The sequence below is a fragment of the Glycine soja genome, chromosome 18, assembly GCF_004193775.1.
Source record: "Glycine soja cultivar W05 chromosome 18, ASM419377v2, whole genome shotgun sequence".
Classification (NCBI taxonomy): Eukaryota; Viridiplantae; Streptophyta; class Magnoliopsida; order Fabales; family Fabaceae; genus Glycine; species Glycine soja.
The window spans coordinates 54,445,957-54,499,333 of NC_041019.1; the positions used below are offsets into that span (position 1 = coordinate 54,445,957).

Genomic DNA, 53,377 nt, shown 5'->3' on the forward strand with positions numbered 1-53,377 from the left:
TAATTAATTACTACCTCTTTCATTAATTATAATTTTTTTTAAAAAATTGTTTCTTCTTTTTTTAAGATTATTTCTGATTTTTAGATTTATGAATTATTTTTTCTCTACATATACTTATTTGATTATTCTTTTTTCAAACATTAATGAAGAACAATTAAATAAATAAAAGGATAAGAAAATGATAATTTTAAAATGATAGTATAATTAATTGATAGATTTAATATGATTAATTAAATTAATAACTTTTTTAAAGAGACATTAATTAATTGAAAAGTTCTTATAATTAGAGATGGAAGGAAAAATTAATTATTAGGATTATAAGAACTGAAAATTAAATTATTTTTCTTTTGTAGAGGACAAAAGACAAAATCTCCTTAAATCACATGAATGAAAATGTCAATTTAGGATGTTGAATTAGCCAAATTTTTGAAGATGAAACTGACATTATTATTGAAGAAAATATAATAATCTTTTAAATACATATTTGTTGTTCACTTCACGTATAAATTTTCTTTTCTCAACCATACATCCATCAGGCCAAGTGAAAACTTTTGTTCGCTTAACAGGATTGCATCTGAAGAAGTCACATTAGCCTTGTCAAGGTCTTTGCTCGTTAAGCGAGACAACCTCTCTATAAAGAAAAAGAATTAAATTTAAATTGAATTCTCTTAGCTAGTTGTTTACTTGCTAAGCAAGATTACCTTTATGCAAAAAAGATAAAATAGAGATTTTACACGTATTTTAAGACACCTCATTATTGGAAATGATAAGGCATATTTTTAAGGTTTTGTGTTGTAGTTGTGTCTCACCTACTCTCTTTTCTTCATTTTCTTCAAAGTTTCTTGTAATTTTTGAGTTTTTGATATCTCTCGTGATGATGAGAGGCTAGTTAAATTTACCAATTATTGAATGTTTAGTGTACTAAATATACTCTAATGTAATTACTTTTACTATCTACTCTAATGTTATTGCTTCTCTTCAACTTTTATTGTCTATTTTTTGGTTTAATCATTCATATGAATGTTTGTGTGAATAACATTGAAAAATATTTTTATCACTAAGAATTGAAGTTAGCTCATGCCTAAAAACAGTACTCGTACAAGAACAAATATATCATATACAATAGTAACAATTGACTAAAAGTCTAAATATCAAATCCTAAGGATTAGTTGTGTTTCTAATTAGTCAAAATTATTAAACTAAACAAATGGATTAATCAAAAGAGAAATTGAAGTATTTTTGTGGTTTTGGTTTTAAAAGAAAACAAGTAAAATATACAAAACAGAGATTTGAATGATATTAAAAGCGAATGAGGATTATGATTCACTAGTACCAATTTCCTCCAGTACAAGTTCGTATGAAATTCCTACACAATAGTTACCAATTGCCAAAATTAATCAAAAGCCTATGATCAAGGTCTAATGATGTTCTTACCTTGAACCAATACTCCAATGATCATAGATGTATTGTTTCAAGTCAAGGGATGATTAATTAAAGGTTAATTAATTTATCAGAGATTACCCAAACAGTTTGATCTTACAATTTGGTGTAAAACATTCTCTACCTACGTGTATCTAACATACTTAGATGATTACCATAATACATTCGATTAAGCATATGATTGATCAATCCCCTAATAAACAATAAGAATAAGGAAGAAAATTAATTAATACAAAATACTAATGAATTCCATTAAGAACAGAGAAAAAGATATAATTGGACAATTACATCATAATCCTCAGACTAGGTGACTAGCAGCTCATGGTTAGAGCACAACTCATAATACTATATGATATAGACATAAACATACCAATAAAGTAGGAACGATGATTACAATCCATCCTCACGATATTGTCGACACTTCATAACTCTCAAAACCCTTAAGGTTCTCTCAAAATTAATATAAAAAATGCAAGATATAACCCTTTTTTTATAACTTCCCAAAAGGTGTTAGTAAGAAAAGACGCACAACAGTTGTGATGAAATCCAACACGGCCATGGTGACACTGAAACTCTAGGACATTGTGGATTAACTATAACCCTCATGGGTTGATCATAGTTGCAGTGAAATTTATGATAGCCGTTGTTGAATGGTTGCCACAGTTCTAGAGGGCGTTATCATTTTACCATGGTTATGCGACTTGACACAACCATGATAAATGTCCCACGATCATTATTAAGTATAGAATCTTCAAATCTTTATAAAATCATGCAATTTCCAACATTTTCACTCAAATGAGTGACTATACTCTGTGATACAAAACTAGTGCTCAATTGTGAGTCTAACAAGAAAATACATATAAATGACATAAATATCACTAAAAAAGTTATTTATCATTAACTACTAATTGACTCATGTCTTGTGATAGAATTATGTACATTTGCATTGCTATTAACCATATTAACCATTGTTCTGATCTAAATTACTTAGCCTAATTTACTAAGGAATTAAAAGTGATTTAGGTCCTCTCATATCAGAAATCATGATTAAAAGTAACGGCTTGATATTTTGTCTCTTAGAAATCTGTTGTATTTTAGCTATCTTATATTATACTTGAACTTTTAATTTCTTTACTTTTATCTCAAAAAAGAAAATCACCGTTCCACAGATAGTGAATTTACACAAAAACTCAGCTCAAACAAGTTCCTAAAGTGACAATCTTTATACTTACTTTAAAAATACTACACTGATTAATACGGTTGTCAACTATGTAACAAGTATTACATTGGAAGCTTAGGTGACTTAATTTATGCCTTTTGTTTTTCAAATTTGATATTGGTTGAAAATAATAAGCACATTTACATAGTGATTAAACCCTTATATTAATTATAAGTTTAAACACTCTCAAAAAATGTTTTTGGCTAGAATAATTTCATAATTTTTTTTTCTGACATCACGTTAAATGAAGGAGTCAAATCAACATAAATACGAGGATTTATTCAAGATTGTTAACTTTATTGTAAAACCTACGAATTATTGTTGTTTAAAGAGCTAATAATAATTGTATTTATATGTTGGGTAGTGAAAGTTTGACCTTAAATATAACCTTGAATGTTGAATGTTTGTTGATGACTCCCCCGCCCCTTTTCTTTGGATAAGATGTTTTTTTTTTTATATACATCTTTTAACGATTAGAAAATGTTAAGTTTATTATTGAGGAAGAATATAACCAAATATTAAAAAAATTGAACAAACATAAAAATTAATTTAGGAGCATAAGTTGTGATTGAGATCTGATTTTAATTAATATATTTAATAATTCAAAAATCATTTTAAATTAAATAATGTTAATCCACACATAAATTAATAATCCAGCATTTGTTAGACCCTTACATATGACTTTGTTTCCTTTACATATACGACAAGTCAGCCAAGTAACTTATCTCATAAAGATAGGAAAAATTACATTGAAATCAATATGAATAACAAGGGTAGAACCCCTCTTCCCCTATTACTCTGTTTAAGCCAATCTTGCTATCTTCATTTTAGTTTCCTGCTTTTCGTCACCTTTTAGTCTATGATGAAAATGTGCACATCAGCAGACTCATTGTATTTATATATTTAACAGATGCTAATATATTGTCCAAATCATGCATTAGGATTTTGATTTTTTTTTGTATGCAATGATTTCCTTGAGGTTTGAACCTATGATATAATACATATTATCTAAACACCCACCACTAAGTTAACCCTAGTGGTTCATACATCTGAATTTTGAATGATCAAGGAAAAATTGGGTATTATGATTTTCTTTTTTCTATTTCTCAATGACCATCAGAATCCGTGTCTGCCACGGATGCAAGAAAACTTGCAAAGGAAGCTTAAAGGAGAAAGAAGATAGAGAAAACTGAAATTAGCATAGAATGAGAATTAGCTTACAAGAGAGTGGGTTATTACAGTTTATACAGTCGGTTACAAGAGTAACAAACTTGTAACTAATTAAGCTAACTAAACTAACTTTAGTAACAAAGTAATCAATCTGAATTAACCATTATCAAACTATATCTATGCTAAGAATGGCCAAAGAAATTCCTTACATTTTCATGGCTCCCTCCTCCTCATTCCCACATATGTTTATATGACTGTATTCTCTTCCTCATCTTCGTAATTAAAAGGCAGGGGTACTGATTTGAATGCTCGATAGTTGCCGACATTGTTCAAGTGCTCATTCTCCAACCTGTTCAGTGTTCACATAGAAACAACCAAGTAGCAATAACTAGATAAATATTGGGAATATAATGAACTGAATTGCAAAGCATTATGAAGTTTTACTTTTGCAAAGGTTATACTGTTAATTTAGTTGTCATTACTTTCTTTCTACCTAACCGTAGATTAAGAATGCCACAAGTGGTCCATGTTGTTCTTTATTTGATTGTAAGTAGAGCTGGATCTGGTGTATCATTAGGGATTTGTCTTTTCTGTTGATTCCTCCAGATTGGGTAAAAAATGTTTCTTGAATGAGTTATTCAATTCCAAGGATGAATAAAAAAATCACACCTTATACTATATTGATTGTAAGACAAAATTATGAAGTAATTCAATTTCCTTTATTCTTCAAAATTATGAATGCATTGTTATCTAGGAGAAATTTTCCTGTTAGCAAACTCTTTGCAGAGGAAATAGTTAATAACAGTATAACACTATGATATAACAGTAGAATGAATTTTTAGATATTACTTCAGCACAACCAGAAGTGTAGTTGTTGGATAAGATAAAATATTAGGAACCACTCATTCAGAGTCAACAAACATGCTAACATATTATGGAAAAAGATTCTGGCTAGTTTGCATTTCCTATTTTAGAACATTGAGCTTGGATTACCCAATTCAACCGGTTCTAAGGCATCCAAGATATATCAGAATTCATGTATAAACCTAATGTTTTGTTAGTGAAAGTGAATTAGACTTCAGTCATAAATCATGATCAAGATCAGCATGCACTTCCATTCACATTCACATTCTGCTAAATGCTAGTAAGGTTATTGAATTAAGCACAACAAAGTATACCTGAAAAAATTCCATATGCCACGGCGAAGGATCTCCAAGCAAGTTACTAGAGCAGTCAAAGCTGTTCTATGCAGGATAGGAGTTTCCCTAATGCCTAAAACAGATTGCATCCATGCAAGTCGCAGTATAACATTCAACACCTAAAAGTCATTCATATTTGCAATAGTCAGCAATAACCAACACAAGAAGTAAAGAATGCAAATACTTGCAACTTAATAATAACTTACCATAGCAACAAAATATACATTTTTGTTTGGTACAGAGAGTTTTTCTCTCAACCATGGATTTCTTGAATTCCTTCTCAGCAAACCCCAATCTATGACAATATCCCAATATGTATTAACAATCGTTGCAATGCCTGAAGAAGTTGCAGCTAGAATTTTCCAAACCATTCCTCTTTGGAACTCATTGGTAGTCCTCAAGACAAGTGCTACTACTGTTGAGATGTATTTTAGCCCATTGAGCCCATGCATTGTATTTCTTTCTTCAAGCAAGCGTCGAAAGCACTTGAAATAATAAGTATCATGTTAAATTCACTTCAATTACAATACAATGATTAAAATTGGAAAATTTTTAACATATACTTCATGCACCCCTCAATGTGATGAGATTTTAAGCAAACCTAAAAACATGGAAGGGGAATTTACCAGAAAAGAAACTCCTGCTAAAAATATTTTCCATGAAGGAAAACTTTTGTACGACATTTTTGTAACTGATATCAAATTACATAAGTTGGTAGCAAGAGTTAACATTTGTAATCTTCTCAAAGTGAAAATAAAGAGTTAATCTACAATTTGGTCCCGGAAAGTTTTCATCCATGCAAATTAGTCTTTTTAAGGATGAAATTGTTTAGTTGATAACTTGCTAGGGTACATGTGTTAGAAAGTTGACCCTTTTAGGGACCAATTTGTACAGACATGTATTTTTCGGGACCCAAGCAACATAAATTGCCACTTTTGGAGACCAAATTCTATATTAACTAAGAACTGAATGATGTTGTGTATGCTAATCAGGTGCATACCTGAAGACAACGGATCCAGAATGGAATAATAGCTACAATTAAGTAAAATGCTTTGTAGACATCACTTTTGAGGCAGTTGTTTGATCTGGTCTTGAAGTTTCCCCAGAAATAGTAGCAAACATAGAATTCCAAACTTCTAAAGGCCTGCACCTGAACCCAAAAGAAGAGCAGTATTGTTTTAAAAGAAAATTACAACAAATTGACCACCTAAGGTTCTAACTAATAGACGATCCAAATATGATAAATCAGAACAAGAAGATCTTGTGGTTTATTATTCTATTACAGAAGTGCGATTTGCTAGAAGGAGAATAGAGGTAAGAGCAGATGCAAGCTTAAGCAAAAGTTATGCAAATTCAGCCTCAATAATACGAGATTACACATAATGAGTTAGTAGTGAGCAATGCTCAGATTTAGTATAAGGTAAACTTTTAAACCTGGCTGGTAAGCTGGTCTGCCAAGAAATTTTCTGGGAAATTGACCTGAAAGGTAAGCAATCTAGATTACTATCTTAGTAAAATTTTGAACAAAACAAGGACACAAGTGCCTTCTTGGAATTCTCTCTTTCTTTACCTTGTAAAGAGGAGCACAAACACAATGAAATGCACACTGAATAAGGAAGAAGCGGCTGGATTTATATATGATGTTGAAGGGACAAAATGTTATGAGCAGCAGAACCTGTAATACAAATTCATTAGCTTATAGTCATATATGTCCTTGGTCGAACAAAAAGGGCCGTGAAATGAAAACATCAATAGTCTGTGCTTAGGCAGAATGTTTAATGTCAAAGCAAATACACAATATGAATAAGTTTAACAAATGATGTTTTTTTGAAACTTACAATGACAAGGCATAAAGGGACTAATTCTGTCAATGCTGAAAAACTTTTTGTTCTCTGGTCCATCTCCATATCCAAGTTTGAGAGGACAGCAGCCAATGAGAGTACTGCGAGGCCTGAGCTAAGAAGAAAGACTTCTCTGTATCCCAATTCTGTTCCTTCCTTGAAGCCAAATATAAAGGGGAAGTTGATTTTATAACGCCTCCATAGGTATATATTTGCAGAGTAAATGATCATATGCAAGACTATGTATCCAAAGAGACTGCAAAAAGAAAGATGTTCGTTAATCATGTTTCTTGACATCATTGTACCAAAAGGGGGAATACAGAGTAGTGGAATATCATCTTAGCACTTGAAATCATTATGCAAAATCAAAATTTGAGGTTGCTCAATCAGACATACACACAATTATCCAAACACAGAATTATGTAATCACATAATAAAAATTCAAATGAACGTCAACAACATACCTGTAAAGAGGAAATATGTTGTCCATATATCTAGTACGACCCTCGCTATATAGAATATTTCTTGCATGTATTAGTATAATCAGTGCCACAATGAGGGCAATTGAGCAGCCAGTAAACAGTCCTGACATATAATACAGTCAAGTGTCAGTGAGAGAAATTATACTGAAAATGGTTTATTTCTAATCATAGTACTGAGACACAATGAAGGAATAGAAATTTCATTGAGCATAAATGAACCAGGGGAGGATTGCATACATGATAGTTACTGCATTTAAACTTGTTACTTGAGCAGAACTAAATAGATATTACTACATATCAATTTTACTTTTTCTTTGAACTGCACCTTGATTATTGTTCAATGTTCACCATAATACAAATGCACCTCAAGATTTGCAACAATTTTTTAAAATTCAACCACTTCTTGGTGCCCTTACCCAATAAGAATGTAATTCTATGCCGCTCCTTCTTAGCAGTTGGTCTCAATGTGTTCATTCCCTTTCTGTGATTCCCATTTGCAAAGTGCTTAATGAAGGCATGTTCCACCCTTTCCATGAGCCTATTGACCTGTAAAGTACATGATGGACCCGGGCAGCAGCATTTTGGGTTTAAAAGACAACTTTTGATTAATTGAAAGAATATAAAAGAATTGATTTTAAGATAGAACCTCATCTGAGCTTCCAACATATGAACTGTCCACCATCTTTAAGTAATCCTTTGATGCATTCCTTGAACTAACCTGCAAATTGCAATGGTATTAGTCAGATAACACCAAACTTAAAACATTACAACCAATGATCGTCATTCAAATCATATATATGAGACCTTGTCATACTTCTTCATGATTTTTGAGAATGCCAACAAGTTTAAGAAGCTGCATACCAACCAAGCATAAAGATTATTAGCCTTGAAAAACATAATCAAGCTCTCTTCAGTTTTCACTATTTAGTTAATAAAGGAAGGGGGAAACTATGTCACCTATAGCTTTTTAGAAGCCGAAGCTTATTATAGAATTCCTTTAAGGCTATGCTTATTTGTTCCTCAGCTTTCCTGAGCTCTTTCTTGCTAAATGACTGGTCAGATTTTGAACTTGAGAGAAGCCCTTTTATGGTTGACAAAGGAGTTTCTGGTGTGGTCATGTTGATCTTCACGTGATCAAGGGTCTCCAATGAAGCAGGTCTAAAGGCCCCAACAGAAGTCTTAGAAGTGGTTTGTTCCTCATAATTTCCACTTCCATTTTCCAAATGCGTTCCATTGCTCATCTCAACTTCATGAATCACATCCATGTGCACACGTGAGAGACCTTCAAAATGTCAATAGACCCTTTAGATTGTAACTCCTCAACATAAAAATTGCTTAGAATTTTCATGTTGTATGCTCATTTGTATAAATCAAAAGAATTTCCTTAATAATGATCATATTTCTTCGTCTACTGAAATGGAGAAACGAAGACAGAACAAAGAACATTGTCTGGCTTACCAGTTTTTGCATCATTTATATCATGATTCATGGAAAATGAAGTTGAGATCCCATTGCTACCAAGATTTCTGAACCCCACATTGTCCACCTTTATTCTAAGAGCAATCAGAGCATTCATTTGCTTACTCAACTCCTCTGCCTCCTCAACCATTCCATTCACCATTTTCTTGTAGAAGCTATTCACCTTATTAAACTCATGATCAAGTTTCTTGAAAAACACAAGATCTTGTTCTGCCCCTTCTTCAGAAGGCTTGAGGAACATGGTCTGATACAACCCTTCTGAGCCTTCACCCTCCTCAGCACGAACAAGTATAACTTCATCCTCACCCTTCCTAGGAGACCCTCTTTGTCTATCAGTAAGACCACTAAAGGCTCTATAGAGTGTTAACCTTCTCTTCAGAGACCCTTTTGGTGTGGATGCCATTGGTGCTGACTCGTTTAGCTCTCTAAACTTTGACATGTTTTTCAGAGCGGCTTTGAGAGAGTTGTAATCCATGTATGCTTCTTCCCATTCTGGCACCATTTGTGAGACAAATTCTTTCCCAAACTTCATATTTTCTTTTTTTCGAGTGAGACACTTGTGCTTCAGCCAAAAAGAATAAAGAGTTATAGATTTCAATTTTTAATGAAGCTTAGAGAAACATCATTTCTGAGCTGCAATGAATATAGGTTGGAGAATAATACATCTTGCATTGTTTCCGCGTAATGGGGGCATATACAGCTTGAGAAATTAAACAAAAAAGGAAAGTTGACAAGAAATCTAATAAGATTTTAGGAGAGATATACTACTGAGCGCGTATATCGATATAAGGTTTTTACAGCTAAATTAATGTAAGATTAGTTTAAGGTGGTTCCAGCTAAATCAATCATTTTTGTATTTCAATCTTAAATATATAATTACGAAGGAAAATTTTTATCATTTATATTAATCTTATTTATCTCAAATAAGATTGTTTCTTATAAAAAAAATCCTTGTATTCTTAAATCAAAAAGAAACAGAGGAGATATTCAAGGTTCTTTTTTGTCATATAATGTCACTTACCTACTTGGTTCTCTGTGTTAATATTGCATTAGCATATCCTTCCAACTTTTCCTAACAATTTAATTATTCCATTTGAAATCCTGAACGAAAAATTGGTGTGTCCGTATTAATGTGTAGGTGTCATTGTGAACAAAAAAAATCATGTTATGGCCAACAATCACGGCCCTGTACATTTTTTATATGTATGTATATTCCACAATTCTTCAAATGTCAAGGTAATGGAGAATTTGTTGGTCACCTAAGACATTGAAGAAAGAAAATGACTTTAGCTTGTGTTTGAACGGAAGGAAAGAAAATGAGAGAGGAAAAATTTTATTTTTAATTTGAATGGAGAAGAAAATAAGAAGAAAGAAAAATTAAAATTTGTCTCTAAAAGTTAATGTTTCTCTCTTTTTTTTCTTTCTTTGTCTCCAATTAAAAAAAATACATTATCATCTGTATTTTTCCCTTTTTATTTTCTTTCCTTCTATCTAAACATACCATTAATTTCTGTATATTTTCTTTTTGTAAAAGATATATTTTTCTTTCTATGATGTTTGATTCATCTTTAAATTTATTATCTGCGCATAAAATATTTTTTTACACAATTCTATATAAAATTTAACTTAATTTACTGGATAGGGTTAAAAATCAGCATGCATGTTATGTTGGCCGGTTCTGACTCTGACTAAAGAATGTTGTGGCTGTTCACAAACCTAAGAAGAAATAATTGTAGTTGTTCTAATACTGGCACAAGCTTGAGATGTGTCTCAATCTGCGTTTTTGAAGTGGGGCCAATACCATCCTCCACATACTACGCGTTTACTTTACAGATGGCTTTGATATAGATATGTGTGTACGAATTGTGAACGTGCTAGCATCAACATGATTATTCAAACATTTTTAGCATGAAAATTATTTTTGTTCTGATGTTAACACTACTGTTGATTTATATAAAACACATCAATCAAGATGTAGCTTCTCCAAGTTGGAGGATCTTGTAGGTCTTCACCACAATAAAGTACGTCCAAATTCACATCATGGGACATTTATACGAGTATATAAAAAAAAAATAAGTTTTTTAGTTATTTAATTAAAATTTTATGAAAATTAGTTTACAAATATATTTAAAAATTAAATATATATTAATATTTAAAATTGATATATATATATATATATATATATATATATTAAAAATCCATGTCTATAGAGAAGAAATATTAATATATACTACCATCTAATGTCATTAATATAATATTTATACAAATATATCAATGAATATAAATATATAAATAAATAAATATTTGTTTCCTATACATATTTATAGTTTGTGTGTGGAAATAAATTTAACACTATTAATATAATATCTATATAAATATATAAGTTAATAAAATTTTCATATATAGTATCAGACCATTTTGTTAATTAATTATGATTTAAGAAAATTATTTTATAAGAAATATATTTTTAAAAATAAAAATTTAAATATATTAATAAAATATATAGAAATTGAGAAACATAAATATAAAATAATAATAATAATAATAATAATAATTGATATCTCAATTTCTATCTTTAACCATTATTCTAAATAAACTATAGTGAAATATTTTCATATTTCTATATATTTTTAAAAAAAAACTGTTGTTTTTAAAAAATCAACACATTTATTCACGATAAACATTTTGTAAAAAGAAGGTACATCATATTTCATAAGGATGTATATTTAATTTTCGTTGTCAATTTAAGAGAATTTTAATTATAGATAATCTGTAAATATTTCTGTAAGCATACTTGAATTTGACACTTGTTGTAATCCTAATGAACTATAAAGACTCAACTCATCTAATTTTATTTATTTTTTTTTTAAAAAAAAAGAGATTGGCAACTTGTTAAACATACCTCACTGTATTACAATATATATAAACTTAAACAAGGAGAGGTTTGGGAAATCTTTTTTTTTTTTTGGAAAATTGGTCTCAAAATAAGAGTTTGAATTCGAAAGTCTGATCATACATAAAGAAATATTCTTTTTTTTTCAAGAAAAGGGACTAAGTGCCTTATTCTTTTGGCCCTTTTCAAATTAACAACTAACTAAATAATATGTATGCACATTAACATTACTGTAGTTTGTTTCTTCTTCTTCTTCTTCAATGATCTAATGCCTTGATCGGGTAAATAATATGTGCAATGGGTCAGTAACTATTAGAATATCAATGCAATGGAAGATTGGGAATAGAGAGAGAATTGATGAGATCCTTTATATAGAGAAATGAAAACCAATTCGGCAGAAAGAAAAAAAATTAGAAACTAAACGATCGAAGCTACAAGTTTCTTATGGGCATCAACAATCAATAATGATGAACATTTCTTATGGGCAAAAAATAATAATAATGATGAACATTTCTTATGGGCAAAAAATAATAATAATGATGAACATTCAAGGCTGTTATAGACTTATAGTGACATTAATTTATTTTTTATTTTTTTAGACTTCAAATAGTTGAAGCAAACTTAGGATCGAGATTTTTCTTATTGGGGGAAAATAATTTGGCAAATAGGTTCCTAATTTTCAAATAAAAGAATTTTCAGATTTTTTTTAACAATAAGAAATTGGATTCATGAACAATGTTCTTGAACAAGGCCTCAAACGTGGTGGGCAACCTCGATCTCAATTAAGGCGACTAGTGGTGGATCTTAATAGAAGCCAGGGGACCCGTGGCCCCCCAAGATTTTTTTTCAATACATATATAAGTAACTTTTTCATACAAAGATCCCCCCCAGCCCCAAATTTTTGTAATGTTTTTTATGTAAGCCTAAGTTGATAAGTGTAAAGGAAAGTCTACTTTTTTTTTCAGGCACGTTAAGCCCAAGCTACTTAACTTTAGATAATAAAAAAAAAAATTATTGGAAAAAGGATGATTTTGCTGAATTGATACTGATATCGTTGCGTATAGAAGAAGTTTGAATTGAAAAATTCTTTCTTCAACAAAAAATTCCCTTCCCAATTCCTCCATCTCTCTTTCACAAAAAAAGTTCTTCTCGCCGCAAACTTTCGTTCCTTAGCAATTCGCAGAATGGTAGTATGATTTCTGTTCAAATACATTTTACTTGATTGATCCATTAATTTGTTTTATCTTAACTCTTCTAGTTTCTGAAGCTAAAACAAAAACTAAAGATCATTTTCATCAGCAATAAAGATAATTGAAACTTAATAGAATGAAAGATGAATTTTTTTATAGATAATAGCTGAAACCTTGTGCGCAGACTATGGTGGATAGGATTTTCTTGCTATCTTCGAATGGGCTAGTCACTTGTTTATTAAAGTTTGCATGTGGGTAGGAAGGTGATAAATTTCAGATGGTGCAGAATTGTGATCTGGTTGCTATTAATTGGATTTCATAGTTACGTTTTTATATTGTGAAGGCTCTTGCACATACAATTTCAGGGGTGTTGACTAGTTATACTTGTTAGCAGTATAATCTTAGCTTCAGTTTTCCTTTAATTTTTGTAAATTGTCTATGCACGTCTTGTGTCATGGATTATTCTAATAAAATGTTTTGCCTACCAAACAAAATAAAAAACTAAAGGCCACAACGGTAGAGATGGTCATTGATGGCAGACACATGCAACAAATACGTACAAAGCTTCGCACCTCTCTTTGGGTAACTTAGCTAAGGGTAATTTTGGATTTTTAATCAAAAAACATAAAATTTAATGCAAATCGATCAATTTTAAAAACAAAAACCATAACTTAGCATCCTTACATGAGAGGTGCCAAAGAAATGGTTTTAAACAAAGAGAATGGGTGGGTAATCAGTGAAAACCTTGAAAGTATTGATGTAATTTGTTCTAGTTAAAATTTATTGAAAATATGCTCTTTATAATTAATTAGAATTTATTGGAGACTATAAAAGAACATATTTTAAAAAGTTTTATTAAAGAGTGTATTGTTAGTCAAAACATGAAGTTTAACACGCATAAACAATGATGAGGGTTGATCGAACTGATTTGGTAAATGATTTCTAATTCAACTAACAACTATGATTTGATTAGTATTGTATAATTGACAAGATGAATGTGAAAGTAATTGAAAAGATGTTAGAGATTTTAAAAATAACTAAAATTAGATAACCTAAGGACTAAAACTAAATGTTGAATTTTATGAGTAAAATTAAATTTTATAGACACTAAAATCAAACTTTAAATTTGATAAATGTTTAAACTAGACTTGAAATATTTCTATAAATGAAAAACAAAACACTTGCTATATAAATGTCATGTATAAATCATATGAATGTTATATCACATTAAATGTTCCCATATATAATACTAATGTTACATCACTATTAATTATATTAAAAAAATTAATAATTAAGATTTAATGTAACAGATTGTATGTATGTGAGATGAAACAACATAAGCAGGGCTCACATTTCCAAATCTAATCCAACTTTCATAAAGTGGGAAAAATTCAAATATAATAATCAAATCAATGCTTTTCATCAAAATTGAGTGAAAATCAAATAAACAATTGAAAATTAAGATTTTTTTAATCCTAAATCAAATAAATAATATTTCTATAAATTATATTAGATCACAACCTAATTCCATTTATAATACATAATTGTTGTTAGTCCAAAGATATTTTAGACATATAAAAAAAGTAAACATAAATTCTATTATTAAATAAATTATTTTTTTAACATGTGAATAGAAGAAAAACTTAAAGAATTATATTACAAATCAGATTTAATTAATTGACAGAAATGACTTGATTCTCGGGCCTCATTTTGTGCACGTAGCGTGGATCTTCTTCTTATTGATAGTACACAACAACATGTGGAGATGCATATGCAACGCATTCGTCCGTACCTAAATTTCCGAAAAAAAGTTTTAAGAGATTACGTGGACATGCAATGCCACACTCGCACTCTTTCCTTAGTTCCGAATCTAGACCTCATCATTCTTTTATTTATATTTTGAATTCAATTCAGGTTTAATATATTGTGGTTTTGGAATTATTGAAATGTCATTGTATACCCTAATTATTACATAGGGATACCTTTTTAGTGTTTATTGCATTCATAGGCCCCACTAAGCCCTATCTATATCTATTTTATCTGTAAAATCGCTGTTCAATGCTTTCCGGATTGACCCGTGTTCTCCCCAACAGTGTAAATTGGCCTTGCTAATCAAGCAGGTCATCATTTGTAGTCAGCACAGCAAGTATTATTCAAGGTCTTGGAGAATTTTTTCTTCCAAATTTTTTTCGCAATAATATTTTTTTTTTCATTAATTAAACTTTTAGTCCATCTAAAATTTTAGGATTTATATGGAACGATCGCGAGTTTTTGACTTTTTTATTATTTTAAACACAACTTTCGAATAAAACGTATTTGGTAAGAATGAGATTGAAATGATATTTAACTTAATTTTAAAATACTTTTATATTTATGTTCCAAATTAAGAAGAAAAAATCATTTATAAATTTAATTTTTAATTTAAAAAATGCACTCTCCTTTAGTTATATTTGACAATAATTTTTCTTATTATTACTATTATCACTATTATCATGAATATCATTATTATTATTCGTGTTATCACTACAATTGACACTATTATTATTAGTGTCGTCATCATTAACATCATATATTCATAATACCACTAACACTATTATCTTCAACAATCATGAAAATATCACCAATATTATTAATACTCACTATATCAATTAACATTATTATCATTATTATTATCGTCATCACTATAAGACAAGTATAACCTAATACTAATTTTAATAAGATAAGAAAATTTTAAAATAGAAATGGTTGTTTTTTTAAAATTTTTTTGAAACTTACAACTAAAAAAAAACAAAATGCGACTTTAGATTTTTGGTTTTAGTTTTATAATTTTTTTTTATCAATTTTAGTCCTCATATATTTTATTCATTACCATTAACCTTTTCTTAAATAAAAATCAAGTAATTTTTTTTATTTAAAATTTAGTTAAAATTATTCTTATTATTATAAAAATATTTGAAGTTTTTTATACATCTAGAATATGAAATAATTTAAGAAATAAGTATAGTTAAAAGGATTTTAAGACGAATACATGAAAAAGAGAAAATTTTAATGTTTTTTTTCTGGTATATTTTGATGTTTTGGTTAGTAAGTTTTGAATAGAATATAAAATTAATTAATTGTATTTATGGAGATTTTAAGTAGAAATTAAGAATTTGAGAATTTTTGGTAAAAGAAAAAAATGAATGAAAAGATTAATTTGAGATATAAAAATTATTCTATTAGATTCACTTACATCAAAATTAATAAATTCAACTAATATGCGGATCAAACATGATGATAATTATATGAAAAATGAGTCATAAATAATTAAAAAAATTTAATATTAAAATTTTCAATTTTTGGATTGTTAATTGGATTCACTCTTAATACAATTTCACTATGTTTATTGTGTTTTTAACATCAATGAGAAACTATTTGAATCTAAAACTTAGGAAGATCAAATCTATTTCTAAAATTATCTATGTTCAACTACCAATTAAGCAACATACCATAGATATATTAAAATAAAGAAAAAAAGATCGAGCAACATAAAGTATGGGGGACCAATGAGAAACTATTTGAATCTAAAATTTGGAAGACCAAATCTATTTTTAAAACATCCTCCCTTAAGAAAATTAGGAAGGCTATCCTAAAAAAAACTCCCTGTATGTATAGGAATTAAATTCAAACGATCTAACTATGGATTTTGAAAGTTCACATTAACTAAATCAAAATATAGTCTTACATTCCAGGTAGCTAGCAGATGAGATAGTATACATTAACAAATACAAAGTAAAGAATATATATATATATATATATATATATATTTTTTTTTTTTTTTTTTTTTTATTTATTTTTTTTTTCTAAAGGAAACTCAAATGCAAAGTTTTAACTTTTAGAACTTGAGGTCTCTTGAGAAAACAAACACCACACACTAATCTCCTAGGTCAAGAAGAAATCCCTCCAAGTTCACCTTGTGTAACAAAGTCAAAATCAATTGAAGTAAGCTCTTCGTTCCAAAGGTTAAGCTCTCCATGCACCCCACCAAAGAAGCACGTGTTGTTGTTGTTAAATACTGCATTATCTTCCTTGTCAGCTAACAATGTCTCCCACCAATTCTCTGATGATGTTGCACCTTCTTCACTAACACCAACTTTGGGACTATTAATGAATTTCCCTTGCAACCATGGGGATGTTTTTGTTAAAACTCGAGGAATAGGCTTAATCACTTCGTGGGGTTTCACTGTTGATTTGGTCTCTTGCTTCTTTATTTTGTTGTCTTTGTTGTGAGAGTGAACTTTACGGCGCATGTAGGCGTTCCAGTAGTTCTTAACATCATTTGAAGTTCTTCCCGGAAGTCTCCCTGCAATTAGGGACCATCTACATCGACAAACAATTAATTTTAATTTTGTTTAATGATAAGTTAATTTACTCTTGTTCTATGCAATATTACATGAATTAAATTTTCATGCACTTTTAATATAATTTTTTACACGGTTAATATAATATAAATCATCTTAAATACAACTTTTTTTGCAATTAATTATTATACAACTCAATAATTTTATGAGAAATGACAATCTATGATTAAATAACAACAAATAAAATCTCTGTAAAAAAAACATACATTTTTTTTCATTATCAATGCATTTTAATTAATCTCATGAGCGTAATTTAGTTAACAATATATACTAAATTCATAGAAGAGGGCCTTATATATATATATATATATATTGTGTGTGTGAGATAAAAAATTAAGAAAGAAATGAAAAAATATATGTTAACAGTGAGACGGAAGAGAAACTGAGTATATAAATATAAATAACAAACAAATGTTTTATGCAAATAATATGGATTCAAATATGAAATATAAGGCACATATATTTATCAAGAGGTATCACTACACTCAGTTTGATTTAGTTAACAGTATATACACGCCTGTTTAATTCAACAAATATATATATATATATATATATATATATATACACACACACAAACCTGTTTCCCAAAAGCTTATGCAATCTGATCATCAAATCAACCTCATCTTCATTAAAATCTCCCCGCTTGATATTTGGTTTTAGATAGTTCAACCATCTCAATCTACAACTCTTGCGGCATCTGTTCAACCCTATGTGTATATACCAAACACAAGATATATATATATATATATATATATATATATATATATATATATATATAAATTTTTATTGTTTATAACAACTTAATTATATAAGCATGTCCTAGTTATATAATTATATAATTGCAAACCACAAGCAATGAAGAAAACGGAATGAGGAAAGTAATTAAGTTTATTTTATCAGCCAATAAATAATATATTAATAAAAACAAGGAATCTGTATATAGGAAATACCACGAAGTCTATATGGTTTCACATAGCACCGAGCTCATGCACCTGATGCTCAATGGTTATACAATATTTATGTGGCACTTGACAACATCATAAATATATGATAACCACAAGTATATATAGGTTTCATACATAAAGACAATAACCACAATTAGTTAAGAAAAACACCTGCTCTTTGAGGAACAAGCTGCCATTTTCCTTCCCCATGAAGGTTCACGCAATCTCTGAGAAGGTCATCTTCAAATTGACTCCATGCGCCTTTCCTCACACCTGATGATCCTTCCATGGGAATTGATAGGTGCTTTCTTGCACTGTGTAGTGATACCTCTTGAGAAATTAATGTTAAGTGAAATAAAATTATTCTAAGACTAACTCTATAAAGTATATATCTTTTAATAACTCTTATATATAGAGGTGTGTGTATATGTTGGACAAACTATATATATGTCTAATCTTTCATCTCTCTTCAAAGTATGTAACATTACAGGTATCTAACAATTTATGGAGAAAGCGGATACCAGCTTAATAATTACTTTCAAAACCACCAACCTAGACCCCCTCCAAAGAGTTCTTTTCCCAAATTATAAAATCGTGACCATGCATTACATTTAATGGTCCACACTCCACAGAGCTATCGGTGAATTTAATTTTCAAATTAATGATTAATTGATCAATTTTTGAAGCCAATTCACTAATCTTCAAAAACATAAACTAATCTGCAAATTAAATATTTACTAATGTTTTGATTAACTGAGCAATCGTCAGGGACCATTAAAAGTGGTAGATGATTGCGATTTGGATGAAACGAGACGTGGCTGACGAAGATCCAGATTGGCAGAACTATATACAAGATCCTATACAAGATATTATTGTACTATCTTATTGGGAACCATTAACCAACTCTTGTTTTCAGCTCTCTATAGCTCTCTCTTTTTGTGTTTCTAAGTTGATTTGACATTATATTATTTATAAGTGTAAAACTTTGATGGAAAATAAATATTATACATAGTATAAACCTTTTTTTTTTTGTGTGTGTGTATACATAATATAAACTGAACCGATCGGTGTATATATTAAGAAGAAAATGAGTATTAAACACTACTTTGGTCGTAGACATGAACAGCATCATGACGTTGTATAGCTAACTGTGCTTTGCTATGATAGTTATTGGCCATTTGGCTGTATCGCATACGAGAGACTTTTTCAGTCACATGCATGTCTTAACAAATTAATAACAACTTTGCCAGCTGGGTAAGTACGCCTTTGCATGGATGATTCTGCCCTTCAATTGATTTTTTTTTTTTATGATATGCTTAGATATAAGAAAATAAAGAAAAAAAGAAAAGAAAATGTATATATAACAATGTATTTTTAAGTGAAGAAAAAGCGTTTTTTTTTCAATAAAATTTAAAAAAAACTACTCTCTCCTCAATTCAAATTTCAAATGTTTCTAGTCTCTTTCATTTTCTTTATACCTACCAAACATAACCTTAGTGTTTAACAATATTACCTGTAAAATACAATGTAAAAGTTCATTTTAAGAATAACGTCTATTCGTAAGTGACATAGTTAGTACATGTTTAGATATAATATATTTTACGAATAGTGGTATATTTTATAGCTTTTACATCCTGCTAAAAAAAATCAAAATTAAATAAGCTAATCTAATGCGCATTTAGTTTAATTTTATTAACAGAATCTTTATTTTTTTATGAGTAAAACTTTCTTAAGAATAGACTTATTATAAGGTCAAATCAGAGAGCTAAATTGCAACAAGATACATGATCAATATAATAGAGTGAGTTTGGGCCGGGGGAACAGAATGTGTTCTGAGAAGTGTGTGTCTCTTGCTTGGTTATTTAATTAAAATGAAAGTGGCGTCAAATGGTGTAATGAATTGAAAATAGTATTTTATATTGTTCAGTCTTTCATATTCTTTTAGAAAACCAGAAAGAAAATAATAGATGCTTCCTGAATAGATTTACACTTAGTTCAGAAATATGATTGGCCAAATACTTTCATGGTGCGAGCTCTTGTAAATAATGTTGATTTCGTTTAAAAAATAAAATAAAAAGATAATTTTTTTATAGTTAGTAAAAAATAAAAATTCTAATTCAATCTCATGTTGTCATGCTATCACAATCGATTATTGTAATAACAACAAATAATTAATTTAAGTGAAACTGAATTCAATTTTTTTAAATAAAAATCTCGAAGTTTAAAACTTATCAATGAAAAAAGATGATTAAGAAGAAATATTTTATTAAAAATAATAAGTTAAATTCTCCATCAAAAATTAATTATTAATAAAATTAATAAATATTTTACACCAATATGATAAAGATATAAAAAAATTAATTATATTCATGCTAAGAATAAATTAAACTAACTACTTTTTGAGGGTTTTATAAAATTACATATACATTTCATGCTTTTTTTTTTTAATCCTGTATACACTAAACCTCCTTAATTTTTAAAAATATACACTGTGATTCCCATTTTTACTTTACACTATTACTCTTCATTATTTAAAAATATTATGTCAAACTTCCCAAAGAGAGATTATTATAAATGTTGAAAAATCACGAATATTTATATAATTTCACAATTTACTCTGATAATAAACAGAAAAGATACTTGACATCAAAGGATATTTTGTCAAGAAAAAAAAAACATCAAAAGGACATCTGACAGAAGCCTGTCTTTACACTTGACACAACATCAGACCCTACTATAATAATATCAGCTTTTGTCCATTTCTTCAAACTCAAAGCAATATCATGTGGTTTAAGTGGAACACGGAGGAAGAAGCATCAATATTTTCAACACCAATCAGTTGACAAGAGATCTATCGGTATTACGTATTAAAATATTTATTATTTCTTTTTATTTCTAATATAAACAATAAAATGTTCAATAAAGTAGGGAAGTAATTAAAACGTTTCATAAAACTTAAATGATGAAGTCATAACTCATAAGCAATTCATGTTCACGATATTGCAAGCAAAAATATCTTGAAAAGATCAGTTGGACATGTGAGGCAGCAAGATTTTATGTTTAATATTAAATTCTAATAACTGATGATTTAAGAAAATATGTATTTTTTTAAATGATAATTTAATAAAAATATTACATTAAATTAATTTTTTTAATGAAATGTGTTTTTTATTTATAATTGAAACCCAAGTAAGTGTCGTATAAGAATTTTCACTCGTGGCCTCTCATATTTACTGTTTTATCCTTCCAACTATCTAGCTTAGGCAAGAAAGGCAAAGGAGATAATGAAAGTGAATAGGAGAAAAGAAGAAAAAGAGATATAGGTGATAAATGTGATGAAAATAAAGATTATTTGGTTGAAATAAAATAGAATAGATTAAAAAAATATTTGAATTAAAGATTTATTCAGTAAGTATTGTGACGTGAAATTAGAGATTGTTTGATTAAAAAAAAGGTAAAATTATATGTTTAGTCTCTTAATTTATCTCTAATTTTGATTTTGGTTTTATTTTAAAATTATTAACGAATTTTGTCCTCTTATTTTATCTAATCACGCAATCTTGGTCTCTTAATCCAGAATTAGACGTTGACTATTACATGGTAATGTTAACTAGTACACGTCACGTTCTCATTGGATGATGACTATCATTTATCATGTTCTGATTGAATGTCGAATCCATGAAAGATGAAATACATTGTTGTTGTCATTGACCAATCAGAATATGACACGTGACCGTCTTCATCCGATAAGAATGTGACATGTGACAATCAACACCAATGTCCAATTTTTAAATGGGGACCAAGATTGCGTGATTAGATAAAATAAAATGACAAACTTCATCAATAATTTTAAAAGAACACCAAAATTAAAATTGGAGACAAATTGAGAAATCAAAAATATGATTTTATCTTAAAAAAAAATTATCCCTCTTACATTTGATTCTTTTTGCATACACACCGAAAAAATAGCCAATAATAGTTACTTGTTTCTGTCAGTGTACTTTTTTTTTTCGCGCGTATATTCTCTCACCCTCTCAGGTGTAGATCAACAGAAAAATAATTTAAGTCACCAAGTCCTCAAATATTGATAACTATACATTGAAGATATTTCCCATGTTATTTTATAATTATCTGAATACTCATTTTTTCCAATAAGTAATTTTTAAGAATTAATTATCATTTTTTTATGAAGTGATCACGTAACTTTTCTTAAATTAACTATCGTATTTAGTTTTATTTATATTTTTTATTCTTCTCAAATAATATTATTTTAATTTAAATCTAGACCCAACATATGACTTTGAAAATATATTTTTTATTTAGATAAAAATTAGATTCTAAGATTTTATTGTAATCTTGATAATCCCAATTTAAATTTATTTTAAATTTTAATGTACCATATCAAATTAATAAAGGTAAAAAATTCTGAGTTTTAAAAATTTTATCTGAATAATTTATTTTGATATGATAAAATAAAATATTGACCACAAACATTAATAATAATAATGGTAGTAGACAGGACATAATTGTTGTTTCTCTCTTCTCTCTCACATATATATATCTGTCTCTCTTTAAGCACCTCCCATCATCACCCTCTCAATTTCTCTCTGCACGCCTTCATTCCACCTCTCGCCAACAAACCAAACCATTAAGCCATAATTAAATTAAATTTGCTACTACCATACCATCATAGTGATTCATAGCACTGAATTTTTGTTGCTAGCTCCACATCATGGGTCTGGAAAATGAGATTTTTCTAGTAGTGGACCTTGGTTTATCCAAAGAGTTTCCTCAACTATTTATCTTTAGGTAATCATCTTGTGGCAGCAGCATCCTTTTAACATTGCTTCTCTCTCTCATGATCGTTGCTTACTGTGCCCCATATATAGTATAACTATATAAGTATTAAGAATTTACTAAAAGTATGTAAGTATTTAGTAAGAGTGCGTATACGGATAGGGTTCGACCTGTTTAAGGTCTAGGCCCCTAAGCTGAATCAGATAAATTCAGTTTGTAAAATAAATATTTAAAAAAGTGAAAATGTATAAAATTAGAAGAAAAAATGACTTTTTTTTTAAAGTTAAATCTATCAAACTAGAATATATATACCAACATTTTACACATAATAAATTTAACAACAACAATCAAACTCACTAGATTGGATTTAGACAAATTAAAAGGATAGTTGCTGAGTCTATAGATAAAACTCGCTAGATCTATGGAATTAAAAATCAAACTAAAAAAAAGAACCCTATTATTTACAAGATCTATGAGCTTAAGAGGCCGATCGCAGATCTAGGTCGGTGAACCCATTCTTAGTATGTAGGAACATGTATATAGTTCAATTTTATAACTCTGTTGGTTGATGATGGTACTACTGGTACCGTGTAAAACTCTTATCTCAATATATATATATATATATATATATATATATATATATATATATATAAACTTTTCCTTACAAAAAAGCTGTGCTTGAAGATAACATATTAACTTGATGTGAATACATTTAGCCTCATAAATTATTTTCATAAATACTATATTAGCTGTTAAAGGGGTCATTTTTTTCACTATTATTTAAATATATAATATGTAATAAATAATACATTTAACAAAAATATTAATTTTTATTTTTATGTGTAAAATTAAAAAAATAAACAAACATCAACTCAAAATTCTATTTCCATCCTGTATATTAGATATTTGATTAATCAAATAAAGTCAGATAAGATTATTAAAATTGACAAAATTTTTCTTCTAAATTTTGGCACTGTTGTATTTTAAGACCATCAATCTCAAATCTTCATTAATTAGTTATGTACTATAATCCAGATTTAATATAGATTGTAAAAAAAAAAATATAGTACGATATTTTAATGAATAATTTTTAATATTTGTATTAATTGTATAATTTATTAGATAAGGCAGTATAAACTATTTTTTAATATATTCAATATATTAATTCTTTATTTAATATCTTTGTATAAAACAGTAAGACTATAATATAATATATTTTAGGAGGATACAAGTTTTCTCTTTTCCAACAAACAAGTTTAGAGAAGATATTTTCTTATTGAAAGTTAAGACATAGTCAGAAGTTGGAAATTGGAAGGATATACAAACATTTTTTTTAAGAAACGAGAATTATAATATACATCATTATATTTGATTTAATTTAAATAGTTAAAATAAAAAATCATATGTTTTTTAAGTGATTGTATAATTATTAAATAACTTTTAATCTTAATATCTATGTATGTCTGACACAAATTTAAATTTCTTCATTAATAAAATAACACCTATATTCTCAAGTGATATATCTCGTTTAATAATAATAAAGTAAGAAATTTCTCATATTCTGGTAGTTAACCGTTAGTTATGTATGCATTTCCCCGTTTTTAGTTCGCCGCAGCTCTTGTCGTTTTGATTGATTACAATTTCATACAAAAACAAATCCCAAATTGAGAAGATTCCGTTGCCGTAATGTCAAATCCAAATCATATTCATATTCTTCGTGTTCTTCTTCTCGCCCCTGCATTGATGGCTAGCATTGTGAATTCAATGCGGTTCGAGCTGAAATCCGGTCAATCCAAGTGCATTTCCGAGGATTTGAAGAGTAACGTCATCACCGTCGGTAATTACTACGTTCTTAATCCCAACAACGATGGATTCCCCATTCCTGATTCTCACAAGATCACTGTGAGGGTATGCTATTGCTCATCATGGTTCAATCCTTTTGGATCACACCCTTTCAGTTTCAATTTTCCAAATTGGGATTTTTTTTTTCCTACCATTATCTTGTAGTACACTTGAATATGTTTAAAATGAGTGATCATTTTAGTCATGCTGAAAAATTATCTTCCACTTTCATTTCTAAAAGAAATTATGAAATCATTATCTTTTGTGCTTATTATGCCTAACCTCTTAACTTAAGGTCTCAGGTTGTTCGGATTATCCCAGTACATTAAATTTAGAGGAAGAACTTTATTATTTATTTATGATGATTATATTTTGTTCAAGCATGATTATCTTCAAAGAAGATACAAGTGATTTAGAAAAAAAGAGAGGTTAATTGACTGTCTCAAGTAGTAATTATCACTGGATGTGGTACCATATAATTAGTAACCTGAAACCTTTAAATTTTTCTAGATTATGAAATGGGTTTTATTTATCAAGGTTAAGATGGTTTAAGGATGATGGTGAAAATCAAAGAAAAATATTTTATAGACAAAAATTAAAATCCGCTCATTTTATTAGACCACACATACTTAAGCCTTCTGTTATTATGAAATAACCTTAAAATGGTTTTTTTTAAGTCTGTTAAGGTAGAAAATGTATGAGAATTGAGAACAAGCTAGAACAATTGAATCTCCAATGGGTTAGTTGGTATCTACTTCTTATAAGGTTTCTTAATTGTTTTATATTTTGTTTTTATTTTGGCTTTGTCTTTGAGTTTTATGAATTTCAAATGTCTCACTTTTTGGCATATATTGGCTTTGTATAACGGGGTTAGTTGCCAGGTGCGTTCACCTTATGGGAACGATTTTCACTATGGGGATAGTGTGCATTCCGGTAATTTTGCATTTACTGCAGCTGAGGCTGGTGATTACACTGCTTGTTTTTCGGTGCCATCCAATCTCAACCTTGCGGTAACTGTTCTCGTTGATTTTGTTTGGAAAAATGGGTTTGCTGCGAAGGACTGGTCTAAGGTTGTCAAGAAGGGGCATATTGAAGTAAGTCTTTGAAGTATTATAATGTTCCTTCACATAGAATTCATATATGTATGATTGGTACTTTTGGAGGAGCATTTTGGAGTCTTAGCAATTCACCATAATGAGTTCTTTGTTACATTATGACTGATTAAACTAAATTATGTTTATTTGGCATTTTTATACTTGGTATGCAATGCTGCTATCATTTCATTCTATCAGGAATGCATATACAAAGAATTGCTTCATCTTGGTTTGAAGAAGCGGAGAGGAGTCACTATGAACTATTAATAGTTCATATTTCACAAGCATGAAATTAGCTTAAATTTTGAATTGATTTTGTGCATTGTAAGTGTGAAGGATACGATGCCTAAAAAGCGTTCAATTTGGATAAACTTCTCAACAAGCTCTTCTAGGAGAAGATATAAAGAAAACAAATCAATCTTCTCCTCCTGTAAGTTAAAATCAAGTTATGTACTTTAGCTATTAGAGAAGTTAGATGGGAAAATTTCTAAAAAATTAAGATGCATAAATTGATTTTAGCTTAAGAGAGAAGTTTGATTCATTGATTTACGTCTCATTTTCTTCTCTTTTAAGTGCTAGTTGAGAAGTTTACCTAAATTGAGCTTTATTCGAATTTCTGTATCTTGTTTCAATAGAGCACCTTTATTTATTATTTTTCACATATACTTTCATAATTTTGTGGTAGCGTTAACTTTATTTTGGATTTTCGTATCTACACATAAAATTATAAGTGTTTACTACTTCGGTACGTATCTTGCATTTCTGTTTATCTCGTTTAAGCCAATGCCAACAAAAAAAGCAAATTATATGATGCAGGAGTAAAATTGTTTGAGCTTGAACATAGGTAGATTCTGCTTAGCAATCACCTGCATTTTACTTATTAGCTCTAATTTCCTTATGAATTTATCAGCTATATTTTGCAGAGCTCATTAATGTGCTTTTAAGTTTTTCTCTCGCAAATTGGATTGGCAACTTGTTGGTGTAGATTATATTTAATCAATCAATAGAAGATAGGACTATTATCATAATGTTTTTGTTTACCTTGTTCCTCTTTTAAAATTTTATTTTTTTGTTCACTTTTTCTATGACAATTACACATTTATATTTGCATAAAAAGCCAAATGGATGGAACTAAAGAGGATAATTTGGGTTGCATGAAAGGGACAGGATGGAGCTAGCCAAACCTGTAAGACAAAGGCTATAGGTCATTTACTCCGATTTAATGTCACATTGTGGTTGTGGATCCAAATTTTTTCGTCTGCTAGCACATTTTTAACTATGAATGTGCAACTTTCTATAGTATGACATCAAAGAACACTAGTATGAACTAAAAAGTTAAATTTATTTTAGTGTGATTACTTATTTCCGTCTGTCATTGTTAGATTTCCTGAAGTTAATCAACATGAATAAGTAAGCTAATTCTAAAATTTCAACCTACCTTTGCAAGGTAAAGGGATGTCTGATTTATATATCTAAATGGTCTTGTGTGTTTTTTCTAAAATTTTGTTTCTTGACATCTTAGGTAATGGAATTGGAGTTACAGAAGTTGAATGATATTGCCTCATCTATCCACGACGAGATCTTTTATCTTCGTGAAAGGTATAAATTCACAGTTTCTGCCTACAAGTTTACTGGTGCTGTTGGTGTCTTTGATATTTCAAACAATGCTTCTCCATGTGATCTGGGTTTTACTAGGCTCATTCAAAATCTCTTTTAAATGCAAAATATATGGAACATGTTGTTGGCTCAAAGGAAATTGGAATAGTTTTCAGAAGGATCTCTCACTGTATGCCTTGTGTCAACAACTGCCAAGTGTTTATACCGTTCAAGAGTGATCCGATACATGTTGTCATGCAAAACTATACTATTCAATTAATTGTCTTATTCTACCCAAAAGAGTGATATGGATGAAATCACTTAACCTATTAACCCTTTCACCAACCAACAAAACAGAAAGAAGGAAAGTTCAAAAGAAAATATGTGACATAAGTTTTTTTTGTTTGCCGTGGCCGTAACAGATTGGTGTTCATCAGAAAATTTCCATTTTTTATGATCATTCTCTCCTGTGCTCCACCTTTATGATCCACCTTCTTTACTTAATGTTCTGTGAGAGGGTCATAAATGTGATAACAAGCCAAGGAGGGAATGGTGTAATTGATACATGTCAGACTCCTATTTTATGTTATAAGCTTTGTAAGGTGTGACTTCACACGGTCACGTTTGCTATTGGAGACCAATCTTTTTAATTATTCTGAAGATAGAGTTTTTGCTGAATTTTGATGGCATTTTACTCCATGTGGCTGATATAGGGAGGTAGAGATGCAAGATCTTAACGACGAGACCAACACCAAGATGTTTACCTTCACTTTGGTTTCTATTTTGGTTTGCTTGTCTGTGGCTGGTTTGCAACTATGGCATTTGAAGTCATTCTTTGAGAAGAAGAAGCTAATCTAAGATGGATTTTTTTCTTTTTGGTTAGCTTGGTTCTTTTTCTAAATTGACTGGTTGTTCCTAATGTATCCATATACCTGATTTAGATTATGTTTCTTTTATAATTTATATTGATAATAAATAGTTGCAGCCAATTTTTATTTTGTTGATGGGATGTAACAATGAATTAGTCTATTTCAGATTTTATTTTTCTGGATTTTTTTTAAGGTTTCAGTGAGCCATATTAAGCATACATCTAAAATTTTCTCCATAGCTCAGTTGGATTAAGCTTACATTTCTACATAGTCCAGTGATTCAGAGTTTTGAAAAGCAAACTAAACTAAGACGACTAGTCAAATTGGAAAATGGATCAACTATAAACGGAGTTGGGTCTAACAAAAGGGTTAGTATCCTGCAATATGTTGAACCATGATTCGAATAATGTTCTATTCAAATAAATATAGAATCAGACTTGAGAAATACATATACTAGTCAGAAAATAGAAAAAAAAAATCAATAAGAATCAGTCAAAAACCAATGAAAAATGTTTAACATGATTTTCTTTGAATTTCTTTAAATTAAAATAAACTTAAAATACGTCATTTTCTTTTTAATTTTAGATTTAAGCTTATTATTAAAAGAAAATATATATCTTTGAAACTTTAGACTTTTTTTAAACAATCAAACTCTCTTTACAACGGAACACAGACAAAAGGTCACTACAATGAATCTCCTTGTATCATTCATTTCGATGTTGAGTATCTGAGTAACAGTGTATCTGTGTGTGTGTTGCATTGAAGCAACAATGGGAACCACCACTGTTGCGTTCACCCTCGCCCACATGGCAGAGAGGTGCACGTGCATGCGCGACCTGAAGCTCCTCCACGCCCACGCGTTCCGCACGCGCCTCCACGACCACACGGTGGTCCTTGGCAAGCTCTTCCGCTTCGCCGCAGTGTCGCCACTCGGCGACTTACGCTACGCCCACCGCATGTTCGACCAAATGCCCCACCCAACTACCTTCTTCTACAACACCCTCATCCGCGCCCACGCCCATTCCACCACCCCTTCTCTCTCCTCCCTCTCCTTCAACCTCATGAGGCAAAACAACGTCGCCCCGGATCAGTTCTCCTTCAACTTTCTGCTCAAGTCACGCTCAAGAACCACCCCTTTGACTCACCACAACGACGTACACGGCGCGGTTTTGAAGTTCGGGTTTTGCCGTCACTTGCACGTCCAGAACGGTTTGATACACTTTTATGCCAATAGGGGGATGACCCTTTTGGCAAGAAGGGTTTTTGAGGATGTTCTGCAACTGGGTTTGGAGGTTGATGTTGTGTCCTGGTCCGGGTTGCTTGTGGCACACGTAAAAGCTGGTGAGTTGGAGGTTGCAAGGAGGGTGTTTGATGAAATGCCCCAAAGGGATGTGGTTTCATGGACTGCCATGTTGACAGGGTATTCTCAGGCGAAACGGCCTAGAGAGGCACTAGAGTTGTTTGGGGAGATGAGGCGCGCTGGGGTGTGGCCGGACGAGGTTACCATGGTGAGCCTGGTCTCGGCTTGTGCGAGTTTGGGAGACATGGAGACGGGGATGATGGTTCACAGGTTTGTGGAGGAAAATGGGTTTGGGTGGATGGTTGCTCTTTGCAATGCCCTCATTGACATGTATGGGAAGTGTGGGTGCTTGGAGGAGGCATGGCGTGTGTTTCATGGGATGACTAGGAAGAGCTTGATCACATGGAATACAATGGTGACTGTGTGCGCAAACTATGGGAATGCTGATGAGGCATTTAGGTTGTTTGAATGGATGGTTTGTTCTGGGGTTGTGCCTGATTCGGTGACACTTCTGGCGCTTCTGGTTGCGTATGCTCATAAGGGGTTGGTCGATGAGGGAATTAGATTGTTTGAGAGCATGGACAGGGACTATGGAGTTGAACCTCGTATTGAGCATTATGGTGCTGTGATAGATATGTTGGGGCGTGCAGGGCGATTACAGGAGGCTTATGATCTGCTTACAAATATTCCGATTCCATGCAATGATGCTGTTTGGGGAGCTCTGCTTGGAGCCTGCAGGATTCATGGTGATGTTGAAATGGGGGAAAAGCTTATAAAGAAGTTGTTGGAGTTGAAACCAGATGAAGGGGGATACTATATTCTCCTGCGTGATATCTATGTTGCTGCAGGTCAGACTGTAGAAGCCAATGAGACGAGGCAAGCCATGCTGGCTAGTAGAGCAAGGAAAAATCCTGGTTGTAGTTGGGTGGAAGGCTGAAGTTTAGGTGTACATTCGCAGCAATCATCATGCAAGGCAATGGTGATGCCCTCTGTGCAGTGCAGGCTGTAGAGTTGTTCTCATGGAATCCTCTATATTTCTGATTTTTTCCGCTATATTGTTGATACAGGGCAGAAAATCGGCAAGTAGAATGGTCGAAATTATTTTTAGATGACCTAATAACTGTTTTCATTGACTGTTCTACCTCAAATTCAAATCATTTGATCACTTCTTGGAGTCTCTCTCTTCCATTTTCTGTTGAGCCATTGCCATTTGGCACTGTTGAAGATTTTCAGGATCCAGTACTATTTCTGTATATATCTCATGAAGCAGCAAGTTTGAAATTTTCTTGCAAATGAAAGTTAATGGTTTTGTTCTATAATGAATTAAACAAGCAGAAGCTGATATCTGACTCTAGATCAGTGCACATATACCGTTTCTCAGTATGTTGTTCAAAGTTTGGGGCCTTGAGCCGTTAGAGTCTGAATGTATTTTCTTTGGAGGAACAAGGTCTAACCATAGATACTGTAATTAGTAGTAATGACAAAATAATAATATTGTGCTGCTGATTGTTGACGGTTTTAATGTTTTATCAAGACCTAGTGATAGAAGAGCTATCATTCACATTTTGTGATCTTATTATAGAATACATCAGGGGAACATATATGATTTCGATCAGATTTGTTCTTCAACTTAAAGGTTTCCACCAAGGGAATTACAATGGGGAGTTTGTGTGTGCCTTTGCTTCTAACTTGGGTGTATGTTTGATTGTCAAAGTGGAGCTTTGGGCAATTCTTATTGCCATTATCTTGGCTCTGTCTAGAGGTTTTTCTAAGCTGAGCATTGAATGTGGTTCAGCGACAGCCATCAATATGATAAATTCTGGAGTGTGTGTTCACCACCTTTGCTACACCCTCTGTTCAGTTCAGGGACGCTTCTACCAACTTGGGAACAACTTTGAATTTTAGGTGCTATCATGTGTTTCGGGAAGCAAACTCTCCAGCAGATGCAGTAGCTAGTCACGGCATGTCCATAGACACAGGGATTAAACTTCTTGATAGTATTCCTGACTTCATTTATCTTCTTCTGTTAGCTGATGCTTCAGCAGCTACTTGGTATTGTCGTTAGTTTGTGTTGCTTGGCCGATATGCCCTTTTATCAATAAAATAAAAAATAAAAAAAGGGAATTATGGTCTTGTACTCCCCTGATGATACAATGCAGTGAACACTTTTTTAATCTGTTACTTTGTAACTACCTTTGCTACAACCTATATTATCTGGAAGAGAATGTAAGGTTCAAGTCTCCACTATATTAAGAACATTCAAACCAGCAGGAGTGGTGGTTCTGTTTTCCTGGGCACCAAAAATGATTTGATTATGGTAAATAATCTGTTCCTTTTATTCCAGTGCTCATAGCTGTCTGTGGTGAAGCCCTTGTTCTGAACCTTCTCAATGATATTGCACTATGGTTGTTTATCGAGTCCTATTTATTGTTGTTAAAGTTCAATGTTTTAGCTTATTTTTCCTTCCCAAAACCACATTCGTTGTATATGCACCTTTCAGATCTGTCGTTATCTTTTCTACCTGGGGAAAACTCGGACAATTCAGTTGGAGTATAACGATGCATCAATGAATATCATCTGGAACTTATTCTTTTAACTAGGTAAAATTTAAATGAAAATGGGTATTATTGTGAAACAGTTCTAGATTACTGCAACAATTATAAATGTAGGCAGATAGTCAACTGCTTCATGTTGCCAGAAGATTTGGATTTGATAAGTTTGATTCGAAAAAAAGAATGGGATGTGTTTTACTAACACCGTGAATATGCTGATGGAAACACTCTTCGCTTGCCTTAAATGCAAAATTTGTTTGTTGAGTGAAGAAGTTTAAGTAATTTTATCATAACTTTAGGTGTTTTGGACCTGGTTGCGGTCCATCCAAATGAGTAACATGGTGTAGAAAATTGCCAGATGAAGAAGCTGAGCAGTTCCTGACGTATCCTTTCATTGATCCAGAACCAGAGAAACCTTGGCTTGCTCAAAGAAGGGCCCTCAGGATTTCATATTCTGCTTGAAAATTTCTGAGGACGCTTGATGAGAATGTTACAGTCAATCACAGTTTATACGCTTAATGTCTTGGGTGTCGGCTTAAGAAAATATGGCATGTTTGCATCCATGTGAAGTGCTAGATGATGCGCTATCCTGTATGAAATCTCCCACGAGGTTATATTTCCTTCATTGAAGAATTTTGTGTGTAATAAGTAGAATAACAATTGCTTCATATTTAAGATATAGATGAGTTAGTTGTTCACATTGTAGGAATTCCTTCTTAAGACTCATGTTTCATACTCACCCACGGAGCTGATGTATTTTACAAAAAATTCAGGTCAGAAAACGGGTATCAGATCAGAGAAAATTCAAATAAGATAGTCACAAGTTTGGATGATATAATTGTTTTTTAGATTCATTATTTAGTCAGTTCATTCTTCATTGGTTGAACCGTCTAGTATTATTTGAGTTAGTCTGGTTTAAATTGGTTTGAAGTTAGTTTAAATTGGTTCAAAATGCCCTTTGAATTTGATCCATCTAATTTTAAACAGTCTAGTTATTTGATTGATTCAGTGGGAGTTTAATAACACAAGTACTAATAACTAGAGACATTAATTGTAAAAGAGAACAATGGTAGGTGAAAATAATTTCATAATTTTGCACATCGGGGAAACATGGGGACAAACATACTTGGAGTTTGTCATTTTCTAAAGGAGTCATTTTATCACTGCTATTAGGTTCATTATGTTACCACTCTCAATTTACTTGTAATAGAAAATTGAGAATGGACCATGTCTCAAGACCAAAGGAGAAATGATCTGGTATTGGCTATTAAGGGGGGGAACCTTTGGAATACTCTTGAGACAAGGAAATCAATGTGTAGATCACATAGCCAAGACTGGATCACATCAGGATGAAAATTTTCAAGTCTGGAAATGCCACCGGTAAGGAATGTCTAGCCTTGCTAGTGTGTTTTGTAGAATATGCTTTTCTGTTTTTGTTTCTAGATAATACAGAAGAAAGACCTCAAACCAAAAGCTTCACTGCCTCGCAAGCATGACCATTTCTAGACAACCTGGTCGCCAGTACATTAGATGTGACAACATCAGGTTTAAAACCTTTTCCCTTCATTTCCTTAAAGACGCTAAATGCAGTAACAAGATCACCCTGAAGGCAGTACCCATTGATGTCTTCCACCATCTCTACTGCATCCTCCACTTTCACCAACTTACACAAAGCATCAAACACAATGTTGTAGGCCACCCCATCAAGAAGCATCCTGGATTCCTTCAAATCCTTAAACTGGTCCACCACCTCCAAAGTCATCCCCATCTCCCCAAACAATGAAGAATGTAGCTAACAACCACCCAATTCGTCTTCACACCCATCGAAACCATCTCATCGTGCAAAGCCAAAGCCTTGAGCAGATTATGACTCTTACAATACCCATTAAACACACCCCGAGCCTCATCTAACTTCTTCATCTCATTACTAAACCCGCGAACAACCTCGTATGTATAAACCTGTAAAGGCGCATTCCCATTCCTAAATGCCTGCAACACCTCATACCCCAAATCAGACCTATGATTATTACAAAGCCCCTCAATATAACCAGCATAGCAATACGAATGAGGAATCCCGCCAACTCTCTCCATCTCCTCAAACACACAAAGGGGTTGTTTCAGGTCACCCTTTTTACACAACGCCTTGATAACAATTGCATAGGTGTAACAATCGGGGCTAAAGCCAAACCTCTTGAGCTGCTCATAAACAGCCAATGCCTTATCCACCTCACCATGCTCCACCAGCCGGTTGAAGAGGAAGTTGCAAGTGAGGACATCAGGGACGATTCCGCGGCGGCGTGTTTGGAAAAGGAAATCAATGGCCTCATGAAACATGTTGAGGCTGACACAGCTTTTGACAAAACCATTAAATGCTCTAAGCAAGAAGCTGTTGTTGTTGAAGTCTTGGAAGAGTGTTTCGAAGAAGTTAAGGAGAGGAAAGGGAAGAGGGTGGTGGTGTTTGATGAGGTGGAGGAAGAGGGAGTCTAGTTGGCGTTGGAGGTTCCAGAAAGAGAGGATTTTGATGATTACGGCGTAGGTGGAGATGGGGTGGTGGAGGTGTGTGAAGAAGAAGAGGGCGTGGGAGGGGTTGTTGTGGAGATGGTGTAGGGTTTGGAGAACGTTGAAGGTGGAGAAAGAAGAGGGAGATTGTTGTTGGGGTGGTGTGAAAGGGGTGTTGTGTTGGAGTGGGCGAGTGCAGTGGAGGCAAATGGGTGTGAAGAGGTTGTTAAGGTGGGTTTGTGAATGGCTCTGAAGGGAAGGTTGAAAGCGCAAAGCCGCATGAGCATGGAGAGAAGAACAACATGCGGCGTTGGTCGTCTACTTCACCCTGCAACCTACGATTTGCTATTAGCAAGGTTTTAACCAGGTTTTTTTTTTTTGGCATAGTTGTTTTGCAATTACAAATTATGAGTGTTTAAATTTTTAAAATATACGTAAAACTTTAAAATTTTCTGTTATGAGAAACAGTAGATTTTGATTTCTGAATTTTTTAGGACAAGTGCTATCACTAGATGCAAAAATGATAGTGATGAAGATAAATTCTTTGTGTAAAAAAAAAATAGAATCTTTATCTATTTTTATCTTGCTTCGTGAGGATAAATTTTTCTTCATTTTTTATTTATGATAACTGAGTCCTTGTTGAATTATCTATTCAGCCAAACATACTTATAGACACTGTGTCGAGTTCGAATATAACAAATAACTTGTATTTAATATAAATTTTTATTATATGAATTATCAAGGATAAAACTCTAATTTTAATTGAAAATATCACTAAAAATAATTAAAAACATTACTTCTTGTTTTTCTTATGGAGTATACATTAATGTAATAATGCTTATCACTTTTTTTATATTTTGGCTTTTTTATTTTGTTTCAAAATCATTAATGTTTGACAAATTTTTAGTTTTATTAATTATATTTTTTAATTATATTCTTATTTAATAATTAAGTTTAATTTTCATGCACTAAAAATATCTTTATATATTAAAGAAAAATATATTTTTCAAAATACATTTTAAAAATATAAATGAATAAAAAATAAAAAATAGAAAAAACTAACTTGAAAAATTAAAAATGTTCAATTAAAATATTTTTCATCCTAGAATAGTTGAACTTGAGACTAACAAGAGTAACTTTCGGATCTCTATCTTTTTTATTAGAAAATTAGAATCATAGTATCCTGTCCTCTTTCCAGAAGTGAATCACCGAGGAATCTAATGTTAAGTGCAGCGAAGTAGATGAGATTGAGAAGGAAGGCAAAAACGTGTCTGACAGCAACTCTGTTAACTGTGACACCCCACTCACTCGACCATTCCATTTGTTAACTCAGTCTCAGACACAACACAATCCAAAAAACACAACATTCTGGAGATGTGAATGACGGTGATACCTTTCGTGCGTTTTCTTTTCTGTCTTCACCCCAAAATCACACTCTCTCTCTCTAGAAAATGGCAGCTTGCATATTCACGGTGGCACAGGACGGGACCGCAGATTTCCAAACGGTGCAGGAGGCTATCGACGCCGTGCCGCTGGGCAACATTCGCCGGACGGTGATTCGGGTCTCGCCGGGAATCTACCGGCAGCCGGTGTATGTTCCCAAGACCAAGAATTTCATCACTCTCGCCGCTCTCAGCCCTGAGGACACCGTGCTTACCTGGAACAACACTGCCACCGGAATTGATCACCACCAAGTACGCACCTTCTCTTCTCTTTGTCTTTTTCCCTCAGATACCCTTTCTGGGTATGCGTCAAAATTGTTTATTTTTAAAATGTTCTCGTCCTTTGGGCTAATGGGTATGTGCCAAAATTGATCATTTCTTCACTTGAATTGGTGGGTATGTGTCAAAATTGTTCATTTTTTAAATGCTCTCGTCCTTTGCGTTAATGGGTATGTGTCAAAATTGTTAATTTCTTCATTTGAATTGGTGGGTATGTGTCAAAAAAACAATTTTATTTTTTGTGTTGGATTTTTTGTTGCAGCCTGCGAGGGTGATAGGGACTGGGACGTTTGGTTGTGGAACTACCATTGTGGAAGGGGAGGACTTTATTGCTGAGAATATTACTTTCGAGAATTCTGCGCCTGAGGTAATGCATTCCATTGCTTGTGTTGTCAAATTTCAATTTTTTCAAGGTTTTTGATTGTGCTACTTTCTTTCTTATCACTTATTCACTTTGATGGATCAATTCAAAAGCAAGTTGGATAGTTTCCTTCCCCTCCTTCCCTTTGTCAGTAGTTGACTTGTTGATACATGTAGATGGCCTGTAATTGTCTTACTTACAAATTTATTTGTTTACTTAAGAGAAAGAATACTGGTAACTTGAAGCTTTTTCTTTTTGGATCTACTGATTGCTGAAGAGAGAGAATAGAGATCCTTTGACATTTATTCTTTTGCTAGTCAATTATCTGGTTGTAAAATCTTTAGATGATTTGGAATTGTTGCTTTATATACCTACATCTCAATTAGTTTCTTCAGAGGTTTGATTTACAGGTAGAAACTATGAAAAGACCTTATGTAGTGTTCCTTTCTTTTCCTTCTCTTTCTGACAGGGTTCAGGGCAAGCAGTTGCAATTAGAGTAACAGCAGATCGATGTGCCTTCTACAATTGCAGGTTCCTTGGATGGCAGGTAGTTCCAGAGCTCCACCGCCTTGATGTCATTTTATATAGGTTTTATGATTTTGTGTGTGTTGGTGATATATATGTATGTTGAATTGCTGAAAAACTTTTGAAGACCCTAAAAAAATTCATCTTTGCTTATGCTCTTTAAAAATTCATTGTTTAAGTGATTGCTTTGATGGATGTCTTCCTGTGTAAATTTTGATTGTCACTTTTCTGGCCTGTTCTCATGAAAAGAATGGTACCTTAAATTAACTTGGGGCCATGATCAGCAGACTACCTGGTCTTATGTTGAATCCCCCGATTCTGTTTCATTAAGGAGATTCTATCGAAGTTACAAGTGGATAAATTTCTTTGATGATTATGGTGCAGGACACACTGTACTTACATTACGGTAAACAATATTTGAAAGATTGCTACATTGAAGGAAGTGTGGACTTCATCTTTGGCAATAGCACTGCACTTTTGGAGCACTGTCATATCCACTGCAAGTCTGCGGGCTTCATAACCGCACAGAGCAGAAAATCATCACAGGAAACAACTGGTTATGTATTCTTAAGGTGTGTAACTGATCATTTTCCAGTGTTAACAATCTCATCTACCATCTATTACTGCACTTTAGTCTTTAGAACTTCTCTAAACTGTCCAATGAGGAAAGAGTTAGTTCTTAAGATCATATGTTTTTATTCAACAATGTGAATTGAATAAAGAAGACTTTGAATAATATTATGATGTTATGGGATGTCATAAACAAGTAGCCTAATACTCATATTTATACTAATATCTTAGGTCAAGTAATAGTGCAGTTGTACTCCTAACGTATTCTAACATCAGTATTTGATGAGAAAATTGAGATTGTCCTTTTAGGCTTAGGAATTAGTGCTTTTGTAAATTTACATTAAATTAGCCTTCTTTCAAGTTGTTTTAGGACTTTTGATATCGAATACGGGGCTAAAACTTTTACATCGCCACAACCACCCCTCTAAAACTACTTCTCTGCATTTCTTTTATAGAAAAAAGAAATACTGAATTTAGCATTAAACTTGTTTTCTAAGGTTATATTTGGGAGTGTGGTTTTGGAGGGAAACAGAAGGCAAGCCAATTTTTTTATTTTTAAGTAAAGAGAGTTATATAATGTTTATAATAATAAATAAAAGATTGGGACATTAAGTTTATGCTAATTTACCATTTTATTTCTTTCATTTTAAAAAAATTCAAATTTTTGGACTAAAAGAGAAATTAATTAAGAGAAAAAATATTTAGAAAAATGTTCTTTATAAATTGGTTTACTAATAAAATGTTGTTAGGCTAAGACTTTCTGTAATTTATTGGTTATAGTCCTCCCTGATCAGGGAATCTTTTTTTATGTTCTGTGGACCATTTGGTTCCTTGTAAGTATTTTACCGGAGTAGTCTCTGGTGCCATTGCAGATGCGTTATCACGGGTAATGGAGGAAATTCATATGCATATCTTGGACGACCGTGGGGCCCTTTTGGAAGGGTGGTCTTTGCATACACTTACATGGATCAATGTATAAGGCATGTTGGCTGGGATAACTGGGGGAAAATGGAGAATGAAAGAAGTGTTTGCTTTTATGAATACAGGTAGATCGTTTCGCAATGTTTTTTGCTTTGCAGGGTATGAAACCGTTCTAGATTAGTGCAACAATTATAAATGTGAGTTTATGTTATACTCAGATAGTGAACTGCTTCTTTTTGTTGCCAAAAGATTCAAAATTTAGAAGTTTGATTTGAATAAAGAATGTTATGTGTTATACTAACACCATGAATATGCTGATGGAAACACTTTTTACTTGCCTTAAATGCAAAATTTGTTAGTTGAGTTCAAGAAGCTTGAAGTAATTTTATGATAACTATAGGTGTTTTGGACCTGGTTGCTGTCCATCAAAAAGAGTAACCTGGTGTAGAGAATTGTTGGATGAAGAAGCTGAGCAGTTCCTCACGCATCCTTTCATTGATCCAGAACCAGAGAAACCTTGGCTTGCTCAAAGGATGGCCCTCAGGATTCCATATTCTGCTTGAAAATTACTTGGGACTGTACTTGATGAGAATATTCCAAACAGACAATCACACAGTTTATACGCTTAATATCTTGTTTATTTGGCTTAAGAAAATATGCCATGTTTTCATCCGTGTGAAGTGCTAGATGATGTGTTTTCCTGTATGAAATCTCCCAAGAAGCTATATTCCCTTCATTGAAGAATTTTGTGAGTGTGTTATAAATAGAATAAGAGCTTCATATCCAAAATATAGATGAGTTTTTTTTTTTTTGACATTAAATATAGATGTGTTAGTGGTTGACATTGTAGGAATTCATTCTTGAGACTCAGGTTTCATACTTGCAAAATCAATTCTGGCCAGAAATGGGCATTGGATCAGAGCCAATTTAAATAAGATCCCATCAGTACTTGTATTTGGATTATCTAATGTTATTCAAGCTCATTATCTGGTCAGTTCATTGGTTGAACCGTATAGTATTATTTTGAGTTAGCATGTTAGATTTTATCTCAAAATCAATTGATATTAAGTGAAACTGCACAATAAATATATAAGCTGTATTCTAAGGAGTGAGGCAGTCGATGTGAGACCGAGATTTGAGTATTTCTTAATATTTTGTTTCTTTAGCTCGGTTGATTAAATAGAAAATATACAAATTAATATATATATATATGTGTGTGTGTGTGAGATTGTAAGTTTCAATGACTCCTGTTATCCGGATAAAAATGGTTTATCATTTAGAAGTTGAGACAGTCTGATTAAATCTTTTAGTAGATATAAGATTGATTGTACCATTAAAAAAAAATATCGTGAGTTCGATCCCTCCATTTGGGGATAAAAGAAAAAGTTTGATGAAATCTTTCTAAAATCCATTGGATTTTTAGACCTTGTCTCATAAAAATGAGTATACCAAAAGGAAGAATTTAGAGTACCTCCATTAAGAGGAGCGTTGCATCAATGCATGCTTTTGATAGATTTGCTGAAAGCTCGCAATACTGCCGCTCATATCCCTCAGACTCCCCACAACTCATTCTCTGTTCAACAACAAAATTTCAATGCAATCTAAAGTTGCCAAATTCAAAATATGAAAACACAATCCACAATCTTCTCATCGAAAATTAGCTACCAATTATACAGTACAGATAATTAATTAATTAGTTAATTCGAGTGAGACATTGATGATTGATGATTGATGAAATTGAGCATGCATGCATGCACCTGAAGTGCTGGAAAAAACTTGAGTAATAACAAAAGGAGCAGAGTTTTTGTTGAAAGGACCAACAGGACAGGGTTATGTAGGGAACTATGACGATGACGTGGATAGCGCTGCATCTTACTTTTCTACATGGATGCATATCTAGAGAACACGTGCAATTGTTGAATATTTGGTGCCTCCACGTTCATTGTTTGATCATCATCATTATAATCTATTATTTAATTTACTATTAAAAAGGATTACGTCTCTCTCGTTTAAACTAGTTTTATATAATCATTCACTCGTAGGTAAGATTGATTTAATAATAAATAAAGAAAAAAGAAAAAAGAGATCATGAGTTAAAAAAATTTTACTTAAAAAAAAGTTAACAACTAATAAATTAACATTTATCGATAAAAATACAACATATAATAAATTTGTTAAAAAGAAATAATTGAATGATTTTTGTTGGAAAAAAATATTCATTGTTACTTCAAGAAAAATAACTTCATATCAATATACTAATATGATGTTTAAAAAAAATGTACACATAGTTATCTGACAAAAAAATAAACTTCACATGTTATCCCCCAAAAACACATTATCCCGGAATAAGGCTTTAAGGAACTTTAGCATTTCCTCTCGAACACGTAATGTGTCCAAAGCAGCATTGAAACAATGTCCGTTTGTGTTTTAAGAAAAATAAAAAAACTGACGAAGCCAACAAAAACGAACAAACGAGGCATTGACACGTGGACGTGGGGTTTGATGATCACCACCAAAAAAGGCGGGAGAACAAACTTGATCGGTACGTAGTTTATTTTGTATTTTTGTTGGCCCCATGTTGTTGTTGTTCATGTTCACACACACAAATTCCTTCCTTGTATTTGTATCATTAATTTTCCTCGCAACTGTACTCACTGATGCTTCTCTCTTTTGCTTCATAGCCAGGTTCTCTCTCGATCTCTACAACAAATTCTTCAATACCATTTGGTCTATAATCTATATATATACATATGTGTGTGTGTATAATCTTTGTTTCATTATGAATCTACCAATTCGGCTATGTTGGTGCTTGTGTCTTGGTATCGTTCCTAACAAAGATTCGTAAAGCAACGTATCCTTGCATGCAAAAATGTATGGTAATAGGCTAACAGCAACTTGGGAGTTTCTTAGAAATTGTATCAAAGGAACCTTTGGATGTAGATCTGTTTAATGATCTGACAATATATCTGACCAAGCCCGTTGAAATCTGAAATCACAATCTTTTATCGACCTTATATACTTTCGTGAACTAGTGGATGTGTAAATTAACGGAAAGTTTTTAAGACTGCATCTGACAAAAATTTCTACCCTTAGTGGAGTTGTTCGGGTTTGTGACATGATAATTTCCTTTTGGTTTTAGTTAATCTATAATGCTCATTGAGTTATTATGATATAGGATTTGCCTAGAATGAGAATGTCTCAAGGTTTCTGTTTTTAGATTTCCAACGTAAAAATTGAAGGGCTGTGTGTAACATACCAGTAAAAGTTTAATAATTGATCACTCCATTCAATTAGTTATGACTTGTGTACTGTGTAAATTATAGGCTCAAATGTTGGTGATGGCTAATGCAATATGAGGACATTTTTAGAATTTAGGTTTGAGCCTAACTCAAGAGATGGGGATTGCTCCCTATTTATATACTCTATTTTGGTCATATATTTCCGTTCGATTTAGGATCTCTAACATATATTAGCATAAACATTAATGCTATGTGCAACACTTAACTTTTGAAACTCCAAAACTTCATCTATAGCAACATAGCATTCTCTGCTATCTAAGAAAGGAAAATGGGGTTAGTTGCCAATACATGCATGTTATGCACTTTTTTTATCCTCCATGTATAGCAGACAAAGACTAACCCCATTTAAAGAATGCCAACTTTTTAACGACCACCATCCTAGACTTACTGAGTTGCAAAATTATATACATTCAGATGAGATTATTTCAGACTACCAGGTTTTGTGTGGAAAGCTCAACATCCTTTTGCTCAGTGCATTTGCACGGCTAGTTTTCTTAAAATTTTTCTAAGTGACAGTGGTTTTTTTTTTTTTTTGGTTTTGTCCTTCTCTGGTGAAGTGATTCTGTCCTCTTGTGAATACACTTTACTTAACTGGATTGGTTCAAAGTGATTATTTGAACATGCATTCCTTATTCAACTATTGAGAGTTCTGTTTTATTTAATTTCAGGAGTCAGGAATACAGTTGTGTTGTCATTTGAACCAGATTTCAATAATGATTCTTGCTGCTCTTCTAACTTCAGTTGTAATTAACCTTGGCCTATGTTTTATATTTTTCACCCTCTACTCTGTATTGAGGAAGCAGCCTGGTAATATTACCGTCTATGCACCACGCTTAGTTTCTGAAGGGAAACGTCAAGAGGGTGATCAATTTAACTTGGAACGTTTGTTACCTGCTACTACTGCTGGTTGGGTGAGAAAAGCATGGGAGACCTCTGAAGAAGAATTTTTATCAACTGCCGGCTTAGATGCTTTTGTTTTCATGCGCATATTTGTCTTTAGGTGAGTTAAATTATTCAATGGTTTCTAGGTTTTAAAGAACTATCATGTCTTGTCCTTTTAAACTCAAATATATTACATTGGCCAACCAAGCCTCTTTTACTGATTTTGATGGATATTCCTGCATTATGTATGTAACTGACCTATGTTTATGCAAGTTTATATATGGCTATACATCAGTAAATATGCATAGGTGGTTTCTGCATCAGAACTGGACTCCCTTTGCCATTGATTATACAATATTCTAAATTTGATTAAATGTATATTCATTTGGTTAACTTGGACTTAATTTTAAATTTTTTGCCAATATGATATAATATATCCATCTGTAGCCACTGAGTCACTGATTACTTATATATCTGCATTTCTGCAAAATATATATTGGTCTTTCTATTTTCTGTCACCATGCTGTATGTTGTTTGAAGGGATCACTTTTTTTGTTTACTGATTTTCCCCCTCTTTGTGATATGTGCAGTTTAAAAATATTTACTTTTGGTGGAATTGTGGGGCTACTCATTCTTCTTCCAATTAATTGTACGGGGAGTCAACTTCATGATGATTCTGATTTTCAAAACAAGTCTTTGGATTCCTTCAGTATTTCAAATGTTAACAATGGTTCAAACAGGTGAATATTATTGATCAGGATAGTGTTAACTCTTTAGGTATTAACCGTATTATTTATTCAGTATAAAGATCAATGCATATATGAAATATTAATTTATTTGTTTTTTTTTTTACATCAAATTCAAGAAGTCTCATTTTCTTTGATCGATGAATCTGCATGTATATATATGTAATGTCTTTAGTATATATGAATTATTGGGCTTTGTGATGAGTAGAACTGAAGAACCAACATATGTTTTTACTATCTTCAAGTGAATTACATTAAAGTATGGTCTTCTTTCACTTTTTTCTCACTAGCATGATGATAGGCTTGAAGTACTTAAAAGTTAAAAGGTGTGACACTAGTTATAGATGTTTTCCCTATAATCACCATTTACTGACTCTCTTATGAAGTCCATCTAATGAAATATGTTCTTTTAACTTGCTTCTGGTTGTTTAAAGTGTTTCCAATATATGTTTGAAACTTGGAGTAATCCTTCCCACAAGGCATAAATTGATAGCCTTGCTTATAGTTTTACCCAGTTATGAATCGAAAGATATTAACATTTTAACCACTACATAGAATTGTCACATGCATCATGTACAGTCTGCAAACTTTAAGGGAGAGTGTCCATTATGGAGATCTCCATCTTTGAAGCTTGTGCATTTTGAAATTTTGGAAAGGAATATACTTGATATTTGGAGTTCTGGCACCTTGAAAGTCCACTACAAAATATTTAAAACAATTGGTTTACTTCCCTTCTCTCCACTTTTCTCTTCCAATTTGAGTCTTTGACCATTTGTTTTTTAAATTTGTTTTAACTAAAGTGTTAGAAAGAAATTAGGAATGAAACGTTCATCCTATCACTATATGCTGGAAAGTGAAATCTTGTAGGTATTTCAAAGCTTTTCTGCTGCCTATGCAATATGCATACTGTGTTTCAAGACCGGGGTATCAAGAGCGTTAGGCTTATCTGTTTATGTAATCTCATAGTTATAATTGTTTTATATGATTATATTTTTTTTCCATTCACAAGGTGTGCTGATTTTATCATCTAATATTATGATATATATCAGATGCTCACCTATTCATTGTGTCCATAAAGGTTATTCCATCGAATGCCATCAGGTTACTGGTTGCATTCAACAGTTAAATCTTCATTCTCTTTTCATTTCTCTATTAATGTTATATGATTGTGATTTCAAATTTTCATCTGATCCTCCCGTGAATGGAAGAGGAAGTTATGATAGCATGACTAATTTACCATTGTCATGCATTTGCATTTGGAACTCCTGGTTTTAAGTACTTATTTTCATCTGCAAAATATGCAAGTCCATCTTAGCACTTGTAATAAAAATTTATTTCTTTGCTGTTGTAATTACACCATTTGTGTGAATGAAAGATTTCTTCATGAGTGTTATTATTTTTATCTAAGTTATAACATGGTAACTCTGATCGCTAGATTTGGCCTTTCTCAAGGTTATGGATCCATTTTTGTGCCGCATATGTTTTCACTGGAGTTGTCTGCATTCTTCTTTATGATGTAAGTTATTTTAGTTCAAGTTTGCTTCTTACATGCATCAGATTTTTCCACTTCTGCTAAATTATAAAGATAATGATTGAATTTCATGCTTTCTGTTAATTCCATATGCAGGAGTATGAGCATATTTCATCAAAAAGAATTGCTTGCTTCTATTCATCCAAGCCTGAGCCTCATCACTTTACTATATTAGTTAGAGGTATTCCTGTTCCACATGGAAGCACCTGTAACGATATTGTTGAGCACTTCTTCCAGGAGTATCACCCTTCTACTTATCATTCACATTCAGTTGTTCGTCGAAGCAGCAAACTTCAAATTCTAGTTGTAAGAAAAGTTTTATGGAGTTCTAATTGGTTCAATTTTTTCTATTGACACTTGCTTAATTTTGTATTGTTTATTTTTCTGTTATAGTACCTCAAATTCTTAATCATGAAAGTTTTTGTCTTCTCAATATCTAAATTCCATTAAGAGAAAAGAAGTATGATGATGGAAGATCATCAGGAACATTCCTAAAAAGGAAAACAACTAGAACATTAAAACAGATTAAAAAAACAGCAGTTAGTGAGTTCATATCATTTTATTTGCATATTTGGAAAATAAACTCCAAAAACACCTGAGTTGGAACTTAGGAAGAGGTCAAGAAAACAATCATATCCCTAAATTCTTACTCCAACAAAATACACCACATATCTGCAAGGAGAACACTATTCAAAGCACTGGAATTTTCCTTTCTTTTCTGAAATGGGTGGATATAAGGCCACAAGGAAAACAATGAAAACGTCTAGTACAACACATAAATGAGAGTGTTTGTACTCTTTTCAACACTTTGTTGTTGGATGAAATCCCATGCTGTCAAAAGGAGCGTTGGTTGGATTCCTCTTAATTGTTATAGTTAGTGCTTAGCTTTGTGTAACTTCCTCTGGAATAGTGCTTTTACATAAAGAACATTGAGAACTAAGTCAAAATTAAAACCCATTCTTTCTTTATCGAATAATAACTTGATCTTTAAGGTAGAATGGCTCCTTGACAAGGTTAAAGAACCTTCCTGCCAATTATATTTTGGATGAACTGTGGGATTGATAGGAGGACATTGCACAGGCCCATCTTACCTTGTGCTGGAACTTAGTTTTTATTCAGAAGATGGGGGAGGTAAGGATAGAACTCACCACCACTTGGTCATAAAGGACTTTAATGACCTACTCTTCTAAAACTTAGGTTGTTAGGTGATGGTCCATGGACATTTTTTATATCCAAAACAGTTATAATTATATTTCTTCTGTGGCCAAGCCCAATGGGTTGTGTCTTAGGAGGTTTTGTTAGACATTTTCCTCAGATAAAATGTGAAACTTATAGTTTCATTGATGTTTTGACAGGCTTTTCTTAAATAGTTTTGGTTTGTTATTTTTTTAAGAAACAAATAATCCATTATTCATTTTTCTGCAAGATTGCTCTCTTTCCGGAGGCAGGGGGATGGTGGTGGTTTGGATTTGAATATTGTATATTGCCGAACTTTGAACTTCTTAGCAATATTTAGTTGTACCTAACTACAATTTTCTTTTCAGTATTACCTATATTGTACTTTTTTATTATTAAAAGTTTATTCCTCTCAGACTGATGCAGAGAGACTGTACAAAAGGCTTACCCAACTAAAAGATAAAGATAATGCTCCTCAACGGCATAGGCGTGATGGATGTTTGGGACTTTTTGGTCACAAAGTTGATATTTTAGATCATTATGAAAAGACATTGGGAGACATTGCAGATAATGTGAGAATGGAACAGTCTTCATTGGCAGGAAAGGTAACTAACTATCATTCTAGGCATTAATAACCTTCAGGACTTCAGTTGTACTTAATTGTGTTTCCAATTGGGCAGTTTAATATCTGATGTGGTTTGCACCCTATCTAACAACATCCAAATAATTGGATAATATTTTTCATTAAATAATCTATTTAAAGCAAATCATAAGTGAAATATTACCCAAACTGTGCTCTTTATAATTTTTTCTGTTCATTCTTACTTGTTTAATACCAGCACAATATTTGCACTACTACATCTTCAAATTGCAGGTCTATATTAAATGAGAATGGAGAACTAAAATATGAATAGGAAAAAAAAAGAACCAGGATGAAGGTGTCTAAACCTACTTTTCTAAGGACCAATGCTACACGTTTTGACTGACCACTCCTGAAATAAGATGGATGAATTACAATATAAACACCAATGAACTGACACTTGGTTTATTGGATGCTTGCACCAGGCAAAATAAGGATTCTACTTTCAAAAATTTAGTCTCTATGTTAAATAGTAGAATATCAAACTAAAGTAAATATGGTCAGAATGAATATCAAAGGACTGGGAAGAGAGCTTTCAGCATATAAGGTTGAAGGTAGAGCCAATAGTTTAAATAAATCATTTGGCACAAATTTGTCCAAAAGAAAATAAAAGTCCAAAAGAAACCTTAGAAAAGTATTTGGTTTAGGCATGGAAAAATGAGTTTCCAAAACTATCAACCATATGCTGAAATGAAAAAGTTTCTTTGTCTTGTTAATGTTAGAATTAATCCACCAATTTATTAATTAATGTCAAACTTAACCCAATAAAGACAAATTAGTCACATGACTCATGTAATCAGTCTTGGTTTTGAATAACCTTTGTTTTTTCCTTAACTTATCTGTTAAAATACTAGATTCTGATTTTGCAAAGTTTTTGTATATGGATATTCCATCCTACAGTAGATATAATTTTTCATGGTTAAGTTGAATATCTAATTATCCACTTGTTTAATAACTACTTTCAATTTAAAAGGAAATTCCAGCTGCCTTTGTCTCATTTAAGTCACGATTTGGTGCTGCAATAGCTTTAAACATTCAAGAAGGTGTCAATCCCACAGACTGGAGTACTGAGCAAGCTCCAGAGCCTCATGATGTTTATTGGCCTTTCTTTTCTGTCACATTCATTAGAAGATGGATCAGCAAGCTGGTGGCTTATGTTGCATGCAATATTCTTACAATTCTATTTTTGATCCCAGTTGCTCTAGTACAAGGTCTTATCCATCTTGATCAGTTGGAAACCATGTTCCCTTCTCTGAGATGCATACTGAGAATGTAAGTTGGAAATGTTTCCGATTGAAATTTTTCTTTCCCTACTTATTTATGCTAGAGTTAGATCAATACATAAAGATTTGAGCATTTGTGTAACATGAGAAATGAGATTTATTTTTCAGCCCAAATTTAAGTGCACATCTTACTTTATTTTTGTGCAGGGTACTTTTAATTTTCTCTTGCTTGTGTAGTTTTTGAGGTAGAATAGATTCAATAGAATATATGCTCAAAATCTCACTTGAAATAAAAGATAAATAAGCCATGTAGTATAGTTACGGCTTGAATTCTAAAAGTTGAATTATATAATTCTCTCTGATGCTATGACAACTTTATTTTAGTTTTCATCTAGATGAAGTTATCACCAAAGTCATCTCTAACATAATATTTTAACCAGATGATTCATATTACCATCCAAAGTTTCTTACTTGGTAATTGGATGCTTATTTCTCTTCCAATACTTCATCCTACTTAAAATCATCACTGTATTAGGAACAGTTAACGTGCACACGATAGTATAGGCACTCAAATATGCGTTGTATGGCTTTATGTTAACAAATTTTTTCCTTTTTTTTTCCCTAGAAGTTAACTTGTTGAGTTTGTGATTGTAAGTTGCAAGTATGATTTGTTGTTTTATCAGTAGCACTAATGCCTGTTGTGTGTATTTGCAACTAAAGTAGAGTTTCCTAATGTCTTCTTGCAGGGCAGTTGTAAGCCAAGTTATAACAGGATACTTTCCCATTCTGATTCTTCAGATGTTTCTGTCTGCTGTGCCACCTATTATGATTATGCTTTCATCCTTGCAAGGATACATATCATGGAGTCAGATACAAAAAAGTGCATGCTCTAAAGTATTATGGTTTACAATTTGGAACATTTTCTTTACAAATGTATTATCAGGGTCAGCTCTCTATCGATTGACTATCTTTCTTGAGCCCAAAGAGTTTCCCAGAGTACTAGCAGAAGCTGTACCAGCACAGGTGAAAAATTGACTTATTTCATGTTACACAATATTTTCTAAAGGTCTCTCAATGTTGAGGAACACTTTTCCTTGAAATGACAAAGTGTGCCCATTTTTCAAGGCTTACCAGCATTTTATTTTCTACGTCGTGAGATGCTTTTCCTTGTGTACTAAATGTATTTTCCTGATGCTTTGGAAAAATCATTTTAGTTTTATGAGAAGTTTCTAAATTGTTTATATCAAGATGAAGTTATTAAGAGAGCAAGAAACCAGAAGAAAAATGATGATAAAAAAGACTATGTCATCTCAAAGGAGCATCCCTATCAGTCTGCATAAAAATTATGAGTTGAAACCTAAAAAGAAGCTAGGAAAACTGTTATGTCTCAGAGATGCATGGATGAGGATTTCTTTCTTTTTTTTTTGTGACAACATGGATGAGGATTTGCGACCAAACTTTGAAAATATTTAATTCCTATATTACCTTTCAATTTGTAGAAATTTATCTTAAATGATTTATGAGGGTTTTGGTAAGAATAAGGATAATAAAGCAATCCACAGTTTATTCTGTCCTGTAGTGTATATTTATGGAGTAGAATGTCAGCTTACTCAAGGCTATCTTTTTCCCCTTCGCTAGGTATTGATAATTTTTTCCCCTTTGGTTCTCACAGTTATTCTATTCATGCTAGCTTCAGTGAGTTTTAATTTCTGATTTGTTGCAAGAGTGGACAACTTTCTTACTGTTTTGAGTCTCTATCTCTCTGTGTTCTCAGTGGTCCATAAATGTTTTATTTACTACTACTTTGCATTACATGTATTTACTTGCAGGAAACATCTATTCTGTTGTGCATGATTTGTTATTGCATGAATTATAAGATAGACAATTCATATTTAATCTATATTTAATATTTGGTGCAGGCATCATTCTTCATAGCATATGTTGTGACATTCGGATGGACTAATATAGCATCAGAGCTCTTTCAATTGATTCCACTCCTTTACAATTATATTAATATAATTTTTGTTGGAGACAGTGATGATGATGATTTTGAGGCACCATCAATTCAATACCACAGTGAAATTCCCAGGATTCTTTTCTTTGGTCTTCTTGGTGTTATATACTTCATCCTTGCTCCTCTAATACTTCCATTTCTCTTGGTCTACTTTTGTTTGGGATACATCATTTACCGCAACCAGGTTTGCAAATTGTTTTTGTTTTTCCGTTTCCTTATATACTTTGATCTTCCTTATTTGTTGTATAATATGTATTGGATATAGGATGACAAACAGATTACCTGTTTATTAAAAGTGATCCCTTTGCAAACTTAAGATTACTTGAGATGCAAATAAATCTTATCAAATGATTACAATAGAAGTTTGTCACACATATGGTTTTAATCTGGCAACTAAAACTTATTGTTGTTGCTTTTTTTATATTTTATTTTTGGTTACAAGAGGGCAAGGCTGGGAAAAGTTCGAACACAATTCTTTTGGACTTGTAATTGTTTGAGGCTTTCTGGATTGTCTTTGATCTTTCTCACAGTAGTCACCATACAATACTAAACTTTTCCTTCTTCAATATGAACACTATATAACTGATCAATGAGAAGAAAAGCTCATTCTTTTTTGTCATATGAAATGCAAAATAAAGATAAGATGATGTTTTACAATAGAACTATCTGCATCTTGTGATATTATCAATGTTTGAACAATTTTTCTTAAACATTTAAGCTCTTCAATGGAAAAGAAATGGATCTTATCAAATGAGACTCTTCTGGGAGAAAATGATTTTATGGGTGCTATGTGTATTATCAATCAAGCATTTCATCCACTACTTTAGTGCCCTAAATAATGCAAGAAGGCTGACTGAAAAATAAATTGTAATCGTGTATTGGAAAGTCTCCTTAATTGCCCTGCTTTAGTATCGGCCTCTTTGAGCATTGCCTTAATTTCAACCCAAGGGTGATGGTTTAGTCTCACATCGACTAGAAATAGTTGATAAAGCTTGGGCAGTCCTTACCAAGCTGGTTTTGTGTGGTTGAGTTAGGCCCTAAGTCAATATCCTAAAATGATATCAGAGCCTATCTTAGATCAATTGTTAGGCCACCTGCATTTGCCATGCTCCAGGCTGGTAGTCTCACATCGACTAGAGATAATAAGACTTAAATAGAGTTTATAAAGTTTGGGCAGTCCTCTCCTCACTTGAAAAACTTATTTCGTGGGATAGAGTTAGGCCTTAAGTCTAAATGATAAAGACCATGTTTAACTCCATCTAATTCTTATGGTTGCTTTGATTAATTTAAATTAATTTGTTTTGGTTTTGGTTATCTTTCATATGATACGATTCTGGAGTCAAAATAGGAACTGTCCATGTCATGGCTATATAGAGATGAAACTTGGTAGAAGGCTTCATCGTGTCTTTAAAAATTGTTAACTACTATTTGTTTCTCATGTGATTACTAAAGTTCTTATGATAATCTGGAATATGTTTGTGACAGCTCTTAAATGTTTATATGGCAAAGTACCAGACTGGAGGAGAGTTTTGGCCTACAGTGCACAACTACACAATTTTTTCATTGGTTCTGATGCATATTATAGTAATTGGGATATTTGGGCTGAAGAAGCTTCCAATAGCATCTGCCTTAACTCTGCCTCTGCCTATTCTCACACTTCTGTTCAATGAGTATTGCCAGAAACGTTTCTTTCCTATTTTCAAGGCTTATCCTGCCGAAGTATGGTGGTTCACAATTCCTGCTAATTTATTTGATTCTGTTTGTTGATTATGATTCCTGTATGTTTTTCATCTTCTCTTATTTAGTTGTGAAGTTATGATTATTACTAACACTTTTTTCATGTCATGATAAACATTTAACTATGGTTGTTGAAAAATAGTCACTCTGGGCAATCCTGAAATTGTTCACTTGCATCTTTTGGCCAAGATAGATATAAGGAATTGATTAACCACAAATCACTTGCATCTAACAGTTACAGAATGTACTCTTTTTTTCAATTATGAGTTGTTTCCCTTTTCATTTTCCCTTTCTGCTTTCTAATGAAACTACTTTTCCTGCAGTGCTTGATCAAGAAGGATAGACAAGACCAAAATGAGCCTAACATGCCTGAATTTTATGATAAGTTGGTCAAAGCATATAATGATCCAGCTCTGATGCCAATCAAATATTCAGGAGGCAGTCACAAGCCTCTACTTCCATGTGCAGATGTTTGAAGTTGATAATTAGCTTCTTATGGCTTCACTTGTAACTAACAATGTAGAGTTTAGCAAATGGTTCGTGATGCTAGCTGGTATAAGGCAATGTACCTTCAGCTTCTAACTTTCTTTCAGTTTATATTTGATTATCCTCTGTGCTGCATGTCCTCTTGATATCCTCATGAAATATTTGCCGGCACTCGTTTTGTCATATTACATACTAGAATTCAAGCCCTTTTGCTATCGGATTCTCAATAGCTAAATAAATATTTTAAATGATTATCTATCTGTAATAATAAAACTACAAATACAGATTATAATAACTAAGAATAGAAATTTGTAACCGCAAAAATTAGTACACTTTTCTTGTTATTACTCCTTCATTGTATCTTTCAAAGTTATGAAATTAATGATAGGGTCTTCAAAATTAGCTGTTAGTGTCATAGTTACAGAAATCTGTCAATAATCTTATGTATGGAATACCAAATTCACAGTATCATGTGTCACATACCAGGTTCAAAGAAGCTAGTAAAAATAATATAAAAAGTGACAAACCATGTACTTGTATTCATATCACCTACATGGTAACTATGGTTAGTACCACACTGAAGGTTATAGATAAAGCCATGTATTTGAAAAATTCATTCAATAGTTATTTGGATGACAATAATATGGAGAGCAAATTCAAGAAAAAAAAATAATGAAAGACCAAATTCGAGAAATGACAATAATGTGGAGAACAAACTAAAGTGTAATTAAGTAAAAAA

General features: G+C 32.0%; 6 protein-coding genes and 1 pseudogene across 7 annotated transcripts; 4 read left to right on the forward strand and 3 right to left on the reverse strand.

The window, feature by feature from the left end:
• Positions 1–3,283: 3,283 nt before the first annotated feature.
• On the reverse strand, positions 3,284–9,550 carry LOC114395380 (phosphate transporter PHO1 homolog 9-like). 2 transcript variants are annotated; one of them, XM_028357142.1, is made up of 14 exons: positions 8,810–9,550; positions 8,309–8,633; positions 8,156–8,204; positions 7,998–8,069; positions 7,768–7,897; positions 7,334–7,454; positions 6,867–7,125; positions 6,599–6,703; positions 6,463–6,507; positions 6,029–6,178; positions 5,235–5,513; positions 5,008–5,147; positions 4,039–4,178; positions 3,284–3,516 (listed from the first exon to the last, which is right to left on the reverse strand). In XM_028357142.1, exons 1-13 carry the CDS (start codon positions 9,360–9,362, stop codon positions 4,076–4,078), a joined length of 2,331 nt encoding a protein of 776 aa, XP_028212943.1. In that variant the 5' UTR covers positions 9,363–9,550; the 3' UTR covers positions 3,284–3,516; positions 4,039–4,075. The 2 variants fall into 2 exon arrangements, with proteins under 2 accessions (XP_028212943.1, XP_028212942.1); XM_028357141.1 differs by lacking the exon at positions 3,284–3,516 and having other exon boundaries at positions 3,721–4,178.
• Positions 9,551–16,795: 7,245 nt separating this feature from the next.
• On the reverse strand, positions 16,796–18,630 carry LOC114395382 (transcription factor MYB114-like). The gene is made up of 3 exons (XM_028357143.1): positions 18,429–18,630; positions 17,891–18,020; positions 16,796–17,272 (listed from the first exon to the last, which is right to left on the reverse strand). Exons 1-3 carry the CDS (start codon positions 18,544–18,546, stop codon positions 16,840–16,842), a joined length of 681 nt encoding a protein of 226 aa, XP_028212944.1. The 5' UTR covers positions 18,547–18,630; the 3' UTR covers positions 16,796–16,839.
• A 6,008-nt stretch (positions 18,631–24,638) lies between these two features.
• Positions 24,639–28,664, forward strand: LOC114396099 (transmembrane emp24 domain-containing protein p24delta9-like). Its single transcript, XM_028357994.1, has 4 exons — positions 24,639–24,962; positions 25,778–25,990; positions 27,513–27,589; positions 28,300–28,664. The coding sequence occupies exons 1-4, from the start codon at positions 24,741–24,743 to the stop codon at positions 28,442–28,444; spliced, it is 657 nt and encodes a 218-aa protein (XP_028213795.1). The 5' UTR covers positions 24,639–24,740; the 3' UTR covers positions 28,445–28,664.
• A 448-nt stretch (positions 28,665–29,112) lies between these two features.
• Positions 29,113–32,178, forward strand: LOC114394966 (pentatricopeptide repeat-containing protein At5g06540-like). Its single transcript, XM_028356645.1, has one exon. It carries the CDS (start codon positions 29,226–29,228, stop codon positions 30,690–30,692), a length of 1,467 nt encoding a protein of 488 aa, XP_028212446.1. The 5' UTR covers positions 29,113–29,225; the 3' UTR covers positions 30,693–32,178.
• Positions 32,179–33,374: 1,196 nt separating this feature from the next.
• LOC114397421 lies at positions 33,375–36,127 on the reverse strand (annotated as a pseudogene).
• On the forward strand, positions 35,965–39,898 carry LOC114397759 (pectinesterase 31-like). Its single transcript, XM_028359948.1, has 7 exons — positions 35,965–36,182; positions 36,255–36,500; positions 36,790–36,894; positions 37,358–37,435; positions 37,798–37,985; positions 38,856–39,029; positions 39,305–39,898. Exons 2-7 carry the CDS (start codon positions 36,258–36,260, stop codon positions 39,465–39,467), a joined length of 951 nt encoding a protein of 316 aa, XP_028215749.1. The 5' UTR covers positions 35,965–36,182; positions 36,255–36,257; the 3' UTR covers positions 39,468–39,898.
• A 1,593-nt stretch (positions 39,899–41,491) lies between these two features.
• On the forward strand, positions 41,492–52,892 carry LOC114395882 (CSC1-like protein HYP1). The gene is made up of 11 exons (XM_028357750.1): positions 41,492–41,589; positions 42,872–43,203; positions 43,676–43,825; positions 45,284–45,347; positions 45,459–45,668; positions 46,955–47,143; positions 48,152–48,450; positions 49,148–49,424; positions 50,321–50,599; positions 51,901–52,134; positions 52,476–52,892. The coding sequence occupies exons 2-11, from the start codon at positions 42,917–42,919 to the stop codon at positions 52,626–52,628; spliced, it is 2,142 nt and encodes a 713-aa protein (XP_028213551.1). The 5' UTR covers positions 41,492–41,589; positions 42,872–42,916; the 3' UTR covers positions 52,629–52,892.
• The last annotated feature ends 485 nt before the right edge of the window (positions 52,893–53,377 follow it).

Coding starts and splice junctions, on each gene's coding strand:
- LOC114394966 (XM_028356645.1), top strand. CDS start 29,226: ATGGGAACCACCACTGTTGCGTTCACCCTCGCCCACATGGCAGAGAGG.
- LOC114396099 (XM_028357994.1), top strand. CDS start 24,741: ATGTCAAATCCAAATCATATTCATATTCTTCGTGTTCTTCTTCTCGCC. Junction 24,963..25,777: donor CTCACAAGATCACTGTGAGG/GTATGCTATTGC, acceptor GTTAGTTGCCAG/GTGCGTTCACCTTATGGGAA. Junction 25,991..27,512: donor TCAAGAAGGGGCATATTGAA/GTAAGTCTTTGA, acceptor TTGACATCTTAG/GTAATGGAATTGGAGTTACA.
- LOC114395382 (XM_028357143.1), bottom strand. CDS start 18,546: ATGGAAGGATCATCAGGTGTGAGGAAAGGCGCATGGAGTCAATTTGAA. Junction 18,021..18,428: donor GCTTGTTCCTCAAAGAGCAG/GTGTTTTTCTTA, acceptor ATATACACATAG/GGTTGAACAGATGCCGCAAG. Junction 17,273..17,890: donor CATAAGCTTTTGGGAAACAG/GTTTGTGTGTGT, acceptor TTGTCGATGTAG/ATGGTCCCTAATTGCAGGGA.
- LOC114397759 (XM_028359948.1), top strand. CDS start 36,258: ATGGCAGCTTGCATATTCACGGTGGCACAGGACGGGACCGCAGATTTC. Junction 36,501..36,789: donor CCGGAATTGATCACCACCAA/GTACGCACCTTC, acceptor TTTTTGTTGCAG/CCTGCGAGGGTGATAGGGAC. Junction 36,895..37,357: donor TCGAGAATTCTGCGCCTGAG/GTAATGCATTCC, acceptor TCTTTCTGACAG/GGTTCAGGGCAAGCAGTTGC.
- LOC114395380 (XM_028357142.1), bottom strand. CDS start 9,362: ATGAAGTTTGGGAAAGAATTTGTCTCACAAATGGTGCCAGAATGGGAA. Junction 8,634..8,809: donor TATAAATGATGCAAAAACTG/GTAAGCCAGACA, acceptor GACATTTTGAAG/GTCTCTCACGTGTGCACATG. Junction 7,898..7,997: donor ATGTTGGAAGCTCAGATGAG/GTTCTATCTTAA, acceptor TGTACTTTACAG/GTCAATAGGCTCATGGAAAG.
- LOC114395882 (XM_028357750.1), top strand. CDS start 42,917: ATGATTCTTGCTGCTCTTCTAACTTCAGTTGTAATTAACCTTGGCCTA. Junction 47,144..48,151: donor AGTCTTCATTGGCAGGAAAG/GTAACTAACTAT, acceptor TCAATTTAAAAG/GAAATTCCAGCTGCCTTTGT. Junction 52,135..52,475: donor TCAAGGCTTATCCTGCCGAA/GTATGGTGGTTC, acceptor CTTTTCCTGCAG/TGCTTGATCAAGAAGGATAG.